Genomic DNA, 70108 nt, shown 5'->3' on the forward strand with positions numbered 1-70108 from the left:
AATATTTCAGAATTGAACAAGCTCTGTTCAGTTCCACATGTACAGACCAGTGTAAAGTGCTCTAGCTTGGGAGGGTCCAACAACGTGCTTGATTTTCCTGTATAATTAAAAATATTGTTTAATTATTCTTCAGTGCAGAAGGTGTTGCTATTTCACGACCAAACCTCTGTCCTCTGCTTCCCCAGTGTTTGCTGAATCCTCGAGCATCTGGTGGTGAACAGGGGAAGAGAGAAAACATTTTAATGGACCCTGGCTGCAGCTATGGTTACCTCCAGAAAAGTTGGAGCCCACTGACTTTTTCTAGAAAGAATATGACTTTTGCTGACACGTGACAACAGAAGTACTTTAATCAAAAACATCCAAGGTCATCGGAGCTTTTTCAAGGGATACAAATGGCCTGCTCCAGAGGGTGCTGCGTACTTCCTGCTTAAGTCCATGTCCACTTAGGTACTTACTGGGTGTGAGAATGTTAATAGAGAACTTTCAAATAGACATCCAATGCAAATGTTTATAAACGTATTACTAGAAATCCAAAGACAGTGTCCTTGAAAGGATGGGGGGTGAGAGGTTACCTCTTAACAGGCAGGTTCTAAAGCCTGATGGCCATGCCCATGCATTAATGATGAGGGGAGCCAGCCAAGGACATTTACTTTCAGCTGGGGTTCACTGGGGCAGCTTCCATGAGAAGTGCAAAGGGAATGTGACTCCTGCCTTTGAAGAAGAAGGACTATTTTTTTCAAGCCTGAAACTGGGGAGTTGCTTTTTTCCTAAACAAATGGAGCCCCTCTCCTCTTCAATGTTGCATTGACCAGGCTTGTCAGTGGACAAACATTTGGGGGGCAAGGGAAGAGGGGCTACAATTAATTCCATATAAATGAGAATTGCACTTAGGGGAGACTTAAACAAGGGGTTTCAGAGGGAATCCAAAAAGATTGCCTCTTCTCTAACCCAGGACTGTTCAGGAGGATGTTTATGCCGAGGAAAAGGATAGGCATTGGGAGTTCAAACTATTATTTTGGAGAAGTTGACAAGTACATAAAACCATTTCCAGCCTTTGAGCTGGTTGGCAATTCTCCTACCGCAGAAACTGGAAGAAATGGGAGGGACCCCAACTTATGTAGGAGAGGGTTGGTGGGGGGAGAGTACATTTTCTTGGCCTGCAGAGCCCAGGTTTTCTGCGCAAGGTCAGACGGGCTGGCTTGCCTGGAGATGAGAGGGGCAAAAACCGAAAGTGCTTGTCTGCTCTTTCAGAGCGGCCTTTTGGTGAGGTAAGGGGAGGAGAAGCCAAGTGAGGGGAGAGTTGGAGGGGTGACCACCAGGATCACCTCCCCAAGCGAGCGCGGGGGGCAGTACACCGCACTCATTCTCCCTGTAACACAGCGCCCAATGAGCAGAGGTTTCAAGCCAAACCACCAAAAGAAAAAATAAAAGGAAAAGAATTCCTAGAAAAAGGAACCGTGAAGGCAAGAAAGGCAGAGAGAGCAGTAGAGAGGGACGTAGAGGAAGGAAGAGGAGAGGAGGGAGGGAGGGAGGGAGGGAGGAAGAGGAGGAGGAGGAGCGGGAGGAAGGAGAGGAGAAAAACAGAGAAGAGGGAAGAGAGAGAAAGAGGAAAAAACATGGCGCTTGCGAGCTGTATGTGCAAAATCCGCAAGGAATTGCAGTAAATTCCTTTTTGTTTGAAGAAAATTTACAACTTGGTAATAGACCTTTTTATGACCTATTTGCGGTCGTCATTGGCTGCGGCTGGTCATGTGCAGGCTCCGCTCGCCTTCACGGCCTTTTTCCTGATTTCCCAGGCGAATTTCCCCCCGCATTCTGCCTTCCTAGAGCCTCACCCCCTCTTTTTCTAACCTTTGTCTCCGCAGAGGTGGGCTCCAGTCGCCGGCTGCGGGATTGCGGGGTCCGCGGCGGTCTCGGCTCCCGCCCGGCGCCCAACTTGGCCCCGCCGCCCCTTCGCCCCGGCCGCGCCGCTGCCGCCCCCGGAGCCGATGGGGAGCCCGGCGGGCGGGAGAGCCCGGAAGGAATCCGGGGCGCCGAGGCCCCGGCCGGCGCCGACACCGCCCGCCGGGAGCAGCCGGCCTGCTCTGGGTGACCGAGCCGCGCGGTTCCGACGCGGCTCCTTCTCTAACATGAGCGGGTCCCTGCCGCGCAGAGCGCGCGTAGCCCGGCAGCGCCTAGTGGATTACAGCAGCCGCCCCGGCCGACCGCCGCCTCCAGCTCGGCACCTCCGGTAAGAGCCGTCCCCTCCCTGCGCCCCCAGCGCTGCCACCGAGAAGCTCGAGGCGCCCACCCGTTTGGGCAGTTCGGAGATCCCTGCCCGACCCCTCCCCTTCCCCGGGACCTGGGAGTGGCTGCCTGCGCCCCCTGCCCCAGATCACTCCGTCTCTGAGCGGGCGTCCCCTGGGGCCCCGGGTGGGGTCCGGCTGAGCTCAGAAGTCGAAGGGAAGCCCTATTTCCTCTGGAGATTATGGGAGGTGGATAGCGGCATAGATGGAGAGCCCCTCGATCCCCACCCTGTGAAGAGTGTGCAGATGGTTCCTGGATGTGTCAGCTTTGCTGGGGGTCACTAAAGGCACTCTGTAGTACAGAGCGGTGTTTTGCGGTTTGTCTGTGGTCAGAGGTACCTGGGAGGCTAACAGGTGTGTTTTGAGGGTTGCAGCTTGTGGGTGGGGTGGATTCTGTGTATCAGGATGTGCTTGGTTTGATAATCTAGGCTTTGATGAGTGATGCTAATTTCTAGGGTTTATGGTTTATTGGGCCTTGTATATGAGATGGAATTTTAAATATTAACTGCTTCTCTAGGTCTTAGATAATTTTTGTAACAATTCAAGAAAGGTTCCTCACACATCTCATAATCTGTCAGGTGAATTTGGATTATTCTGTGCCACAAAGTGGATGCATGTTTTGAGAGGTAGTATCAGAAAATCTGGTGCAGGTCTTGGGGAAAAACCAAGAGACATTTCAGAAATTCGAAGCATGTCTAAGTTCAGACATCGCGTGTGTTTCTTATTTGCCGGATTGGGGAAAAGAGTAGATATTTTGCTCTCTAAATGTACTGTCGTGGTGTATGTGTGTGTGTGTGTGTTGCCTACGAATGAATATTATATAGCAACATTTCCAACTCTACTTCAAAATTACTGGACCAAAATATCTATGAGTCGAAAGAAAATTATTTGCAGAAAAAATGCTATTTTCTCCCACGGATTTTGAACGGCAATTGAGGATGCAGTTCTCAAATCCTATTGCCTATTCTCTCGTGGACACGTTGTGAAATATTAAAACCTTTGGGACAATCTGCCGCATTGCGCATGAGGTTGACCTGCGCGCGGCGGAGTATTGTTTTTTCAAGCACCCAGAGGAAAACCCTAACATTTTAATGTTCTCCCAAATATTCCAGTGTAACCGTGTTGGCCGTAAAAGCATTTCTGAACAATAAATGACATCTTTGTAGAAAGGTATTTTTAGTAGTTAACGATGGAATCATGCGAGTTTCAAAATGGAGGGCCACGATTAGCGGCCAGCCGATTAGCGTCTAGCAGAATTGTCGTGGATCCCTATGATCACTAACAAATTAGAAACTCAGAGTGATTTTTAAATCTGGAACGTCTGTATTTTGTGAATATTTCTCTATTACGGTACTGCTGAGATCTTCTTTCATATTGGTTTAGAGCATTACCTACTGAAAAGCAGGGCCCTGGTCAGGGGCTCACAAGGCCCTCCCCTGGCAACTCCAGAGCCTAAGGAGCCCCTAGGTTGCCTGAAAGCTCAGTGGGGGTGGGGATGAGTTGTGGCCTTGATGGCCAAGCCCTTGTGTTCAGAGCTTCAGTCGCCTTTCCCTGGGTTCGATGGCTGAGCGCGCCCAAGTGACTGAGAACCTGGGCGGGCTGCAGGTCCGATTACGCAGCAGAGGGTGACGTCATGGGCAGATATGGAGGACTAGGGGGCTCTTTTTAAGTCCCATAGTAGCATTAAGAGTTTAAATGGTCAATTGCATTAAGAGCTTAAATGGTCAATTGCATCTAAGGGAATAAATAATCTGCAAATCACATTTGAACGCAGGCCATTTAGTCCAAGAGGAGACTAGTTAACGCTTTTGCCACTGCCAGAAATGCCCCCACTGTCCCGGTTAACCCAATTTTTAAAAAATTAAACGAAATTAAAAAAGAACACTTGGACCCTAGGACCTCACAAGTGGGGGAGTGTAACTCTCAGCGTCCTTGGGCCGAACCTCTATCCCTTTGTACATCAGGGAGCCGGTGGCACGTCCGGGCCTCAGTGTCTAAGGTCAGGCAGTGAGCTGGGCTTGTGCTCTCCGGGAGGACCAGAAAAAAGCTCGTTGTTATAAATGTGGTCAAGCACCAGGGCTGAAAACCAAACGTATTTTCCTGTCAGATGCTCCTCCAAATAAATATATTTCACCAGAATTCTGTTTTCCGAGCTCGAGAAGCAGGGGAAGGAACAAAGACAGTATTTCACTCTGGACTGGCAGGCAGCTGTTAGAGGTATTTACGGCCTTGCCGCAGTGCGGCCGCCGGGCAGGGCACGCGGGGGCACCGGAAGCTCGGGAGAAGCCACCAAGAACTCGGAATTCCGATTTAAGTCCAATTTAGGGCCACTTTTCCGGAATTGGTGTGAATAGATACCCTCTTTCTAGGAACCGGTCCCTTAGACTTCATAGTTGTGCAGACTGAGGGAGAAGTTGTGCTCTCTGAACGTAAGGTGGTTCTCCCCCACCCCGCCTTGATTAACGACTTGGGAGAAGGCGTGCATTAGATGTGAAACTGCTGATCCAAACGAAAACCTTGAGAGGGTTCACCGGCAACATGGCGATTTTGTTGGTTTGGCGCAACAGGGCTTGCAGATCACGTTTGAGGCTTTTAACACAGGTTTTCCTGAAAAAGTATGTTTCCTGCCTCTCTAAGATGGGGCGTCCAAGCGCTTCTGGAGGTAGGCGCAGAAGCAGTGCGCGGTGCCTCACACCGCCCAGCACTGCGCACAGCTACCGCACAGCTCAGTGCCCCGAAGAGCCTGCCTTGCCCGCTTGCCCAGCGTCCGGCGCATGTGCAATGAAATAGCCCAGCCTGGGGATCCAACTAGCAAAGCACGGAAGGGGGGAGGGGGCGAGTGGACTCAGAGCAGGAAGATATAACCCGATCTCTCCAACTCCTCCCTCAGGATTCGCCACTCATCTTTCCTTTATTCCAGCCTTCATTCTAAATATAGTCAAACATCTTGCCCTTGACTACGTTATTTTCAATCATCTTGACTCACCACCCCACCCCAATTTAAATCTGTACTTTAGAAACAGTCTGCAAATGCGAGCTAGTGGCCAAAAGGAAACCAAATCTTCTTTCAAGGTGTTAAAATAAGCACTCACACATACATTTTTTAACACTTTAAAAGAAGATATATGTGTGTGTGTGTGTGTGTGTGTGTGTATCTGATCCTTGGGGAAGTGTATAGATTTTCTTCAGCTTGGTGCTTCTGCTTTGGGAAAAGGCCTTTCCTCTTGGCGCCTGTTCAAACCGCCAAACTTCAGGCCAATCCTTCAGCCGGACCATTCCCAGATCTTGTTACGCCAGCGCAGCGCGTTCGAGGGCTCTGTGGGGACCACTGGCTCAGCAGAGAGCGGTCAAACAATAAATAAATAAACGGACAAACTGGAGGGCTTTTCCGCCTGGGCTCGCCTAATTAATGGAGGATGCACGCTCCTGGGCCGCGAGCTTGTTGTCAGTGCTGCGGGGGGAGGCGGCCTCAGAGCCCTCTCAACTCCTTCTGACTGTCCCAGGGGACAGGAGGACCAGCTCGCAGCCTCTGGCGCGGGAAGACCTCCGCCCGCGCGAAGAAGCCCGGGCCTCGGGTTTCCGGGGCTGGCGCAGTCCCCCTGCTCTGCTGTCTGGCACCTTGTCCAGGAGGAGGCGCTGTAGGACAAGCGTCCTGTGGGTTACGGAGGCGCGGGAGATGTCCCGGGCGCCAGCGGCTGGGGGAGGGGAGGACACGTGACCCCGCCCCTCCGCCCCCGCCCCCGCCTCCGCCAAGTGTTTTCCGCCTGCGCGGAGAGTTGGCGGTGCTGTGCCTACACCCAGGGGCGGCTTCCCGAGCAGAGGCAGCCCAGAGTCCCGAGAGCCAGAAGGCAGGTTCGGGGGTGGCGGGCCACCTCAGTTCCTCTGCCTTCCTGGAGGGGGCGCGATTTTCGCGCGCTGGGCTCCTAAGAGCAGGAAGAGTTAGGGTCCGGTGGTTGGGCAAGCTGCGCCCAATCCCAACCAGTCCCCTCATTTGGGCTGCTGTTCTTGCCACTTTCCTTTCCCGTAATTCCTGGTACCTAGAACCGGTAGACTTGAAAAGCCGAGCGTGCAGCCCCTCCTCCCTCAAGCTGACAGGCCTCGCCCCTGGCTCACCTAGAACAAGGCCTGTGTCCTGGGACTTCCTCGGGCCTCCCTCGAGGCTCTGAGATCCCGGGTGAATCCCACTGACTGTGCGGCTTGAGAACAACGCAGATGCTCCTCTCTCCCCTTTTCCACACCACCCATACACTCTTGTTTCCCCATTGCGCCCATTTCAGGCCTTTGGTGGGCTCCATGGGGTATTGCATCAGCTGTGACACCCAACTTCAACGACTGGCTCGGATCCAACCCCACTGTTCCTCGTTGCCTCCTGGCAGCACAGTCTTTTGTCTCCCTCTTTTCCCTACTTTAGGGCAGTGATTCTTAATGAAGGCCTGCGTTCAAACCTCTTGTTTATAATGCAGGTTCCTGTGTTTCTTGCCATACTTACTGAATCAGAATGTCCAGAACCTGCAGTTTGTAAACACTCTCCACCATGGCAGTTAGGATGTATGCTTATGTTTGAGTACTGGTCAAGGGTCTCTCCTGCTTCTTCTATGGTTCTTTGGTCTCCAGAGGCCAAGTTCTCTCTACCATTCAGCAACAGCCATTCCCCTAGGTTTGGGGGCTCCCTCCTTAATTAGGTTTTCTAATGTCACTACCCCATAAGCTGACTAGTTGCTCCCATATAGGGAAGGACACATTGATCCCTTGCTAACTTGGAGATGTTTTCAAAGAGGCGAGTAGGTTCTGGGTACAGACCTGCCTTCTTTTAAATCTTTATCACTTACCTGCTGTGTGACTTTAGGCAAGTAGGGCAAATTCTCTGGGCTTGTTTCCTCATTTAGAAAGTAGGGATAATAAGAGTACCTTCAAATGTTGTTATGAGGATTTTTACTTACGTAGCACTACTATATGCCCAGCACTATTCTAACTACTTTACATACATTAACTCACTGATTAAGCACTTAAAATAGTTTTTTTTTGGCACAAGCCAAACATTCAACACCTGTTTCGACCACATATTGAATAACAAGCATTCAATAGGAGTTCCTTATCATCAGTATCCTTTTTCTGTTCAATAATCAGGCTTAGACCTTCAGAGCTGAAAGAGACTGGTTCACTCACCTAATCCTTGAATTGTACAGAGAAGACAGGACGAGGTTTGGTCACAGGAGAACATGGATCTGGGACTTTTTCTTTTGCTGCAGTGGGCCTCATAGGCCCCGCTCCCTTGGGTCTCAGTGTCTGGCCCCTGCCTACAGGTAGACTTCAGGGCCAAACCTAGGAGGAAAGTGCCCCTAGCTCCTCAGTGGGCAGATGTCAGGTAGGGGAGGCTTCACACCCACATGGGCACATCTGTGACTACTACAGAAGGCTCAGGCCTTACCACAGAGCAGCCCTAACTTTCCACCTTCTGGAGTCACCTTCTCCACCACCACCCATCAGTCACACCCACTAGGCCAAGCATCCTCTTTTACAGCCCCAGGGCAAGTACCCTCTTTTCAGTCTCTTGAAAGCTGGGATAGGGTGGGAAAGCAAAAGGCCAGTGAGCAACAGCAAAGGAGGCAAGGAGTGCCCGACTGCCCCTTAATCTGCTTGTGTTCCAAGATCTGGGCTCCAGGACCGTGGCTGAGCCACAGCTCCAAACTTGGGCCACAGTGATGTCAAGGTGTGTCTTAAAGAGGCCTATGCCCCCCAAATCTCCATCAGCCCTTCCAATTTTTTAGATTATTTATATCTTTTAAAAATAATTATATGTATACTATTTCAGGCTATAACCCACACATATGTGCACGCACGCGTGCACACACACACACACACACACACACACACACACCCCTGCAACCAGGTTCTACGCCTTAACCCTGGCCTCCATGACTTCTGACTATAGACTTTTCATAAGAGGGCCTCTGCAGCCCTTGGTCAAGCTGCTTCTCTTGGCTTAACCAGGAGTCCACCTGGGTCAGATTTTCTGTCCAAACCCACCTAGTCTCTTTTGCTATCAATCATGTCGGGCAGAGTTTGGCCCATGAAACCGGGCAGTGCTGTAGCCACCCAGCCACCTCCATCTCTTGTGCCATCTACCCTCTGTTCTTGGTTCTCAAAGGACTTAGGTAACCCCCCAGATCCTGCTTTTCTTGGGACTGCTGGAGCCTTTTCCAATCTCTGGCCCCGCCATCAGAGATCCTGCCCCAGAGCCTGTTCTTTTGGATGCCACATCTCACTGTTAGAGTGGTTCCCTCTGGGGTCACCTTTCCTTCCCAGAGGACACCAAGGCAGAGCTCCAATGAGCAGACTCCATTTAGGGGGGAGGGGCGGGGGTAGCAGGAGAAGTGGTCCTCTTTCAGTGACGGGATATAATGCCAGGAATATGGAATTATATTTCTCTCCTCCTTGGGACTCCCTGTTCAGCCCTTTTCTGGCTCTACCGCCAGCCTGTGTCCCTAAGTGCCTGGCCTGGCAGTCTTTCTTTATCAGCCCCCAGCCTAGGGAGTTCATCCAAAGTCCCATCCCCACCTATCCTGGTTGTGCAGACAGTTTAAGAGTTCAGTACCACTTCTGGGCAAGAGGCCTCTTGAAAATCAAGGTCAGGATATTCCTTCCTGGGCCACATAGCAAGGGCCCTTAGGTGGGCAGAGAGTGGACCTCAATACATTTGGAGTGCAGCTGATGCCTCTTGGGGCCTCTTCAGTCTCTCCTTCCTGGGAGTGGCTCTGGCATCTGGGTTCCTTCAGGGAACCCTAGCTCATGGAAGCTCTCTGAGCAGGAATTCCCAGGACTGGCTTTTTCCAGCCCAGTGGGGAAGGACAGTGTCCAGAGTCTCAATTTACCCAGAACCCAAATTCCTTACAGGTTTTTAAGAAGGCCCCCACCCCACCTCTTCTCCCCGACCTCTTCTTCAGGACTGTTACCACCACCATTGAAAGTCCTTGGAAAAAACCCAACAAATTGGCCCAAAGTAGTCTTCTGTTCTCCCTGGTGCTTAGCCTTCTTACTAGACAGGGTTTGCTCTTCCCCATCTGCACTCTGTCATTCATCTACAGAAGCCCAGCATTGAGGGCAGGGGCCAAGGAAGATTGGAGGGAGTTAGACACTCTCTCCTTTAATCATGTCGCCTGGCTGTCCTAAGACTAGAAAGTAATTGAAGTTGTCTGCCTCAGTGTCTTCCTTTCTTTTCTCCTTTTCCCCTATGCATAGCTAGTTACTTTGCTGTTATTATCTAAATGTACAGAGTAGGCTATATAGTTTTACTCTTACGAAAGCCACAGTGAATACTGCAGGCAAGTCCCAGTTACCATCCTTTATCACCATTCATTCAAAAAATATCTACTGAGCCCTGAGTAGGTGTCAGACATTGTTTCAAACACCATCTCCTCAGCCTGGTCTTCTCTTTACATGGCCCCTCCCCCATAAAAAGCTCATAACAATTGCCTAGAATGTCATAGGTCCTTTGATTCATCCTCTTTTATTAACTTAAGGACAAATAAAGAAGGCTTTTCCCAACCCCTCAAACTTTTGTTATTTTTTTACAGTGGATTAACAGAGGCTTGTTTAGAAGCTGCTCACCTAGTGCTAATAGAGTCAGAAAACATTTTTTAAAGCATTGATCTTTACTCATATTTTAAAAACAGATGCTACCAACTGTAAAAGAAAAAGGTACTCCTAAGTGGCTAATGGCGGGGGGAGGGAAGAAATAGATGCCGTACAGTCCGGGCTAATAGCCCCCTGCTTTCTAGCCAGTGAAAGTGAAATCAAGAAATGGGTTTAGAAATGCACAGAGAATGGGTGGAAATTAGGATGCAAAGAGATTTTTGTGGAAAGGAGTCTCTTTCAAGGGCTTGATGGGTTTGCTGATGAGAACTTTTACAACTGAATTTGATTTAGAAATCATAGATGTATATGTGCTTTACAAAGCTACACAGAACACCCATTCTTTTAATCGGAATAGTCAAAATCATACGTTTTCACACTGGTAGCAACTCTGGCAGGCTATGGAAGGATGTTGGGTGTCAATTCTCTTTTCACTCACTCCCCTTGGTGGGAGCTGGGGGCGTCTTCCCCACCCCCGCCTACCTCAGGCATAGCGTGGCACATTCTACTCCATGGATCAGTGCTTGGCCCAAGCTCCTTCTCTTGGCTTTCACAGCAGGAGAGCCCGCTGCCTGCCCCTCTCTTAGGCTCTCCCTCTGGTGGTGGTGGAAGGGTAAGGGTGGGGGAGAGAGGATCCCACCCAGATTTGGACCCCCAAGCCCTGTGGTTGGGACACTATGGGACTGGGGACATCTGACTTCCTGGGCTTGGGTTCCTTGAGAGCCTCATTTACTTCCTCACACCCTGTCCCCTTCACACCAGGGCTGTTTTATTGTTTTATAACCTTCTTTAGAGCTTCAGTCGCCAAAGATGCCGATGGGGCTATTCTCCACTTTCTCACTTTACCAAACCCCAAGTCTTGCTGTTTTAAGCAGTTTGGTCACTTGCAAAGGCTTCCCTTCCAGATCTAAGCAAACTATAGAAACCTCTAGGCATGTGGCTACCTTCAACTTTCGCTGAGCTCATTCGCAACAATACAGAGCCAAGTGTTAACTCCAGCTGCCCCCCCACCCCCCAAGCCCACCCAGCGTCTCCCCAACCACCCTTTTCTTATTGAAGCTAAAACAAAATCTCAAATAACTTCTGGTATAAGCAAGTAAGAAGCGGCCTTTGGCTTTCCTCTTTATTTACCACATCCAAAGCTAAAAAATGATTGAAATAAAGGAGTTGATGGTACTCACAGCGGATGCAGCCAAAGAATCATAAGACATGCCCATCAACCAGCCTTTTCCAAATAGCACTATCTCCCAGTCTCAACAGACATCCCTGAAAAGATGCTATTTGAAAAGCCTGGGGTATTGATATGAATATGACTCCCTCCTTGCATCCTAGATATTTGGAACTATTTAAATGTGAGGGAACAGTTGCAGTGAACCTTTATTTAGTGAATAAAAGTTTAAAGCGGAAGGTTATTTATGGTTCTGCCAGAGATGGAACCTGAGTGGCTATTTACGAACACGTGATCCCAATAAACTTTGTTTTATGGCTTGAGAGTTGACAAGCCAAAATATAATTCCCACCATAAATTAGGTTAAGAGCATACAAGTGCAGATGCTTGGTTCCTGAAGCAGCAATAGAAAAGTGAGAGGCTCCAGCTAGCGCCGGGCTCAGGAGACAGGTCTGCTCCCAGCTCCCCTGCCCACTAGGAGAGAAAATCAGTAAGTCACTTATTACTTCTTCCAGGACAACTCCAGGGGTGGGGGATTTCTCTGCCCCATCTTTTCCACCTGGTGTGGGGAGAAGTCCCCTGGAAGTTAATTTTAATTTTAGCTTAAACCTAAATCAAGAAATAGGATGGGAATCCTGGTTTTCTCCTCTCCCTTCTAGACATAGAAAGTTAGGAATTGAGGGCTCCCACCTCACAAGAGGGACTTCTGTCTCTCTCCTCCTCATAATGGGGCATCTGCTTCTGAAGTGGAATAAAACGGGTAGTCTAGGTGGACAGAGAGAAAGGATAAGGATGGAGATGGCTCTGCCTTTGTGATTTCTCAGAGAAGACTGCCATCCCAGAATAAAACTAGAGGAGACTGAAAACTTAAAGCTGGACACCAGCCCCTGTGAGGATCACTGCTTTATAAGATTGCTTTGTGGGTCCTCCAGCAAAAATGCTGACGAAATGATGTCATATCCATAGAGCTGGATAACAGTCTAAAGCATTGCCATTTACCTTTAAACCCATCGGTTTTCCTCTTCCTTGGTTATCATTTGGGTCCTCATTTCCCTTGGAGATTGCTCTTTGTTTTGAATTAGAGCAGAAGTGGGAAGGCAAGTTCCAGCCTTGCCTGGACCTTCTTTGGGAAGGAAAAGACAGTTTTAGGGGAGTGCTGGTTGGGGCTGGGGAATTTGAAACCAATCTGAAATTGGAAAAGGGGTCTGAATTGCTCCTAGCGCTAGACAGACGGGGAGCTGGGGCAGGGGACAGATGCAGCGGCTAACCCCCTCCCCAGTGGACCTGTGCCCACCCCGCCGATTGTGCAGAAGAAAACACACAAAGGCCCGTTTTCTCCTCGCTTCCCGTTTTCCCACTGGGGAAACCCTGTTACAGACAGCCTGAGTCGGGCCAAGCGAAAAGTAAGGTTTTGCTCAAGGGGTGCATAGAGTGGGGGAGGTGATGGGGGCCATACTCTCCTACCTCGTGGGTCTGCCCTTGAGCACTGCAGTCTCCCGCTCCGCGCTCGGAGAACTTGGCGCAGTTCCTGGGGGCGGGCACCCGAAGCAGGAGGGAGGTCTGTGTATTGGCGGGGTGTCTGGGCCTTGTCATTTTTCTCTGTATCATCTATCTTTATTATCCTGTGGAATTGAAGTGACCCCCGTTTTCATTGCAACAGGTTCGGGACCGTGAGAAACCGCCGCTGTAAGTACCTTCCCGTTTCTTCCGAATCGCGAAGGGGCGGTACTGATAACTGGGGTGGTAGGGGAGAAGGGCCGCGCCAGGGGAGTGGGCGGGGGGAAGAGCAGCCCTGACTCCCCAGGCCTGGCTGTGAGAGGGGAGCTCGAGTTGGAGGTGGAGGATCTAAGTTGGACTCCTGGAAAGATTTTCTGGGGCCTGGTTTACAGTCACCTAAGTAAGGGAACGGGCCGCGGCCTCTCGCCCTTGTCTCCTTGGACCTCCCTGGACCTTCCCGGCCTTCCCAGGCCTCCCCAGCTCGCACAGGTGCAGCTCCGCCGCAGCGAACGCGTCTGTGAAGAGCTTGCAGCTAATTAGCAGCCCGCCCTATTAACAAGTCGCGGCGAGCATCGCTTTCTGCTCGAATCAACCGCTGAACACCCAGGCAACGCGATTCCCCTTTGACGCCCAGCCCAGCTCAACCCGGTCCAGCCTGGCCCAACCTTCTCTAGTTTTTTTTATAAAAAGAAAAGCAAACAAACAAACAAACAAACAAACAAAAAACCGCAACCCTCTGTGGCTGCGGGTGTGTGGGGTTGGCTGGCTTCCGGGAAGGGCTGCGAATTCTGAGCTTTACGTGGAAGTCCCTCCTCCCCCCTCCCTAGGCCCCAGCCCCAGCCGCGGCGGTTTGGGCCCTGGATTGGGGAACTCCGGCCGAGCCAGGAGGGAGGGATACGGCCCTTCTAGTTCACCTCTGCTTCTCTATAACTGCAATTTGAGAATTTCTGCGCCAGAGCCGCTAGCGTTGCAGGCAGACGTGGCGGTGGGGGGTGGGTGCGGGGGGGGGCAGAGATTCTTGGGGTCTTGGGCTTGGAAGTTTGGATCTTTCTGAGTTGCATTTGCCGCAGAAGACAGGTACATTTCTGAGGAGGCCTGTGAAATCTCCAGGAAGGCTCTCTCATTAAGATGATGGTAGTGGGGGGAGAATCAAGGAAAGACCAGTGGCCCCTCCCTCATGCAAAACGGAGATGATTTTATTTTCATAGGAGATGGAATGTGCGAAGGTGTTAGGAACCAGGCACCCTCCCTCCCTGGTGAGACATCCTCTCTCTAGGGTCCGGGAAGCTAAGGCTTGGCTCTGGGCCAGGTTTCTGCCCTCCAGGCTGGGCAGCCTAATCGACTCCCTGGGGGTTGTGTCCACCCCCCCAGGAGTGGAGATTCCGCCCAGTACGTAGTTCACCTCTATGAATCAGGCTGTCTCAAGTGAAACAGGGCTCAGGGCTCCAGGCTGGAAAATCCGGTGTCCCCAGGATCTCCTGGTCTTGCCCTCTTCCTGAGGCTGCCCTGGCTCTGGGTGCTTATCCCTGTGGATTCTCCTTGCTTGCAAACCCACCATCAGCACCCTGTAGCTGAACACAGCACAAAAAGCCAGAGACATCAAAAGCATTTGTATGGGCAGTTGAGCGGGAGGTGAATATTTAACGCTTTTGTTCATCAATAACTCATTGGCTTTGACCTGTCTGAACAAGTTGAGCAATAAGGTGAAATGCAGGTCACAGCGTCTAACAAATATGAAAATGTGTATGTACCCTCACCCAGCTCCCCACCCGTCCCAGCAGGCTCCCCCAATTTGTCTGGATAAAGCGTAGGCCCAAGGTCCCCAGGAAGGCAGGTGTGTGGGAGCTCTTGGCATTAGAGGAAGTTGGGGGGAGCCCCCCTGGGACAAGGGAGCTGGGTGTGGGGCAGCCTCAGAGCTCTTGTTAGAATTGGCACCCAGGATATCCCTACAAAGTAGCCAAAGCACTGGAACCAGAGGATGGCGGTGGGGGAGTGCGCAGGAAGCGTGCACAGGGCAGAGTAGGAGAAGCCAGCCAATTTTTCCAGGCAGAGGGGGGCTCCACCGCACCAGGCCCAGGTTGAGGCTTGAAAATAATTTTTGAATCATGCGGGTAAAATCAAAACAATCAAAAAAAATTAAACACCTCTAGCCTACAGTCAGGGATCCAAAAGCCCCACCGGAGCCCGGGCATCCCTCCGCCCCTGAAATCCATCCGGGCCCTGAGTGCTCTTGGTGCCCTGAACCGAGGGGTGAGCCCTGGACTGCGCTGGGGCGGGCACAACTCGTGAACTTTTGTACTCTTGTGTGCTGCTGTCGGCAAAGCAAAAATAATGAAACTTTGTGATATGTTTGTAAATGATTTCGAATGACCCCTTGCCCTGCCCTTCACCATTAGTGCGCCGGCCCCAGCCCAGGGCAGCTCGGTGCCTGCAAGCAGTGCCTGCCTCGGGGTCTGCAGCAGCAGCCGGACGGAGAGGCCAGCCGGGCTCAGGGCCCTGGAAGGTAAATGCGCGACTTCTTGGAGAACTAGCTTTGTCAGCCAACCTGGCTTGCCCTGACAGTGGGCAGAAGAGTGAGCAGAGGATATTCCCTCTTGCCTCTTTTTCTTCTGCCATTGAGGGCATTTGCTCCTTTCTGGAAAATACCACTTGCTAAGTGAGTGGGGTTACGTGGATCCGGAGAGGGGGGTAATAAAGCCGCCATTTCTGGGATGGATTATTTTTCTTCTTTTCTTTCTTTCTTAAGAAGACTGTCCTGATTCGTTGGCTGCTTGGTAACCCCAGCCCTGGTACAAGGATGGGGAACTCGTTGCTGCAAATTGCCACCAAGCGCTTCAGGCTACCTGAACCATCTCTGAAAGGCAGGGTGGCTGCGTTGGGCTGGTGGCAGCTCCGAGGAAGAGGCAGGGGCTGGCAACGGTCTGGGTACTCGCTCTGGGTGGAACCTGGAGGTAGTAACGTTGTCTATATATACCCTGTAGAACCGAATTTGTGTGGTATCCACGTAGTCACAGATTCGATTCTAGGGGAATATATGGTCGATGCAAAAACTTCACATTTCTCCGCAATAGCCAGAATTAGAAGTGGAGGCCAGAGGCTGCCGGCGGGTCAGTCGCCTCTTTCTGTTTTACTACCTTGGACTCCAGGAGGATCGTCTGAACCTGGTGACATACAGCAGCCTTTTCCTGGAGAAGCTCCTCACCTTTAAACAGGGCCCCCTGTGTAAACCCCTAATTGGTTGCATGTATGCAGGGCCATAGGGTTAGGTTTGGGGGCACTGGGGAACAAGGTGGGAGTCCAGGTCGCCCCAGCCCCAGGTCTGCCCTCCAGGGGCATAAAGTTGGAGGGTGCCCAATGAAGGGACTCATTGGCCATTACTGCCATGTGAGAAGAAGGTGAGCTGGGCAGAAGGAGTTTAGGGTCCTTTGGGGTCCATTTGGGTGAGCTGGGGGTGCCCTCACCACCTTCCTGGGCTACCCTTCAGCTGCTCTGGCTAGAGCATCACGGAGGCTTCTTGCCATACCAGCAAGGGCCAAGATTTGGCTGGAAACACCCCGGCCTCGAAGAAAGCTTGGCAGTTACTCATTGCCTAATTTGATTCAGGCCAGCCAGATTGTAGTAACTTTTGGGTGACCCTGATGAAGACAAAGCCGGGATTCGGCCTTTGTATGGCAGAGTCCCCGCTCTGCAGGCTGGGCGGGCGGGAGTCCTGCCTGCCTGGGGTTCTCTGCCCAACTCAGAAGCCACCTCTTCCGCCCACTTTTTGATGCCATGCACCCTGACAGATATGAGGATTCATTCCCCCTTGAACTGTGCCCATTTTGGGGGGCTGATTTCAGGCGGGGTGAGTGGCGAGGGCACTGGAGGTTAGCAAAGTCAGTGGCAGACAAAAGCTGGGGTTACCTGTGGGGAATGAGGATGCTGGGATTAGAACTACTTTAACATCTGGCGGGGGCCCTCAAATGTGCCATGGCAAGTCGCTTGATTACACGTATGTTATTTAGTTAAATTTGTGAAAATTATGAGATGCTCACCAACCCGGTGATAAACTCACTCCCTCGCTATTGGCTGGCCTGGTCACATGGCCGCCAACTTTATTCAGTTGACAGCAAGTAGGAGGGCCCTATGGAAGGAGAAAAAAAGACAACACGAGAAAAATTAGTATTTTCTACCTTCTGAAATTAATGGCCATGAGTTCGTATATGGTGAACTCCAAGTATGTGGACCCCAAGTTTCCTCCGTGCGAGGAATATTTGCAGGGTGGCTACCTAGGCGAGCAGGGCGCTGACTACTACGGCGGCGGCGCGCAGGGGGCCGACTTCCAGCCCTCGGGGCTCTACCCACGGCCCGACTTCGGTGAGCAGACCTTCGGAGGCGGCGGCGCCGGGCCCGGCTCGGCACTGCCCACACGGGGTCACGGGCAAGAACCCGGCGGCCCCGGCGGCCACTACGGTGCCCCGGGAGAGCCGTGCCCCGCGCCCCCGCCCCTGCCCGGCGCCCGGGCCTGCAGCCAGCCGGGCGGCCCCAAGCAGCCGCCCCCTGGGACGGCCCTCAAGCAGCCGGCCGTGGTCTACCCGTGGATGAAGAAGGTGCACGTGAATTCCGGTAAGGCACGGGCCCAGGACCTCTCAGTCTCCACCCCAGCCCGGCGAGGGGGTGCGAGTGGGTGGGGGCGTGTGGGGCTTCAATGGGCGCCGCAGTTACTCTCTCCATAAATTTTTATAGCCGAGGGAGCAGGCCGGGACCATGTGGCTGGCTGCTTGGCTCTGGGCGCAAAAGGGGGTGGAGATGGGGGTGGGGTGGGGGAGGACTCCATTTTCAGAGCGGAGGGAACGTGGTGGAAGAGGGGATTTCCAAAATGCCTGGGAATGCTGGAGCGGGCGATGGGCTGGGGAGATGGGGGCACGTTTGGGGATCCCCGCCCGAGAGCCCGGGGGAGCAGGTGAGTCCGAGGGGGTGGGTGGGAGTGAGCGTGTGCGCCTAGGAGGGCGGGCGGGCGGGCGAGAGGCTGGGAGTGGGCCAGGAGCGCTCGGGGAGGGCCCGGGCCGCGGGGCGCGCCAGGAAGTGAGCGGCTGTGGCCTAACCCGAGGCCGGGCGCTGACCTGACTGTGCGGTCTGCTTGTCTCGCAGTGAACCCCAACTACACCGGCGGGGAGCCCAAGAGGTCCCGGACGGCCTACACCCGGCAGCAAGTCCTAGAACTGGAAAAGGAATTTCATTTTAACAGGTATCTGACGCGGCGCCGTCGGATTGAAATCGCTCACACCCTGTGTCTTTCCGAGCGCCAGATCAAGATCTGGTTCCAGAACCGGAGGATGAAGTGGAAAAAAGATCACAAGCTGCCCAACACGAAAGGCAGGTCCTCGTCGTCGTCGTCTTCATCCTCCTCCTCCTCTTGCTCCTCCTCAGCTGCCCCTGGCCAGCATTTGCAGCCGCTGGCCAAGGACCACCACACGGACCTGACGACCTTATAGAAGTGGGGACCCTGGGCCCATCCCTCCCTGAGCTCCCGGCTGAGCCGAAGCTGCGGGGGGTCACCTCCCTGGGCTCTAAGGTACTGTAGGGTGGACCTGGGACAGGCAGGCCGCCCTCGGACTAGGTTAGCACCCTGCCCGAGGGTGGCCCCCTCCCTGGAGCGGGGATGGGGGTCGGGGGGCGGGATTCTCTCTCTAAGTATATTATCAAATGGCAGGAGCTACTGAGAACATAAAACCTTGGCGAGTCATTAAACTCCTGAAAATCTCCGCTGTTGGATTTTGAATTTGCAGATGAAGGTTGGATGCTTTATCCCAGTGTGAATTTGAACATCCTCCCCCCATCACCTCCAGGGATCTTTGTGGTTTCATAATGTGGGCGTGTTGAGGCAGAAGGCTGGCCACCCCTGCGCTAGGTGCTTTCAGTGGAAGCAGGAGGGCTGGGCCAGGATTTCTGAACTTTTGGGTTGTCTGTATAATTTCCAGTGTGAAAAAAAATTTTTTTTCTCCCGGTGGCCCCATGCCCAAAGAAATGAGTCTAAGAAGGAAGTGCAAACGGGTTGTTGTATGTTTAGATTATATTTGCTTAAATATTTATTTGTTGGGGAATTGGGGTGCAGAAATAACTGACGTCTTATCACCAAAACACTTACCATGGTGAAAGGGGCTGGGTTTCAGGGAGCAGAATCAAGAGATGCGTGGACTGACTTCTGGCTGTAACCGGCATTTTGAACTCCACCCCCTCCCCACTCCCCGGAAATGTGTGTAGGGGGCCCTTAACCCTTCTAGAGGGAAGCAAAGGATCCACTCAAAGTTGAGTTCCTGAAAATATATTTCCACATGTGCTTTTTTCAGCACTGTGCTTAGAACCAGTTCTGGGTGATTAAAGGAAAGGGAAAAAAGAAAGAAACAAATGGTCCAACATTTTCCTTATGGGGAAAGAAAACAAAACCCCTGTGTTCTGGGTCATTAGATAATGACTGAATTTTCTGTTCCAACTGGATTCCAAATGTCCCCAAATACCCCATATAGCAGTATTTTATAGGCATTGGTGTATGGCCTGCCTATTTGGGAGAGGGAATGTGCATTGGGGAGAAAGTGGGAAGGTGAGGAAGTCTTGCTGTAAAAAATGAAAGAAAAACTAATTGAATCTAGAAGTCCACAAGAGTTGGTCTTAGGGTTTTTTCCCTAAGTTTTAATTTTTTAAAAACAAATCGAAGGAAGTTTTCCTCAACCCATTAATTTGGAGCAGAATTTGTAAAAGTATAAAAGTTTTCAGGCCCTCTCCTCTCCCTTGCCTTGAGAATAGTGGTTTAAAAACAATCGCTGTCAAACAACAGAGAGATGTTCTTCAGTCATTTTTCTTATGCCTTGCCTGGGAAGGGTTCAAAGCTCACTTTTCTAAAATGTTGACCCTTAAGGATAAGGGAAAGAGTCAAAGGTAATGGCCAGAGTTCATAGACTCAAATGAAACAAGGCTTCAGAAATTTAAACCGCAAAGCCTCGGGCTCCAAAAAGAAACCCCTGGTTGTAGCTACCGAAAAGTCACAAAAGTGGGGAGGGAGACGGGGTGAGCTTGAAAGGGAGATTCAGAATTGGGGCTATTTTTTCAGTGCTTGAGAACACTTTAGAAGATTTCAGAGGTAATTTAAAAATATATATTTAAGTGTATATATTAAGTGTAGGGGGAAAAAAGACTTCCTCTACAGGCATGTTCTTTGGTTCTGTGTCTCCTGAGAGCTGAGGGCAGGTATTCACTGGAGTCCCTAGGCTGAAATTCCACTTCTCTAAAGTGTCTTCCAAGCCTTGCTCTTTTGTATTGGACCCTAGGGATAGCTCTTTGTTCCTCCTTGGGGTGAGCCTGGCTCTCAGACTTGCACATGGCAATACTTGAATATCGCCACGTCGGGATATTAAAGATGGATATTCCTGCATTATTCGCATCATTGTTTCTATGACAAAAAGCACAGAGTTCATACATAGTCAAGACGTCTTTTTTCTGATGCCCTCACGTTGAGAAGCTGAAAAGGTATTTTACTGAAGTTCGGCTAAATTACAGAATCAGGTTCATCCAGAGGACAAATTTTCTATTCGATTAGCTGTATTTCAGCCAGGAGGACTGACCTCTAAACCCTTAACCTTTTGGACTCTAACTACCCTTCTCTTCTTTTTTTCCCCCTCGAACATGGAGAGCAGCCTTTGGATGTAGGATTTGAAACGGGCCGCTATCCTTAGGCAAGTTGGAAAGTTGCTCAGATTCTTTCCTAAAACCCGAATCTGTGAATACATTGAACCTTCTCCTTGGGAGGGGGTAATATATATTTTCACAACATCCAACTACATATGTATTGCAAAGATTATTATATAGATTTCCCCCTTCCCAGAAGTTCAGGTTACTCACCCCAGCTTCAGACCAAATGCCAAACTACTTAACTGCCTTCACCCCTGCCCCAGAGGAAAGCCAAGAGGCATGTTTTGATGAAGAAAATCCAAGGTCCTTCTTAAAAATAGCCCCACTACTTTGGAAAGTAACTTAATCAGAGAAACAACTTGTTTGTTTATAAGTCTCACTTCTCCTTCTCCTCTTCTAGGGATTGTCTTTTGAAATGTTAATGGAGCCTGGATGGCCCAGAGGGCGGCCCTCAACCCTGAGGTCCCAATAGGACCCCAGCGTCCATTTGGGCCCACAGGAGTGGGGCAGGGAAGAAGCAGGCCCCCCAGTCACCTAGGGCAGGGAAGGAAATGAGTTTCCATCTGGGAACGTACTCTGGAGAAAGCTAGATGTAGAAAGCCTCAGTGCCCATTTGCTTTTATTTGTTTCCAGTTTGTTCCCCCAAATATGAGCCAGAAGTGTTTGTTTTGAGTCTTTTCAATGTTGGGGTCGTGACTGGGGGGAGTGAAGTGTTTGGTGAGGACATAGCTCCTCAGACTCCCATCTCACTTTGTCCATTGCAGCCTTTTGTTGGGAGATGACATTGTCAGTCAGCCCCATGGTGTCTGTTCACACAAGATGCTTTTTTAATAGAATTGACCAATGTTCTGCTGCCACTGATTAAAGTATTATTTATACTAATTGTTGCCTGTAGTTTTGATGTAATTCATTGATCTATATTTGAAATAATAAAAGGTGTAGCGAAATCTCCCTCCTGTTTGGTGCCTCCACAGAAGCATTCTTCATTAGATCTACTAAAAGCTAACATCCAATATAAACAATTTATTATTTTCTGTAATGTGCCTGATGTGTGAAGGTTAATCTGTGTAAGGCTTAGCAGTTCTACCATTTTTCCCCCTCCCCCATACCTACACACTCCCAATTTGGCCATCATATGTTGTGAGAAAGGGAAGCCTAAGGCTGGATTCAGGCTGCAGTGGGGTGGACATTATTTTTTAAAAGGAAAATAAGTAACTTCCCGGGCTAAAAGGAGGCTCCAGTTTGGCTCTCAGCATGGCCCGGATCAGCCCCAGGCCGCCTCGGTCTCTCTTTGTGACATGGTGGGTGAGAGAGATCTCCTGGACCCCCAACTCTGAGGGCGTGTCTGGTGCTGGGTTCTGGGCCAACCTGGGGCTGGCGGGTGGCTCCTCGGATCTCACCCCTCTGGTCTCCAATCTTGGGCTCCTTCTACTTCTCCTGTGCTGTTCAGCCCCACCGCCGCCTCCAGCACCTGCCCCTCCTCCCCCGAGTGCCCCCTCCGCCCTCCAGACCACAATAAACACTCCCCACTATAAAAAGTGGCGTGTGCTGTTTTTTTCACGAGGGCTTTTCACGTCTTGGCCTCGCCTTGAAGAGGGGGCCAAGACAGGAGTCCCAAAATAGATGGGAGGGGGACTTACTCGCGACAGGAAATGAGCAGAATGCATAAAATCAGACATGTGTCCTTAATATATGGAAGGGCTCGCCTCAGACGCGTGGACATGTGTATTTATAAGTGCGCAGACAGAAGTTTAAATATTCAGACACATTTTATGATTGTTCTCTGCCCGTCTTCTGGTTAATGGCTCCTCCTGTGCCCACCAATACATCAGTACGGTTGTGTGTATTGAGTCGCGGGCAGGGATGAGGAGGAAGCGAGTGCACAGCCGAGCCCGCCGGAGTACAGTACAGTAAATCGGGACCCTCGGCAGACTGCGCTTCCCGCGCGCCCGCCATGTTGGGGAGCCCTCCCTGCCCCCCGCGCCGGGCTGGGCGGCCGGGGCTCGCCGCCAGCCGGGGGAGGGCCTTTCATAACCCGGAGAATTTTCAAAGTGCGAGGAAGATGATAAGAATAGATTTCTACAAGTCCCGACCACGTGATTGGTGAAATAATTAATTCAGCACGTCCCTTAAGAAACACGGAGTCGTCATTAATCTGCCACGCAAAGGGCTCTCTCCGATTTGGAAAGTGCAGGGATCCCAAGAATATCACCCGCCGAGGGGGGCCGTGCGGCGCCCCCAGCCCTCCACCCTCGGCCCCAGGCGGCGGGCGCGGGAGCGCGGCCGGCAGGTAAATATTTTCGCGACTTTTATTTATTCTGATTTAAATCCTTAATGAACTTAGCTGTCAGGCCACTGACAAATAGTTCCCTTTGCTTCCTGATTTGGAACCGTGCGCCGGCGAGAAGTTGTTAGTGGCTTGGATGGTGACCTTTGGTTCAGCAAAGCTTTGCACTTATGAAAAATTACTGAGAGCCGCCGAGTGTGTGTGTGTGTGTATGTGTGTGTGTATGTGAGTGAGAGAGAGAGAGAGAGAGAGAGAGGGTGTGTGAGGGTGTGCGGGGGGCGAGGGGCGAGGGTGCGCGCGGGCTGCTCAGAGGCGACAGGAGTAGTAAAAACCCGCCCGGCTGGGGGACGCGCCTGGCGCACGCGGGCCGAGGTTGCCCGGTCGCCTGTGTCTACCGGGAACAATGGTCGCTGTCACGGCATCTGCTGCCTATTCTTAAACCGGTGAGAAAAGGCCTCGGCCCTCTTTTCAAGCGAGGGTCGTAAATTTTTCTTTGCGTCATAATGGAAGGCTATAAAATCGAGTTGAAATTTTACCCCAGGCAGGTTTCAACCAACAGATAATGATTTCCGAGTTGCTTCTCCCACTACCCACCCACGCACCCACGCTCTGCTGCTTCTGTCACCGCAGCAAGGAGTTTGCCCGTCTTCCCCTCGATTTTTGTATCTTTAATTTGGGGAGAAGATCTAAAATAAAGGCAGGGAGAAGTCCCCGCCGCCCGAGGAATGGGAGACCCTGGGGTGAGGGGAAGTAGCCTCGGGAGAAGGGAAACGGGGTTGGGGGGGAAGACGCCAGGGTGAGAGGCAGGAGCTGTCTCTCCCGCTGGCTCCAGTTTCAGCCTTTTTTCTCCTGAACTCCAAGGAGCTGCGAGGTCCCACGGACCACTCCACTCCCACCCCACCTTACCCCACCCCCAGCTTGCCGGAGATCTGTGCTGGGGGCAGCAGCGGGCATTCTCCTCCAGCTCGAAACTCCGGCCCTGATGCCGGGGTGGAGGGCCTCTCTTCTTTGCCTCCTTCCCTCTAGTTGGCTTTGAGGATGACATCGGCGAGCTGGGGGGCTGTCTGCGTGTGGTGGTTGTTTTGGGATTATGTGTGTTTTGATTTCTTTTTTTGGTGTGTGTGTATTTCCCCGTCAGGACAGAGACAAAGTTTCCTCCGTTGTGAATTATACATTCAAACAATAACACATTAATTCAATTATTCAAAGATGACAAATGTTTATGTGCTTTGCAAGTGACTCTGGCGCAGATTCCGGGCGCTTTCTCTGAGCTGCTTGCGTTTTTTTCTCAATGAGAATTGGCTGCCCTCCCACCCCCCAACCCCACCCACCCACCCACCCCGACATCTCCTGGTAGGCCCAGAGAGGAACCCACAAAAAACCTCCTCAGCCCCGCCGCCAGCCCGGCAGCCAACAGCCTCCCAAGGCCCGGGCTTGGCGGGCACCGGCCCGGGCTATTTTATCAGTGTGACAATTGCCCGGGTTGGTGTGATAAATCATCGTAAGTAATTCCTGAAAGGGTGCGAGGCTGTTGGGGGCCGGGCGAGGACTGTAAATCTTTCCGGTTTATTGCTCTATGAACATATGCTCCGATTGAAGAAGGCTCAGATCCTTTCCTGGAGACAAATTCCCGCAAAGCAGCCCCCCTCTTTGGCTGGAGATTAACACTTACTGCGGGCCGGCTGCTCGGCCCCTGGCGGGAGGCTAGGGGGCGGGGTCCTCCGGGTGAGGGTGGACTGGGGGCACCCACGGTCCGACTCCAAGAGGCGCCCCGAGTGGGCCTCCAGCCAGGCCGGGCCGGGTGAACAAAGGAGGGGCTCGCTGACAGGTCTGGGGGCTCCAGCCTGTGACCTGTTCTCCGGGACTTTCCCGTGCTTCTGGAGTGGGAATGCGGAGGATCTTACCCCCTTCTCCCTGGCTCTTCCGCGGCTGCCGGGCACATTCGCCTTCGCCTGTCCGAGACCTTGCAAGTGGCGACAGGGCATCTGCTCCGTGCCCGATGCCGCTAAGAAGCAGAGCTGGCTATGAAAGCGAGACTTCGGGGATGGACTGGACACCCCCAGATGGTGCGAGCTTCCGGGGTGCGGGCCGAGTTGGGGTAGTCCCGTGGGGCTCACCGCAAGCCGGGAGCTGGAGGCTGGCTGCTCGCCCTGGCCGGGAGCTTTTAACTCTTCTTCCCGCGGGCAGAATTGTTACCGTAAATTCCACCCAACCACTCGGAGAGTGCTGGAAACCTATCCTGATTTAATATTTCTAAAGTAGAAGCTCCCTCTTCTCCCAGATAAGCCCAGCCAGGACTGATTCGCAGCCCCCCTCGCGTTCTTGGAGGCGCCGCAGGAAGCGGGAAGCCGCGGCCTGGCGGTTGCTGGGCCTGCGGGATCCGTGGGCCCTGCCTGAATCTGGAGGCGCACAGGTCGTGGCAAACAGCGACTCCGCGCCTCGGCGGCTCCAGGCCGCGCAGGACGTGGGTGGAGTTCGCCAGACACAGAGAGGGGAGAACGCTCCGGGTCTCGGCCCGTGCTTCTGCGCCTTTTCTGGCTCTGGAAGTGTAGGCTCATCGGCCGCGTCCGCGGAATGAGCCAAGGCCCCAAACTGTGGTGGTGGTGAAGAGGAGTGTTCCTCGGGGTGACCAGCCTGGTCTGTGGGCTGGAGCCTCTCACCTTAGGGCCGGAGCCTGCGCTGTGCCACAACGTAATTGCCTCCCCGGGGAGGGGAAGAGCGGCGCTTCCGACTAGGCTGCGCCTTGCCCGGGTGCTTGAGGATGCGGAGTACCGGGCGCGGCCGGGGAGCTAGGCGAACCCTGGGCCTCTGATACTCCACAGCTGCCTCCGGAGACGCCCGTAAGAGAGGCAGCCTCTAGAATTTCCAATCCCCGGACCAGCCTGATGGAAGGCTGGGCCAGGGTCAGAGGTCGTGTGGGAAGAGACTCTCAGCGCTCGCATCCCACTGCCGGCGGCCAGGCTGGAGCTAGGTCACTCCCGAGCCGCGGGGATGGGGGCTTTCCTTCCGCCCCATACCCACCCTTGTCTGCCCAAGGGAAGGGACCGCGAGATCCCACGTCTCCTGCCCCTCCTCCCAGCCCCCAGGCCTGGCTGCGCTCCGGGGCTGGATGGCGTGAAAGTTTCAGCCTCAATCAGTACAATCTTCCCTCGGGGTCACGTGAACAAATATGCTCGCATTTGAAGGCAGCGTCTGTATTTGCCGACTATGAGGGGGTTTCCGGGGCTCTCTTCAAATCCAGAAAGGGCCACATTCCGAAAGGAAAACAAACCCCGAGCTCTGGGGGGGCCTGGGAGGGCTGGGCAGGAACCCAGGAGTAGGTGGGGGCGCGGGTGGCAGCCGCTCTGGGCCTGGGAGCGGACAGGCGGGCGGGTGGACCGACGGTCGTGCAGCGCAGGCAAAGCCGGCGCGGGGACTACGAACTCTTTCTTCCTGCGTTTATTGGTAGCTGAACCTCAGTCTGGTTCCGTTCTACCGGGAATTCCGTGTGCTCGGGTATATGGCCGCGTCTTCGAGCGCGCAAGACCAGGGTTGGGACAGTGTTGTCTGCAGACAAAGGGGGAAGGCTAGCTCTGCCCCCCACTGGCGCCCACTCTGAGGCCGAGGACACCAGGTTTATGATAAATTGGGATCCAGGTAAGCAATTGCATGACAAAATGAAATCTTCGGGCACGGGGCTGCTTGCTGCCCTGAGTGGGATACTAAATATGATTTATTTTGTGTAATCTGTGATTTTGATGATTGCCAATTGGTGGGGCAGGACTCGTAGACCTAACTACACTTGTACATGTACATCCAGGACGGTGATTAATCGTAAGGAGGTGCGCTTCGTGGGGATGCTCCCCGCCTACCCAAAGGTTAGAAGGACACACTACCTTGCCAGGCTGGGAAGGTGGCCGGTGGCATTGTGGGGGGAGGTGGCAGTTTGAGGAGAGGGCCGGTGAGGAGGCTGGGAGGCTGGAGGAGGTATTTTGGGGGTAAATGTACAGTTATGAGAACGGGTTGAAAATGAAATGAATAAAAAGAAACTTTTTTTTACACTGTCACTGCCAAAGTAAGATGGAGCATCATATTAATTCCATGTCTTGAGCCGCCTGGCTGGGTGCAGGCAGGTTGATTTATACGTATTTAAAATAAACTGTGTGACCAGCCAGCTCCCTGCATTGTTCTGGGAGCTAGCTCCACATACGTATGCCTTTATCTCTTGCTGTTGGCTTAATATTTTCTTCTTGCGAGGTTAAAGTGCTATTCAAGCTTCTCCCCCAAATTCAGTAGAACCCCCAAACTACCCAAAAGAGTTTGGGAGGCTCCTCCCCCTCACTAATCTGGTTTTTGACTGCGATAGTGGCAGAGAAAAGGTTTAGGGCTTCTGGGTCCTTCACCTCAAAGAACCCAAAATGAAAACTAAATCATATTTTGGTTCCTGCAGCCCATCCATCCTTTTGTTTATTGTGTCCTGTGGCTCCTGGATGTGAGAGGACAGGACAGGTCATCCTGGGTCTTTCCCCGGGGCCAAAGCCTGAGAAAGCCGCTCCATGAGTTGGAGTGAGCGTCTCCATGCTCCTGGGAGCCGCAGGGCAAGGCCAGACTGGGCCTCTGTGGGGAAGGGATCCAGAAAGCAAGGCGCACTCCCTTAGCCTAGGTTGGGACGGGCCCCAGCCGGAGAGGGACCGACTTCCAGGGGTGCTGCCGTCAAAGGAGAGCAGTAAAGTTGTTTTGTCAGTCTCCAGCGCTTGGCTCCATCAGAACTTAAAGTCGCTGAACATTTTTCTTCTCTCGCTGCCTTGGAGCTGCGCGCCTGCCAACTTAGTCAGCTGAATCCAATTACTGCGAGCAGCATTTCATTTGGCCCCATGGAGCACTCACTTATAACTTCCCCGAAAATTTCAATAATCTGCACCAAGGCTCCCTATTCAAAAGACTTTTCCCGGTGGGGGATGGGGTCTAGGGCCAGGTCTGCTGGGGACCAGCTCTTCCTTGACAGCTCTCAGACGGGTCTCCCTCCCTCTTGCTCGCCCAGTTCCTGGCTGTGGAAAGGGTACTTGAGGCTGGTGGCCCAGAGCCAGCCGGATAAAGCCTGCGATTCTGGGCAAGCAGAAGGCTGAAGTTGGTTGGGACTGTGCTGGGTGCTGGGTGGGCTGGGGAAAGAGCGCGGGAGAAGATGGTGGGGGCTCTGGGTAGCCCAACTTTGGCCACCTTGGGGTCCTCTTTACTTTCCCCTTCCCAAGCCTCCTGCGCCCAGAGCGCACTGAGCACCCCAGAACCCCCGGGAGCAAACTTACCCTGTTCCTCCGCGGCTGGGAAAAAATAATCTAGCTACAGCCACGGGGGAATCACGGCACCGGGTGGCCTCCCAATTTAGCCCTTCTTCTGAGGGGAAGCTCCTAATTTTAAAGAACTCTTTTTTTTTTCCAAATAAATAAATAACCAAGCGGCGAAAGTTGACGTCCGCTCACGTGAATGTATCATATAAAGTGGCTTCGGGACCCGCTGATCTGGTCCGAGGGCCTGGGTGCATCGTGCTTCCACCGAGCGGCCCTCCGGGCCGGCTCAGTGGAGTGGAGCCCCTGGGTCTGGGGCTGGCTGGGGAGCTGAAGCCCGGGCGCGATGTTAGGAGCCCTACCAGTACGGGATCTCTCCGAGGCGCTTCCGTTGGGTGTTCATTAAGGGGTGAGTTATTGCCGCCTGAGCCAAAGGTCACTTCAAAGGCTTATGGCTGCGCGCTCTGGTCTTTAGAAGGGCCCTGACGCTTTGTGTGGGGCTTTCCCGGGCGCAGTTTGGTGTTTGCAAACTACTGAGTCGACTAATTGGCACAGGGCAGATGCAAGAGGGGGGATTGCGTCTCTCCTTTCACCTGACCGGGGCGGGCACCCGCTGAGCACAGGCAGTGGTGGGCAGCTTGGTCTGTTTTGGGGTGAGGTGGAAGGGATGTTTGCTTCTTAGGCGGTTTGCAGCCCAAACTCGACCCAATTGTGGGCAGCCCAGGCCAGGAATGTGGTGGGTACCTATTGGAATAAAATAAACTGAGGGAAATCATCGGAGATATAATGTACAAACCAAGAAATAACACCCAGCTCCCTCTTCACTGTGGTTGCCTGTGGGAGCCTTGACTAGGACCCACCCAGGCCCATCTACATATCCACCCTCCTTTTCTGGTGCCCTGTGCTGTAGCCGCCCTCCCATCCCAGTCCTGCACAGTCCCTCCCTTTTGCTCCTAAGAGGGGTGGGCTTGACCTGGGGGATTGGGGAACCTGGGGCGTTTAGGGCTTGTTTGGAGTAGGAGGAGAAGAAATGGCTTCCCTGTGCCTCTGACCCACTTGGCTCACCCCCTGCGGAGGCTCTGGCCCTTGCCTACTGTCCTGCCTCCCACTTCTCCCATGCAGTCAAGGATTTTGGTGTTAGAAGCCACCTGCTCCCCAGGAGCCAACTGAATCTCCTTTCTGCCAGTAAGAAGGTGCCTGGAGTGGCTGCGGACACCATGTAAAATAGTGACATTGATTATGACACCCTTAAAGGGAGTAATGCGTCTCTGCATGTGTTTGTAAGAAAGAACTGGCTGCCACTGAGAGTTTTCCATTTTGTTCCAGATCACCTCAACAGAATAGACTATCAAAAGGAACCCGAAGAGCCTTCATAGAGTTAGAAACAAAATTAGAAAAATCTTTCTTTCTCACACACACACATACATTGTGGTGAGTGGTGTGATTTTTAAAAATAATTTCCACTACATTTCCATTTGTCCTGCAACTCGAGGTAGCCATCTCAGGATTCATACATCAAGACATAAAACAAAGGGCGGCTTTGAAGTGGATCACCTCAGTGTGAACTGCCGCCGGTTACATGATAACCGATCATCGGCCTTCAAATTTATGGCGCTTTAATGGGGTGAGCCCAGTGCCTTAAATGCAGGGCGTATTACGTATTAAGTTATCTGGGCTAAATAAGAGTGATTTAGAAGGCACGTCCAGGGCTTCCCATAGGGCAGAAGAGCTCTGGCTGAGAGATCGGGAGAACGTGGGCGGAAAGCTGCCCCAGCTCTGCGGTAAATACATCCCATTCTGAGCAAACCCGAAAAGTAGCTTCGAAATGAAATCCCGAGGTAGTAAAGCCCACAGGAAGGGAAGAAGCGTTGCTAGCTTCCAGTGAATTAATGGGGATGCCCAGCAATATTGGTGTCCGCCAGAAAGAGATCTGTGGGTTTCCAAGGCCCTGATTTAGGCAAAACAGAGAGGAACCGAGGCCAGCTCGAACCTTAGAAAAAATTGAGAGGAACAGAAGCAACCGGCACTCCAACGCCTCCCCCTTCTCTTTCAAGTCTCACGGTCTAACTCTACCCGTCCGGGATTCACGACGATCGCGGCGCTAGTCACAGCCCAACGACTGCAGCCGTCTCTCTCCCCAGTCCCCTCGGCCTTTGCGCCGCCACCGCGGGCGGCGGGCGAACAGCGCGGGGCCGGCCTCCGCGCGTCCGGCGAGCCTCCCGGCCTCCCGAGGCCGCGGAGGGCGGCAGGTCTTCGGCCCCCGGCCAGGCTACGCACGTCCCGTCCCGCGTCCGGCCGCCGAGCAGAGCTGCTCCAAGAGGCCGGTACCGGCCACTTTATATAATCCCCCGGCTCGCGGGGCGCGGGGCCGGGAAAAGTGCGGAGCAGGGAATTCTTTTGCTGCGCTTCCTCCTACGCGGAGCCTGTTTTCCACTTCTGAAAAGTGCCAGGCCTTGGGAAGTGTTTTTCTTTTCATTCCTTACTGAAGCGTTTACTGCAGCCGTGCTCGCAGTCATAAATTTTGCTACAAACCACAATGACAGGTGCATTGATATGCACCGTGAGAGCTCCAGCTGCTTAATAACTCCGTCCCCCGGCCGCTGTGAGCGCCTTTTATTTATTCGGTATCATATTTAGGTATTGATCCGGGGCAGAATTAAGTGCAGTGAGCAGGCATCAGGGTTCGGCTGTTTCGGAGGCGCGGCGGGTGCGGTGGGCCACCACGGCCCGGGGAACGGGCGGTGGTCGCTCCGAGGCCGCCTTCCTTCCGGCTGGGGACCGTATGGCCTTGCATTCCCGGCCTGCGGTTGGGCCTCGGAGCTGAGCTGGGCAAATTCCCGGGACCACGAGAAAGAACCAGCCAAATCCCGTTTGGTGCCCCTTCCCCAGGAGGAGCCGGGGATGGTGCCGGCGGGGTTCTGGGGAGGCTGCCTCGGCCGGTGTTCCGGGCCGGGGGGCTGGGGGGCCGGGGGGGGGGCTGCTGGTTGTAGGGTGGGAGCAGGATTGGGAGGTAGAGGGGAGGAGGAGAGGAAAGGGCAGCTGAGGACTTCGAAAACCACCCCTCCCCCTACGCGAGTTAGTCTTCACCCCAAGGCATTTGGGTCCGGGGGCCCAAATGAGCAGAGGTACCAAAGGGCGAGAAAAGAAAGCCTTAAAAGGGGGGGAGATCGAAAAGATGAGCCACTGAACAGTTGACCATTGTCCAAGTGATTTATGACCCGTTCCTGCTTCTTAGGTTCAAGCAGAGTTCACAAGGAGTAGCGATTTCTGGAAAGAAATAAGCTTTTTTTTTTTTTTTAAACCAGTTTTGTAACAATATCCTCAGGTTCTGTTTTAGGAAAGATGACTTTTTTTGGGCTCTACATTTTGGGGGTGGGGGAGAGGCTGCAAAGCCCTTTTCAGTGAGGAGAGAGCTACTGCCCTTGCCTCTGGGAAGTTGGACATTTGGGTGGTGGATCATCACTGAGTGACCCTTGAAATTCCTTAAGACAATGAAAACAGAAGTGGGAGAACAGACTGTGCTTATTCATGGAGCTTCCCAGTGTTTGCACTTTTGAGGTACATGCACAGAGCTTTGTCTAGGAATATGCCATAGGAACAAATATATATGTAAAGCTATCTGTTTCAAAGACTTGGTCAGTTCCTAAGGAAGCTATTTTAATGTGACTGGTCTACCTATCAAGATAAACTTGGTCATCCTGGGAGGCAAGGGGGGGATGTTTTGCTTGCACTGCTGTAAATGGAGTGACAGAGAAACAGCAGCGAGTTCTGGTGGTCTGAGTGTCAAATGTGACCATTTTGACATCCAGAGGGCCCAAGGTTTAAGACTGGAAGCAGGATCCCAGAAAAGTCCAGAGATTTAACCAAATTCAGAGTACATGTAGTCCTTTGGCCTGTGGGCAAATAAATATTAGTCACAGGATGAGGATGTAGCTGTCCATTTAATATTCAGTAACTTTAATAGTCAGAGAATGATACAGAAAATGAATGAAAGATTAAGACCAGCTTTGTTTGGTAGATATCCTAATTACATAAGTTGAAGAACAACATTAGAAACTATTCCTAAAACATTACATCCTCGTATTCTGTTATTCCATTGAGAAGGGTCTTTCTCTTATCAAGATTAATGGCATATTCACTTTTATTTGAAAACAAAATGGGCAACTATACTACCAAATAAAGGCTAATATGAAGAATTTTAAAAATTGAGTTAGGCTGTTTGGTGAAAGTGTAGGGGAAATGAGTAAATGGAGGAGTGGTTTTACTACTAGTGGTCAAATCCATTAGGCTACATAAGTTGTCTAGATAATGTGGTCCATCATGATGTCCCTGATGGAAACCAGGGAGTTCGGGGGAAGGAAAGCTGCCTGAAAGATGAGATCAAGAATTCAGACCTGGGAGCTGACCTATGAGTTTTCTTTATCAAGCAGATGAAAGTGGTTGAATGGTATTAGTTATACTTTAACTCATCAGGGGCTTTCAGGAGAAGCGGGGGGCGGGTGAGAAGGTAAGCCCCCCATCAAGAGTCAGAGGACACAAAAGCGGTAGAATTTTTCTTAGTTTTTTTCCTTCTTCTTCTAATTCTGGGCCCATTCATCATGCCAAGAGAGGTTCTCTCATTGGTTGTAGATTGGGTGGGAGGTGGGGTGGAATGGATGATCCAGAGCAGAGGTCAATAGTAGTATCTATTTATACAATGGATGCAGGATTAAAATGATAGAGTTATAACATAAAGCATTTTTCATTTGCCCATGCTCCATGCATTTCAAATTCTAAATCTCTTCACTCATTTCCAGTGGTATCAATTTAAAAGTAGTGGAGGACAAAGTTAAGCATCTAGAAAAATGTAGACCAAAGAGAAGAAACTTTTCTAGCCTCAAAATAAGTCTGGGAGTCTTTAAGTCCTCTTCTTGGCTTTTATCTCCTAGTAGATTTCACAGTGCTGACCCATGAGCTAACCGGGCAATTCTCACCCAGTCACTGGAGAGTGGACTATCTGCGTCTCCGTGAAAGATGCTGTGATTTTGAAACCAGGTGGGGGAGATACTTTTTTTTGAGAGCTCTGGCTTTTCTGAGTGTTATAGGGCTTTCTTTTGCCCATCAAAACCCTGGGATGATCTAATGAATGACTGATCCATTTATTCATTCACTCATTCAACAAGCATTTACTGCACTTGCTACATGTGGTGCACTGGGCTGGATGTTAGGAATACGCAGGTGAATAAGACACAGTCCCTTCCTGCCAAAAGCTCAAAGTCTAGTGGGAGAATCAGTCATTAAAATGCATCAGGCCATAAATGCTCTTCTATGTAGTTTCAAAGGCTAAATTGACAATCTTGGAGAAAGAAAATTGTATATGGAAAAAAAAAAGCCCCTTCCCTTGGATAAAGGAAACTCTTTTTTGTGTGTTTATGAGAAATTCCTTCTGACTTTTCCAAGGGTTCAAATAAGTTGAACTTTATAAAATCTCAGATCCTCCTACTATTAAGTTGGTGGGAAGCAGAGAGCCTGGGCTAGTCCTTCTATACTGACTGGTCTTGCCAATGACAGTCCCTCTGGGGCCTCTCATTTTTCTTCTTTGCAGGTTGTCTGGAGCCTGGAGCTGCCCCAGCTCTCTCAGGATTTGGCAGACATTGGAGGTGGTGGTGAAGGAGAGAGTGGTGGTCAATGTTATTTGAGCAGGGTCCGCAGGCCCCGGAGCTTCCTGAGTACGCGATGCAGAAGGCTGCTTACTATGAAAGCCCAGGACTCTTCGGAGGCTATGGCTACAGCAAAGCGGCTGACACGTATGGCTATAGTGCCCCCCATCAGCCTTATCCACCCCCTGCTGCTGCCAACTCCCTGGACACTGATTACCCGGGCTCTGCCTGCTCCATCCAGAGCTCTGCACCTCTGCCAGCCCCAGCCCACAAGGGGGCTGAACTCAATGGAAGCTGCATGCGGCCTGGCACTGGGAACAGTCAGGGAGGTGGGGGTGGCAGCCAGCCTCCTGGTCTGAACTCAGAGCAGCAGCCGCCACCACCCCCTCCTCCCCCACCAGCCCTGCCCCCATCCTCGCCCACCAACCCTGGAGGTGGAGTACCTGCCAAGAAGGCCAAGGGTGGGCCCACTGCTTCTGGCTCCTCAGCCACCATCAGCAAGCAGATCTTTCCCTGGATGAAAGAGTCCCGACAGAACTCCAAGCAGAAGAACAGCTGTGCCACTGCAGGTAGCTCTCTGAGGGGGCTCATGCCTGGGCTAAGTGCCCCGGCCTGACCCCAAGAAACTAGCTCGCCTAGGAATTAAGAGGCTCAGGGCTGGAAGTGCAACTGTGGAGGCCATATGTGTAAACTCCTCATGCAGAAAAAAAAGGTGTTTTTTTTTTTGGCTGTGCTGCGCAGTCTGAGGGATCTCAGTTTCCTGACCGGGGATTGCAGAGATTGAACCCTGGCCACGGCGGTGGAAGTGCCGAATCCTAACCACTAGACCACCAGGGAACTCCCTGTTCTTTCTTTTTAGTGTCTCTGATTGTGGTCATATCCTTACAGTGACAGGGTGCTCACGTCCATTCCAGGCTGCTGGCGTCATTGCTGGACATGTCTCATAGTTACTCATAGACAGCTCTTCCTTATACTGCCCTAATATCTGCTCTCCTGGGCTGCTGGTCATAACTCAACTCCTTCTTCCAGCCAACAGCTCTTCAAAACTTGAAGACAGATACTATGATCCAGGTGGTTATATAGCCCATATCACATGATTCCCACTCGCTTAAATTAATAAGAACTAAAGTCTATGGAATGCTATGTTAAGAACCATGTTCAGTGCTTTACAAACATTGTCTAATTTCATTTTCCAAAGAACCCTTTGAGGTAGGTATATGATAAAACACCCATCAGGAAACTGTTAGAGATGATAAGTCACTTGCCCAAGATAACAAAACTACAAAATGGCACACCTGGGGAATTCTCTGGCAGTTCAGTGGTTAGGACTTCTCACTTTCACTGCCGAGGGCACAGGTTCAATCCCTGGTTGGGGAACTAAGAGCCTGCAAGCTGTGAGGCCTGGCCACCCCAACCCCCCCCCCCCGCCCAAACAATAAAAACAAGAACAAAAAACAAAACAAAAAACCCCAAATGACACACCGGAATCCAACGAGGGTCTGCAAAGAATAACCATGGGGCTCTACTTAGCCCACCCCAGCTCAGTTCTCCCCATCCCATTAAATCCCGAATGTGGAGGCACATATCCTAAGGGAAGAGGATGTACTCTGAAACAGGAGCAGCCTTGGGTTTTTCTCTCTGGAAAAGGAGACCCTGGAGTTGAGAATGTTTCCCGTAGGTCCATTTAGGGGGTGTGGAAGAAGACAGGTAGGGCCAGGAGCTCTGAGGCCTTCTCTGTGCTCAGCCTGTTTGGTTCCTGAACTTTTCTGGCCTTGTGTTCTCTGAGGTACTTTCTCTTCAGGTAGATGAACTTGCTCCCAGCCCCAGGGCTAGCTTGAGGCCTGGGATGTAGTTAGCTTGTAGTCCGCTCTCTGGTTTGCCTGCTGCTCTCTGGGCTGCTGCTCCTAGGGGGAAAGTGTCTTCAAGTCTTCAAGCTCCTTCTCCTCCTGCCCCTCCTTCTCAGTTGCACACCCAGGCCCTCCCTCCCAGGAGAAATCCATTTGTCTTCCCAGGGAGGGAATGGACAATCTGCTGAGAGGTGGCAGGGGTGGTGGAAACCAGGGCTGAGGCTGCTGCTCCTAGCATTGCAGTATTCAAAATATGCCCAGCCTGGTCTTGGATCCTCTAAAACTCTGGGGCTGTATTTTTATGGTTTGTCACCTCCCTGCATTTGGGTATTGAGCTCGTGGGTGCAGCTGAGCTGGAGTGAGGTGCCAGGATCTCCACCCTCATTCGGTGCTTGGGGTGCTTTGCCCAGGAGCCAGACTCTGAGCAAGGCAGTTTGGGGCTGCCTCCAACCTCACCCCCAGCAACCCACTTCCCAGCTGTATGTTCAAAGAAGTCTGGCCCTGCTTTGACACGGGGAAGGGCTTACCAGCTGCTACTAGTCTCTCATTAAACTCCTCCTCAGCCTCTGGGACGAGATGATGGGCTAGGCTGAAGGGGAGGGGGTGGGCAGAATGAGTTGGCCTTCAGAAGGCGGATGGGAGTTTCAGGTGCCACTGAGAGGTAGGCCTGGGGCCTTTGAGTTCTTGGAATCTCACCTCTCAAACGCCCCTCCCCCGCTCCAGCCGTGATTAAGGTGGGGTGGGGGGAGGAAGAGGAAGGAGCCTGGGAAGCACCTCTCTCCGGCCCAGGGTGTCCCCACCTCTCCCGCTCAGCGTACCCTCTCTCTCCCTCCTTGCCCAGGAGAGAGCTGCGAGGACAAGAGCCCACCGGGCCCAGCGTCCAAGCGGGTGCGCACGGCGTACACAAGTGCACAGCTGGTGGAGCTGGAGAAGGAATTCCACTTCAACCGCTACTTGTGCCGGCCACGCCGCGTGGAGATGGCCAACCTGCTGAACCTCACTGAGCGGCAGATCAAGATCTGGTTCCAGAACCGGCGCATGAAGTACAAGAAGGACCAGAAGGCCAAGGGTATCTTGCACTCGCCGGCCGGTCAGTCCCCGGAGCGCAGCCCGCCGCTCGGCGGCGCCGCGGGCCACGTGGCCTACTCGGGCCAGCTGCCACCCGTGCCCGGCTTGGCCTACGACGCGCCTTCGCCGCCCGCCTTCGCCAAATCTCAGCCCAACATGTACGGCCTGGCTGCCTACACGGCGCCGCTCAGCAGCTGCCTGCCGCAGCAGAAGCGCTACGCGGCGCCCGAATTCGAGCCCCACCCCATGGCGAGCAACGGCGGCGGCTTCGCCAGCGCCAACCTGCAGGGCAGCCCGGTGTACGTGGGCGGCAACTTCGTCGACTCCATGGCTCCCGCATCCGGGCCTGTCTTCAACCTGGGCCACCTCTCGCACCCATCTTCAGCCAGCGTGGACTACAGCTGCGCCGCGCAGATTCCCGGCAATCACCACCACGGACCGTGTGACCCTCATCCCACCTACACAGATCTCTCGGCCCACCACTCGTCTCAGGGACGCCTGCCCGAGGCCCCCAAACTGACGCATCTGTAGCGGCGGCCACCGGCCCGAACTCGCGGCGCGATTACCTCTTTTGCTTGGGTGGCGGGGGTGGCGGGCGGGGCCCGCGGGGCAGCTCGGTGACCCCTCCCTCGCTCTGGCCCGGTCGCTGCCTTCCGGTCTCGGGCCAACAGCGGCCGAGGCGCAGGCGTCTGGGCCTCCTCTCCAGGCTCGCCCTGCTTTGGGTGACTCGCCAAGGATTCTCCTCTGTAAGCCTGACAGTGCCACATAACTGCGGACCGAGGGACTCTAATCTGGTAATGGTGTCCCGAAGGTAAGTCTGAGATCCATCGGCGGCGCGCCCTGCAGAGGGTCCAGAACCCGGAGAGTCCGGGCATGGCCCGCGTCTAGTTTAGTTGCGGAGACCTTAATTTATATGCTTCTTCCCGTCCCGTAAGGATTGCATCGGACTCAACGATCTGTATTTATTATTTGAAGCGAGTCATTTCGTTTTCCTGATTATTTATCCTCGTCTTAATGTATTTATGTGTATATCTGTAGAATTCTCCAGCCGAGCTTAGGAACGCGCTCCCAGGCCGCGGGGGCCACATTTCACCTCTTTAGTCCCCTTGGTCTGAACTAGTTGAGAGAGTAGTTTTGAACAGTTGTAACCGTGGCTGGTGTGTGTAGTTGATGTAAAGGATTAAGACCGCAAATTGTCCTTCACGGGTAGAGTCAGGCGGCCCCATGGCGTGGCACGACACCCGTTTTTCTCTTCCCAATAGCCACAGCCCTCACCACTCGACACAGTTTATTGATTTCAAATTGTCTGGTACTATTTGAACAAATATTTAGAATAAAAAATTTCTCAGTCTGAAGTGTATCTGTGTTAATCACGCACACTTGCAAGTAGATCACTGTACCTTTACCTTGCGCACAATCCCGGTGGAAGGCCCCCCCAGTAGGCTGACCCTTTGAAATATTTTTTCCACTTATTTGGAATCCAGTACACAAGTTGGTTCTGGGGATAGATACTTGATTACCTTCCAGCTATTGACTTTAGGTTGTGTGTGTGTGTGGGGGGGGAATATTTGAGGATGCAAACCTAGAAATGTTCTGTGTGGGATGATCTGGGTAGGGTGTTTCACTGCTGCCTGTTTTGCTGTTTCTATCGCCCTCTTTCTAGACACAAATCCACTTTTTTAGATTGCACTTACATTGGGGAGGCCAGAGCTCACGTTTCTGCGCTACGTAGTAAAAAATGAACTTTGAAAGAAAACTGACAATCAAAGACACAAGAGAAGTCATAAGAAGAACTGAGCTATGAAAAAGCTAAGATGCAGAAAAAGAAATAATCATTTGAAGCCATGCACCTAAGCTTTTTCTCTAGGAAATTCTGTCATGATTTTTTCCTTATAGAAGTCAGTAGTTCATTTCTCAAGAAGACAAACGTTCCCCGTGATGTAAAGTAATAAAAGTTTCATTAATGGAACATAACAAGTATAAACACTTTGTTCACTCCTGCTTCTTTGTACAAAATGGGCAAAATGTCTTCGAGGATTTATAACCATTTTGTAAATATTAGTGTGGTTTTAGCTGGGGAGCACTACTTACACCCGCTTCTCTAGAAGGAGGCACTCGGAGAACGCCTTCAGATAAGGTTCAGTTCTTTTGTATTTCAGCAAAGTGGGCCCACGCATCTCTATTTGGTTTGACAAATAATGCAACTCCTACTACATCCCCGGTGACACGAGGTGACATTCCTATTGTGTGGAAATAATTTAACTTCTAATCTTCTGGTGGAACAACAATCGTTTCTATTTGGATGTTTGTGTTTCGCTAAATAGTGATGGCTGAAAATAATATTTAGTTTCCTTGTTCCTCTGTGCTGTTTTTAAAATGGCATGTTAGATTGGGGGTGGGAGGGGATTATCCTTTTTGCTAAATTTCACTTCATCCGAGCAGGTTTAAAGTATACATGTTGTAGAAGTGTATCAACAGAATAAATGACTTCAATTGAAGGGATATTTTACCCACTTTCAAGGCTTAAAATTGTTTTTCTGTGAAATTTGCATCCATAGGCAGAATTTCTAATTGTCTTGTAAGAAATTATTTTTTAAAGCTATTAGGGAAATCAAAGAAGAGCTTGCTGCCTTGCAGGGATTACAACAACCCTTCTTAACTGGCTAAATATTAAACAGATGAATTGTCAGGCTGTTTAGATTCAGCCCGGTTTTCCCTCATCTCCTCTTCCCACCATAAATAATAATAAAAATACATAATGCATCATGGCTCCAGGCGTTTTCCAGCGCGGTGTGTTACCGCAGGAGTATCTGCTGAGTCTGCGGGTGTCTGCAAGGCCCCAAGTGTCATCTGCGGCTTAGCGTTTCATGGATTAGATTTTAAACGGTGTCTAGCCCGGCTGACATAGCCTCCTCTCACACTCGGGCTGAAAGAAGCGCGGGGTTGGGGGCCCCCTCTTCAGGCAGCCGCAGCCGCCCCTCGCTAGTGGGGTGGGAGTTCTCTTGGGACAAACCTGCGGTCCTCTCTCACCTCTGGAGAAAGGTTCCCCGAGGCTTCTGAGAGCCGCTCGGATGGATCCGTTCCTGCCACTGGCGTGAGCGTCATGCGATGGCCACACTCGGTGGCTCCCGGCGCGAGTGCGGGCGGCGGCGAGTCTGGGGAGGGCGCTTCCCGCGCGGCCGCCGGCCAGGGCGAGGGCGGGGGCCCGCGCACGGCCATTTAAAACTTCATAAATTATATACAAGCCGCCTTGGCCTTCGCCATAAATTCTGCTGCTTTTGAGCCTGCAATTAGTGTTAGGAAGCACCGGAGTCTAAACACAACCAAACACCCTCTGAAGGGCTCCAATGCCCGAGGTTGCGAACCTTTATTTCCCAGTGCCACCCGCTCCGCACCCCGAGGTTTGCACACAGTCGCCTCCTCCCCCGCCACCACCGGCGGTAGACACCCGGCTGGCTTCCCGCTCTGCGAGGGAAGGTCACAATAGCTGCTCTATCGGCGAAGGCGCCCGCCTCCTCCCTCCCGGGTCTCGGAAAAGCAGAGAAAGAAGAGTGGGGGAGGGGAGCCCTGGGCCCGGCATGGCGCTCCGAGTCCAGGCCTCTCCTTCTCCCGGAGCGGACTGCAGCGGGAAGGGGCAAGTTTGCAGCGGAAGGAAACCGCCATCCCAGACCGAGGCTTCTTCCCGGGCGCGGCGCGCGGGGGGCCGTGGGGAGCTCACCACGGCCTCGAGGCTGCTGGCCCCTCGCTACCAGGCGCTGGGTCCAGGGCGCCCGGAGCAGCGGGTCTTCCGGGAGCGGCGGCGCCATTGTGCGCGCGGCTTCCCACGGGCCCCGCGGCGGGGAGGCCGCACAAAGGCGGCGCGGGGGCCGACACCGGCAGGTGGTGAGGGGCCGGCCTCTCTCCGGGCCTCGGGCTCGAGGAGGCTTTACCTCGTCTGCGCAAGGGGAGGAAATGGCTCTCTGGCTGTGGCCGTGGCCAGCTCTGCCTTTGTCCTACAGAGACCGCTTTGAGGGAGGTGGGATCAGGGAGTTTGTGGGGGAGTCTCCTGGGACCTGAGGAGAGGGCTCGGGGCCTCAAGCCCAGGCCCACGTATGGGGGGTGGCGGTCATTCGGGAGCCCCCGGTTGCTCCGTCGGGACAGTCAAACGTGAATTAAAGCAGCGCTGAGGTGAGGTAGCTGGAATGGCCAGCTGCAAAACGGGAGGTGGGGTGGGAAAAGATTTCGGCCGAGGGAGAGCCTGCCTTGGCTACGAGGAGAAACTCAGGACCCAGCCTGGAGGGGAGTCAGAAGACCCAACTGAGCTAGCCAGGGGGGTGGGGAAGTTGCCGAGGAAAGGCCTGAAGAGTAGTCCTGGCCCCTGGAAAGGTGGCAAGGAAGGGCGACTACACATTCTACCTCCTGGCTTTCAGACCTCAGCCTTATCCAGCGACCTGACAGAGAAGAATCCGCCTCTGATGGAATCATTAAGTTAACCCTCCATTTGTACCATTTCTTTGTACAGGCGTTCAGATGAGAGAGGGAGAGAATACAGAGCAAGTGCTTTCCCCTTGGAGCAACCCAAGCCTAGTCCCTATCAGAGACACATCAGCCAAATTAGTTTCCCAGGCCCTGGAGGCTGCTAACCTTGCTGAAAAGGAGTTTTTGAATTTCTGTCTGTAAGGAGTATTAAAAAAATAGTGATTAACTATACTAGCTACTCCTCCCTTCTCCCTCCCCCATTCTGTACCAGCCAACTGACCCTTGAGTGAAGTGATCTTCTCAGCCAGCAGGCTTGGGAGCCTAGGCTCCCCATCTGTTGAGGTTTTTCATTAGGGAGGGTGAAGAGGATGTGTGTGGGTGTATGTTTGAATAACAAAGAAGAAACCCAACATTCTAATAAAAAGTGTTTCTCTGCTTGACCTGGGGGAGCCAGAAGCTTGTTTACACCATGAATATTCAAGGGACAGTCACAGGCCTGTTTTGACTTTATCCTGAGAATTAGTTGAAACTTCCTCCTCTAGTCAAGAACGGGTCAATCCCAGTTGGATCCAGGAAGGTCCTCTTCATCTGGCAACTCTTGGCCTCACTCTGCTCCTTCTTTCAGAAACTGTAAGAAAAGAATAGGGTGAACAGAAGTTTATATTAAATAAAAATAAAAAGAGAGACAGAAGTCTCCAGTCCCCACAGGCCTATAGCCTGATTACTTCAGGACACTGCAACTTCCCAGAGAGGGGCTTAGCTATGGCCTGGGTGAGGGGACCCATCCCTAGACACTTTGGGCACAGGGAGCTGAGACTGAGTTGCCAGCCACACCCTCATCACCTCTGACGATGGCTCACGTAGACCTCTCTTGCAGAAGGCCTGGATGGCGAGAACAAAGGGTAGATGAATCCTCTGCACTTACTGCACTGGTGATACTGGTGGTGGAGAGGATCATCACAGAGGATGAAGTCTGAGTGATCATAGCTCCCTTGTGTTCTACTCCAGCTACAAATGCCCTTATTTTCGGGGCTCAAAGTGGGTTCCCAATGGATTTTTATACCTGGCCCAAAGCCCATGCCTAAACACTTGGCTCAGGTCTCATACTCACCTTGGCAAGTTAGGAAAGTACAAAGACAATTCAAAGACCCACTTTCAGGCCCGGTCCAGCCTGAAGCACAGTGAACAAAAGGTTTCCATACATGCAAGAAGAACCAAGGTAAATAAATGCATGTTCAGTCATTTGCAGTAGCAGAAGCAGGTGAAGGGTCCCCAGGAGATCAGCATGGTGGGAGATAGGACGGAAGTCTTCTTGTCCCAGGACTTGTGGCAAAATATCTTGACTGGTTCCTATATCTAGTCTGGATCATTTTTATGGAAGAATAAGAACTGGAAAACCATTAGAATAGGATTTTAACATTAGTAAGAGCGCAAGGAGGAGATCTTAATTTAAATGAGGATGCAGGGAGAACCCCGATACAAATGCAGTGTTTTTGCTGGGGAAGTGGGGCTAAAACCGGGCCAAGAGGACCTGTTGGACCAGGGCCTTTTTGAAGCAGCGGAGAAGAGTGTCCCTGACTAATGAGGAGACAGGGAGAAGAAGGTCTTTTGATGGCTCTATTGTTCAGAGCGCTGCCTTACAAATACCACATCCCTCCCAACCTCCACGAGGGCCCAAGGGCCGAGGGAGCGGGAAACTGGGTCGGTTGGGCTGAGCTCCAGGCAGTGGCAGAGCCACGACTGACCTCCCTCACCCGCGTCTCCGAACCTCTTGGGGCAACAAAGATGCCATCTCCGCCGCCGGCAGAAAACACACAAAGAAGGCCCCCACCCATCCTCGAACCTGGGGACACACTGGGGAGGGGGCTGGCGTGGACCCCGAGTTCGAGCACCTCCCACCCCCGCGGGGAACAATAGCCGCCGCCTCCCCGGGGCGGCGGGGCGGTCGCGCTGCACAAAGGCCAGCTTGGCCCGCGCCTTGTGACGCACGCTCGATCCGGTCTCCCGGAGGCGGCGCGGCGCGGCGCGGAGCCGCGGGCGGGTGGGTGTTCCTGATCCACCTGGAACACTTTCCGAGAGACAAACGGTGAGTTGATCACCCAACCGGCTGGCGACCGCGTCCCCCTGGCCCGCGGGGAGGCCGGGGGAGGGGCGGGGGTGAAGGCCTGCTCTGCGTGTGTGTCTAGGGTGGGGGCGGGAGAGGTTAGTCCTATTAAGAGTTCATCAATCACCGGTGTGCACTTTTCGCTCGACAGCGGTCCCTCCTACTTCGGAGCAAGTCCGGGCCAGCTGGGATACGACCAGAGACCGCAAGCGGAGGAGACGCAGGCACGCAGACTGAGCGCTAACGGAGGGCGCGACCCGCCGCCACGCGCTCCGCCGCGCGAGGCCTGAGGGCACCGCGGCCGCCCGCCAGCCCAGCTCGCGGAGCACGCAGGGCGCGCAGGCCCCCCAACTGCCCGGCCCCAACGCCGCCCAGCCCCGCGCCCCCCCACTGACCCCCTTCAACGCTGCTGTCCCCCCAGAAAGGGACAAATCCATCTCTGAGGGCAGGACAAGAAAAATCTCAATGGGTCGGAAGGTTCTTGCATACACTTTTATTTAAGAGTTTTATACACGATGTCCCGAGGGATCAGAATTAGGGGAGACGCTGAACTAGTTTCGTTCTCTCATTCACCTGCAGGACTATTTGCGTGGGAGGAAGCAGGATGAGACCCCTATTGAACTTGGAACTAAACTTGAATGCCATTTCAAGTAACCATAAAGATACACTTAGAACACTAACCACAATGATACGTCTCTTCTCTCTTTTATGGTGTGAGGGAAGGATTGGAGTATTTCTACTTTGGCTCTTTTGGGTTCATTTTCGAAGCACCATGAAGGAGGAGACTACAAGCGGTGGGGGCGGGGCGGGGGCAAGCTTCAAGTCTTACAGCTGTTCACAGCAGGAAGGCCTGGAGGAGCGGGTAGCCCGGGCCTTGTACCCCCTCTTGAGCGGTACCTGTTGTCCTCTCTGTAATAAGTTCTAAGAGAGTTCTGGGCTACCCTCTCTTTAACCTTTGTTCTAAGTGACAACAGATGAGAAGTTTCTCAAGTTAATGTGTTTGCCTCAGCCCATAGGAAAGAGCCCCTGAAGGATAGAAAGTCCCAGATTTCTCCCCCTCCCCTCAGCCCTCTTCTCTCTCACCGTCCTCTTGGGTGGAAAAAACGTGCTCTGGAGAAATGGTCTACTGCCATTTTCCTCAGAAAGATACAAACTGAAGCATTAAGCCTTGCGCAGGGTCCTGAACTTCTCAAGCAATTAAAATACTGGACCTCTTGTCCTTGCTTCAGAGTCCTCTCTCCCGTCACCAATAGCTACTGAACAGCTCCTACGTGCACTGTGCTGGGCTCTGGGATACAAAATTGATGTGTGCGCCCTTCGATCTACTGGGGGGAGAAAAAGAATTAATCCTAAGACAGTGCGACAGATGCTATAACATAGGTGTGGCCGAAATGCTCCCGGAATACAGGAGCCACTAACGGTATCGTAGTGTCAAAAAAGTCTTCTCAGAAGAGGCGAATTTGGGTCCCTGAAGCACAGGAGGTTGTTTTAGGCCCAGGAAGGAGGGACATACCAGATGGAGAGAGCAGCACATAGGAAAACAGGGAGGGAAGAAAGGGCAAGGTGTGGACCTGGAACAAGGAGAGGAGCTGGAGTGGGGCATCTGGCTGGACAGAGAGGTTGTGTAAGGGCCATGGAAAGGCGTCTGGACTTAATGTGTAGGCGAGGGAGAGCCACTGAAGGTTTTAAGCTGGGACATGTGGTTACCTATTATCTATATTTGGAAAGCTGACTCTTGGGGGTACTGTGTCTGAGGGGACAAAGGAGAGATAGCAAGCAAGAAGAACAAAGGAGGAGGTTGCTGCCATCATCAAGCCTAGAGAGGAAGAAACTTAATACGGATGAAGAGGAGAGCATTTAGGAGGAAGAATTCACAGGACTTGGTGATCAATCAGATCAGTGAAAGAGGAGTTGTGGTTATTAATCCCTAGGTTTCGATTCTGACGCCTGAGGGGGTAGTCAGGTCATCCACCAAAACGAACAGTGGAGGGGGAAGACAAGACTCCACAGGGGAAATGAATGAGTTCAGGTTTAGGTCTCTGTACATTTGTTTCTGCTTTGCTAACTGATACACTGTGTGACCCTAAGAAATTCACTGAATCTTTCTGGCCTTCAGTTACATCATCAATGAAACAGTCAATAAAGACATCTACCTTGTAAGTTTATCATAGAGCGCATGTGTGCATGTGTGTGTGCACTCCCACACTTAGGTATTATCTTTACCAGGTCCAAGTGAGTGTCCTATATAATGCTAAAACCTAGGGAAAACGTCCTCTTACCCACACCATGATGATCAATACTTAGATCTGGGGTGGCCAGTGAGAAATATAAGTCTCAGGGAAATTAAAAACAACACCCAACTGCTTCCCAGATATTGAATCCAACCTAATGCTGAGGGCTAGGTCAGATCAGATTGCTAATCAGAGTCCCTCAGCTTCCAGAGGGTACTCTCCAGGGGAACATGCAGAAATGTGGTCTTGGTATCAGACCACTAAAGGAGAGGCCTCTTAGCAGATGTCTGAAAGCTTCTGTGCTTTTTTTATACCATGTGTCTTTCAGGGAATGCTCTTTGAACCTCCTTAGGCTTCCTTGTGGCACAGTGCAGTATAGGAAAGAGTGCTGAACATCTGACTTTGGCCATTTACATTGGATGTGACTACAGGAAATTGTTTATCTTTTTTCTATGTCAGTATTAGCATTTGTAAAATAAAATTATAATAGGATCAAATATGATAAGGAAGAATGACATTTTTGGAGATGCTATAAGGGTAAGTAAAAGGTATTATTTTTCACTGATCAGATTGGCAAAAATAAAAAAAACTTTAATATCCCACTGACTTGTCAAAGGTGTGGGGAAACACGAATTCTCATATGTTGCTGGTAGAAGTATAAATTGATTCACTTCTAAAGAGATCAATTTAGCAATATATATCAAAATTGCCAGTGCACATACATTAGACTAAGTAATTTCATGTCTAGGAATTTTTCCAATAGGCGAAAATTTGAACATGTGTTTCTAATACCAAAATGAAAATAAATAAATGCCCATTAATAAGGGACTGGCTAAATAAATTGTGGTGGATGCATAGCGTAGAACAGCATAAAATTGTAAAAATAAAGTAGACAGTTCTGTATGAAATGATCTTCAAGATATAATGGGGGAAAAGCATGGTGCAGAAGAGTCTTGTAATATGTTATCAATTTGTGGAAAAATGCGGGGAGATGTATCTATAACCAGTCTATAACTGTAAAGGTATAAAGTATTTCTGGAAAGATATACTCATAAAAGTGGTGAAGAAACTCGTAAAATTGTTGTCCATGTGAAGGGGAACTAGGTGGCTGGGGACAGGGGTGGGAGAAAGGCTTTCACTGCATACCCTTTTGTACCCTTTGAATCTTGAACCATGTAAATTCAAACTTGATACCCATTATAAAGGAGCAAAAAAAAAAAAAGATCAGTATAATTGACCTGGGTGTACCTAATGTGTGTTCACACGTGTCCTTATTTGTACTTGCCTAGCCAGCTACATTAATCTAGGGACACCTCTTGTTTTGCCTCCAGGGCCCTGATGCTGATCAAGCTGAACAGGAAATGAGGGGATCCTTTACCGTTGCTTGGTGGAGGGTGTGAGGACCCGGGCTCAGTTCTGCCCTTTCTCGAAGGAGCAGCTCAAGGTGGGGCCTCAGAAGTCTGGGGCACAGGTTTAGCAAACAAATGGCAAAGGGAGGGCTGCAGGCCTCCCAGTCAGCCCCACTGGCTGTGTGGTGTCCTTGCTCAGCGTGGAGGCCACCACTGTGCACAGGACGGGCTGCCTGACTCCGTTCTCTGTGCACACTGTGGGGATTCAGGAGACCCAAGTTCGTTCCCTCATCTTTTGAAGGATGGCTTTGTCTTTTAAAGTCTGAGTAAATAAAGTAACTTCCCCACTAAAATGAGGGGTTTGATGTCGCCTATCTCTAAGAGATCTCCTAGCATTGACATCTTATGCTGCTAAAGGTCAATCTCTAGCCAGAGTAAGAGTTACACCTTAGGCCAAGGGATGGTTGGCCCCCTCTGGAGCCTGAGGGCTCAAGTGCTCATTCCCGGCAATCTGGGAGACATGGAAGGAAATGAGAGTTGGCTCCTCTCTCTTGAGACCCCCATTCCTACTCCTTCCTTCTTCCCATTGCCTCAGAGCCACTCAGCTTTCTCTGAAGGGATTGGGAGAGACAAATCCCTTTCTTTCACTTCCTACCCCACTGGCATTCTCAAAGCCAAGTTAGGGAAGTGGCAAGAAGTAAGCTGGGTCTCTTCAAAGCACTATTTTGTCAGCAAAACTTGAGACATTCCTACTGACTACCTTTTAAGGATATTTTCTGGAACTTCAGCCCAGCCAGACTTAAGTTTGACCTTGACATTGACCTCTCTGCCCCTACTACCCAACAGGCTTCTGGACACTTTTCAGGTATAATCCTTTTCCATTTAGCCATGAACTCTCACCTTGCTGGTCAAGAATCACCCCTCTCCCCACACTGCCTCCCACCCCCACTCCTAAAGCAGAAATTTTCAAAGTGTGGTTCCGAAGAACACTGCTTTAGAATCGCCCAACAGGCTTATTAAAAAGAAAGACTCCTGAGCCAGACCTATTAGATTAGAAGCTCAGTGGGGATACAGGGGAGGCTGAGGAACCTCACATTTAAACAAGCTTCTCTGGTGATTCCTACCCACCTGGAGTGGTGCCGGGAGCCAATAATCTAAGGATATCCTTTAGCCAATATTGGTCACGGTGAAGACACACCATTCTGTCCATTTTTATTTCTGCCTAACAAACGTTTCTTTTTTTTCCCCTTTGAATTTTATTTATGTATTTATTTTATACAGCAGGTTCTTATTAGTTATCTATTTTATACATATTAGCATATATATGTCAATCCGAGTCTGCCAATTCATCCCCCCCTCCCCGCTTTCCCCTCTTGGTGTCCATATGCCAACAAACGTTTCTCGAATGCCTCCTGTGTGCCAGGCACGGGCTTGACCCACAAGTCTTTCACAAAACTCTAGGGAAAGGCACAGCACACTAAACTGTTTTCTTCAGGGAGGGTCACGTTATCAGACTTCGGACAGGTTTTGAATTCCTGTCTTTAGGATCCTGTTCATCCCTACCTCTACCTTAGGATAGAAGGATGCTGCAGAGAGCTGCAAATCTTGCTTAAGAGAAAAAAACCCTCCTTTTTATCCCAACAAGCAAGAGCCTTTCTGTCCTTTGGGGCTGTGGAGCCAAGAGTTTGCATGTGCTCAAGCATCTCCAAGGGATAACACAGTGGGGCTTGTGGAGAGGGATTGTAAGAGGCTTCTTAGGAACAACTGTAAACACACAGAAGACCAGACTGCCACCCTCCATCACTTCTGTCTGCAGAAAAGAAGACTGTTGTTTGACTGGGAGAGAAAGGTAGTCCTGGGGGGTGGTTAGGGGGTGACTGCTGTGGTGAGTACGATGGGACAGATTTCAAAGCATTCCTACATCAAACACAACCTGGCAATCAGGCCCCTAGGCTGTCACCTCCTGCTGAGAACTCACAGCACCAAGACCCAGCAGGGTAAGTGACCCTCAAGAATCCATGACTCGAACAAGCAATAAAATCAGTAAGACATTTCTTCCATACTCTGTGAACTTCTAGGAGACAAACTTTAAAGTTACTAAAAATATCCTATATACGTATCTTTATACACACAGTTGCCCCAATAATATCTTCCAACATCTCCTTAGAAAATTATAGATTCAGATTTTCCTAGAGTAGATTTATAGTATAGCTAACATGTGCCAGAAATGAATCCCTTGTTCCTTTGGTTTGAGAATATCTTTTTTCTCAGCCTAACCTTCCCCTAACAAAAAAGTTCTTACACAGTAGGTCCTTGGCAAATGTTTATTGAATCTGAGTCTGAGATGAGCAGAGTCTTGACTTTCATCCTGAGCAAGTCAAGAACCAGCCCAGGAGTGGAGATGGCCACTCTGAGCCCCAAGGTGTAGCATATGCCAAAGGCTGGGGAGATGAAAGGGAGTAGAGAGAAGGAGGAACAGAATGTAGCTCTGCCTGCAGTTATCAGGGAACTGCTTCTGGGTCTGAACACATACTGAACACCCCATCCACCCACCCTCAACCACAGTTGTTAAAATAGCACGATTTTTAGATTATTAATTTTAGATGTCCCTTTCAGGACATTCTCTTCTCTCAGCAAAAGCTCAATCTCCAAAATTTCTCTTTGGGGAAATAGTGTGTACAGCTCACTGGTGCACCAAAGTCAATGCACAACTGTGACATGAAGGACCCAACCTTTGTTCCAAATGCTTAGCATTAAAAACCTGGTCTTTGTTGCAGTGAAGGTTGCCAAGGCACCTAGGCTGCCTGTTTTTCCTGAAACCTTAGAGAAAAGGCCTTTAGCTTGCTACGTTTTGGTCAGATTTGCCAAACAATCAGGCTGGGTTTCCTGTCCTACATCTGGGTTGCAGCCAGCTGGTGTCTTTCTCCAGAGACGTTTACAAGGCCACCCTTCCTTCTTGACCCCTTGGGGCCTCTGGACCTAGAAGCTGTGATCAGATGAGAACCATTTGAGAGCGGGTCTTATAGTTTTGAGACAAGAGTGTGAGAGCGGAGACATTATGCTGGTAAAAACTGGTAAAAATTAAAGTCTAGCCAGTGGGGGGATGAGGAGGCATTGTGAACTCAGCAGCATCTGACCTGCTGATACTTTTGCATTAAGGGCACAGAAGGAGGACAGTGAAGAAATGCATCTATATTTGATGCCTGAGCTAGCTCTGCAGAGCTCTATCATTTCCCAACCAAGGTGCTAGAGAAGAGCCTTTTTCTCTTTTTAAAAACTATTCAAAAAAAAAACTATTTAGGACCTTTGTTGTGTGACTGGCTACGGGAGATAACTGAAGTAGCAATATCAAATTTGAAGGGCTATTTTCCAGCCCAGGATTTTATTTCCCAATTAAATCCAAGAACTTCAGCAGTGCAGGAATCCTAGACCTCTTTAGCTTTGTGCTCATTCCTAGGCATCTACCCTCTACCTACCCTCTCCCCTCCAGGCTCAACCCTCCCCCATCCTGGCTCAACTTCAACCTCAACACTGGTAACACTTTTGGTGTGGCTCTGTTTATTCACAAGTTCACATCCCTGTAAGGAACTGGCTCCCTGGACTGTAAAAGCTCCTATTTTCCAGACTTCCTCAGAGTGGAATTTTAGGCAAGGGCTTAATCGCTCTTTCATGACAAGTGGATCAGTAAAACAATAATAAAACCTCGGTCACCATAACTGAGAGGCTGTAATAGATCAAGTCCTCAAGGGCACTTGAATAAGCCAAAAGTAGACTCTGTATTCACACAGAGTTTTAGGAAACCACCCTCTTTCATTACCGCTGTGTGTAAATAATATTTATTTATTTAATTTGTTATTTGTCCTAGAGCCCCAAAGAGGGAAACATTTAAAAACATGCTCAAGGAAGTTGGAAGGTTTATCAATGTAAAGCTTGTCTTTGTAACCCTTCCACTTTTCATTTCCCGTGCCAATTGCACTTTTATTTCCCGTCTCTCTACACTCAGTAAACAAAACCATATTATCAAGGGAAAGACGTGAGCCCATTAACATTGTGAGACCTCAGATTTCACTCGCAAGAGACGACGCAGCACTTATCTGATGGAACAGAAGCTTTAATTGCTTCGAGGTACAAGGCTCTCCAAACCTCTGAGGTCTGACCGGTCCCTGGGAAGCCTTTGCGCCCTGAAGCCAAAGCGCCTTGGAGAAACCGTGCGCAGCAACGGTGCGTGTGCCAACCTCCCAGAGAGCAGCACAACGAGCGTTGCACTTCAAGGGCAGATTCTTTATTTTACAACCTAGTCAGAAGGGGAGAGTCTGCTAAACGTCCCACAGGCAGAAACTTTCTTCTGTCCAAATCAAACCCCTGGACTCCAATACTCGCCCTTATCATGCCGCCACAAATGAAAGCAATTGAAGAAGTTGCGAAGTAACGTGAAAAATGTAGCTTAAAAGTGAAGAGTTTGTGCCGCCCCAGCTACACAGCACCTACAGCATAAAATTTAGTCCCCAGAGTCGGGGGGAGAGGGAAAAGAGGGAAAATTAAACGTCTACTCCAGGTTTAGGAGAGAGATTAGGAGGAGTGCCAAGAACACTGAAAGCGCTTAAGGGCTCAGAGAGAAAGGGAAGAGGAATAACTTTACCTTCCCAGGAGGAGGCTAGGAGCGGTCCCCGAGGGCCTTTTAACACTTTCCACACCGCGGCGCCCACCCTTCACACCCGAGAGACTAGCCACCCACGATGCAGAAGAACGAGCTCTCACCCTCTCCACCCTCTTGTCCTCAACCGAGCGGCCAGTCCTGCCTTTCTGCCCCCACCTGGTCCAATACCTGTCCGGGAAGCAGGCGTCCCGCGCTCTCGCCCCGCGCTTCCCCAGGCAGCCCCAGGGCAGGGCGCCTCTCCGCCGGGCCGGGGTAGGGCGCTGGGCGGCGGCCACCCGCCGGTTGGCAAAGTTGGCGGCCGGGCAGGCGCGTGCAGCGGCGCGCCAGTCGGGACCCAGGCCGTGCTGAGACGGCGCCCATTGGCCGGCCAGCGCCACGTGGCCACCCCGCCCCTATATTAGGCCTCTATTTACCCCCCGGCTGGCTTGCCATGGCTCGGCAAGGGCAGGTCGGCTAGAAAGGGAAGGCGGAGCGGCGCCGACCGCGGCAGTCCTGCGGGCCCCGCACCTGGGCGCGGCCGGTGCGCTCAGGTGGGGTGGACCGGAACCATGAGTTCCTACCTGGACTACGTGTCGTGCGGCAGAGGCAGGGGCGGCGGCGACGTGCTGAGCTTTGCGCCCAAGTTCTGCCGCGCCGACGCTCGGCCAGTGGTCCTGCAGCCCGCCTTCCCCATAGGCAGAGGCGACGGCGCCTTCGTGAGCTGCCTGCCCCTGGCCGCGGCCCGAGCGGCGCCCTCGCCCCCGGCCGCTCCGGCGCAGCCTCCCGCGCCGCCCCCGGCCGCGCCCGCGTACGCGCCGTGCCCCCTGGAGGGGACCTACGAGCCGGGCACGGCACCTGACGCGGCTGGGGGCGCGGACTACGGTCTCCCGGGGCCCGGGCCCCCGTACGACTTCCCGTGCGCGCTCGGGCGGCCGGCCGACGACGGCGGGGCGCACGTCCACTACGCCACCTCGGCCGTCTTCTCGGGCGGCGGCTCCTTCCTCCTCAGCAGCCAGGTGGACTACGCGGCCTTCGGCGAGCCCGCCCCCTTCCCGGCGTGTCTCAAAGAGCCAGCCGACGGCCACTCCGGGGCCTTCCAGACCGCGTCCGCCGCCCCCGGCGTCTACCCCAAGTCTGCGTCCCCTTCCTCCGGCCTCCCCGCCGCCTTCAGCACGTTCGAGTGGATGAAAGTGAAGAGGAACGCCCCGAAAAAAAGTAAGTGCTTGGGTCTTGGACGGACGGACGCCACTGGGGTTGGGGACGGAGCCTGCCTCGCGGAATTGCGCCGGGGGCGTGCTGTAGCTGTCCCTCCGGACGGCGGTTTGGGTTTTATGGGGGAAACGCGGTCCGAGGCATCATTAAAACAGGCGAATTCCATTTGAGCGTGCCCCGAGTGCCAGGCGTTGAGAAAATTGCGGGAAGGAGCACTCGGTGAAGCTTTTCTCCTGGCACAACTGTGTTCGGAGACCCAAGAGGGCCGCTTAGTGACTTTGATTCTGATGTGGCCCCAAAGCTCTCCCGAGCCTCGTCTCCGCGTCCTCTCGCCCCGCTGATTCCCTGTCTTTACGTTGCAGGCAAATTTGCCAAGTATGGAGCCGCCAAGTCGTCCAGCGCGATCCGCACGAATTTCAGCACTAAGCAACTAACAGAACTAGAGAAGGAGTTTCATTTCAATAAGTACTTAACTCGGGCCCGACGAATCGAGATAGCCAACTCACTGCAGCTGAATGACACACAAGTCAAAATCTGGTTCCAGAACCGCAGGATGAAACAGAAGAAAAGGGAACGAGAAGGGCTTCTGTCCCTGGCCACCACCGTGACTTCCCTCCAACTTCCCCTCTCAGGAACGAGCCCCACCAAGTCTGGCAAGAACCTGGGGAGCCCTTCTCAGGCCCAAGAACCTTCATGAGGTTTAGTCACGAGGCTGAGGAACTGTGGCCTGTAGAACTTACAGGCCACCCCACCCCTATCTGGACTTATTAGCTCAGTTTGGGATGGAGGTGAGCAGGGCAGAAATAATAAGAGGTTTCACTTGGGAGAGGAAGTATCCTGGTGGCTTCTGAGTTCGGAGCTGTGGGTATACAGATGTTAATTTGAAGTCTCTAAAGCCAGTGATCTGTGTATGAATTGTGTCTTATCAGGGAAAAGGAGCCCAGCCGCCCGCCCAGCCCTGCTGCTATGTTGCCTAACTTAGTCATGTGCAATTCTCGGTGCAGAGTAGCAGAGCATTCCTTGCTGAGCTCTACCAACACCTTGATGTGCTCAGAAGAGCATCTCCCCAAAGTTTTATCCGGTTTTAATTTAAAAGACAAGACTGCATGTATTCAGCTTCTAGAGATGACCAAAGCTAGTTATAGTTAGGGCCTCCTTGATGTATAAGCTGCTTCGGCAATGATCTTCACGTTTGCACTACAGGTTTTGTTGGTTTGTTTGGTTTCTTTAAAAAGCAGTTTCTACCTCTCTATGTGCCTGAGTGAAGATACAATCGCTGTTTAGTTAGTAGCTGAACAAATCCACAGGGTGGGTAAAGATCCTGAACTATACCTTGACACCAGTTACTCAAACTTGAATGTAAATATATACAGTATGTATATTTTTAAGAGGTTTGCTTGCAGTGAACTCATATATGACATTTAATGTCATAGCATGTAAAGGGTTTGAACTTTTTTTTGTAATAAAAATAACAGAATGTGCTACCTTCTGCTTTTCCTTACACTCTTATGTTTTGATTATCTTTCTTTAAAGCTGATTCAGTTTCTTCTGTTTGGAATTTCTTGATTCAGCTATGGGAATTTGTTAGGCTGATAACTTTAAAAAACAACACTTCTTAAAGGCTGTGTATGTGAACTAGTTAGGGACGATTATCTGAGCCGTTTAAGGGAGAAAAAAACCTACTCTGCCCAATATCCAAGTAATTATGGAAGTATTTCCTTACCTTAAGTGCCCTAGTTTTATGGTGAGTATGTAGACTGCACATTAAGTGTAGATGTCCACTGTGGGAATGTTGTATAGCCAAGGAGACACTGCAGAGAGATCCTTGTCTTTTTCTCTCCTGCTCTCACAAAAGGAAGAGGAAAGACAACTTGAAGACTTTGTTGGTTGGTTAGTGTTCTGAGAAAGGTAGCTGCACATCAAAAAATCTCAATGGCTGAGTTCCCATTTCCAAAGTCAAGAATTACAAAGGAGGATGGGAGAGGCCAGTAGTCGCAGCTTTCCACTTCCTGTAACCCGGACTGTCTAACCTTGTAAGAGCACAGAGGTGCCTTTCTGTTTTTTTAAAAAATGATATATTTTCAAATGAATTCTTTGGAAGAAGTACAGGCAGAAAATTTGAAAGTTGGCAAGAAAGTATGTGATAAAAAACTTCTAGCCTTATTTCCATCCAGCCCCCCAGTTCCCATCCCTGAAGGCAACTGTGGTTGAGCAGGCTTTTATGTAACCTTACACAAATATGATTTGAAAAACTGTGGTGTTAATACGCAAAATCATGTGGACACTTGGGACAATTGTTGGGGGAGAGGGCAGGTCATTTCCCTCACTTTATAGATAGCTATAGCTCTATCTTTAAATTCTCTGTGTAGTTCAGCTGAAAGGCTTAAAGGCCCAAACTAATCCAGCTAAGAGCTTCAGCTCTCCTGTTAGCTGAATTTCTAGATTCTAGTGTAGTACTTCAACCCAATAATTCAGAAGTTTAATAATTGTGGAGGAATACTTTCCCTATAAAACAGTCGTGATCGTCTTAGAAGATTGAAGTTACACTTAAACTCTTGTCCATTGCACCCACAGTTGAATGGATTTGAAGAAATAAAATTATCAGCTCTAACAAACTCAGCTGATTAGGGGGGAAAGATACCATTTAAAAAGCAGGTCTGTCAGTATTATTCTTATGTTTCACCATCTGCCCTTCACTAACTTGATGCTAATCGGGTCTTGTTTGAGACACCAGCTCCCCCTCTGAGCTCTGTAGCCATTTGAAAGGACTTGTTAAGGAGCTGTGATCCGCTTGCTCACAGCTACCTCTGGGCTTACCCTGCAGTGGTCTTTGACAAGACAATGTTTCTTTTTTGATAAGCATTCAAAAGTGCACCTAAACAAAAAAATACCAACACGCTTGGTCATTTCCTTAACCTACCACCCTTTTCTCTGAGAAAATAAAGCTTTTCCTTTTGAAGATACTACTAGCACTCAGCCCTGATGGATGTCTTCCCTGATGAAGGTGGCTATTTTGTCATACGTATAATGCTGTTCTGTGAATCAGGCCAATATTAGCTATTTTTTGACCAACCCCAGGGATCTTTAAAAGCTTTCTTAATGCATATCGCTCTACAGCTATATTCAGTATTAGGGAGAGTCCTGGCTGGAGATTGGGACGAACTAGGTGACCTCTGGAGGTCCCTTCCAGCAATGAAAATGTTACAGAAACAGCTCAATGACTTCTGCCAATTTTATTTTAGGCCTATCATTGGAAGAAAGAGTTCAGTTCTGAGAAAGCAAATGCAGCCCCTAGGATTACAGTGATACTGTATTTATACAGGAAAAGTGGATATTTGACATTATTAAATACATCTCACCATTGGAGATAACCTGGCCCATGTGGATGTTTGTAGAACATTCCCCTTCCCATTATTCAGAGCCTTGTGTTATTTTGAGTCAGATCTTCGATGAAGTATGATGGTTACTACACAAATTGTGAAATTGCTATAACAATCCATCCCATTTCTATTTTATAAGATTTTTGAACTAAATATGCTAATTTACCCTCTAGCAACCCGCTACAAGAATGAATACACAGTGGACAGCTCTATCTGTTATATAATTAACTATTCAATGTTCCTTTGTCTTCACAGAATGACCATGTGTCTATTTTTCTGGATTCAGGATAGCTGGGAGTGAGGACGAAGAAATAAAGCATTTAATAACATAAAAAAATTTTCATTACTGTTCCTGACTACTGCAAACAAAGGACTTGCTGATGTAAAAACCAAAAGCAATGTCACCTAGATCCTCAAAAGATTAATTGTATGTGATTTATTCTGCCTCAATCTTACATAAGGTGAGGCCCAAGACCAGAAGAGGTTATGTATGATTATCATGTCATCAGAAAGGAGGAACAGGCTCAGGAGAGTTGCATTAACTCCGAAGTTCTTAATTGTTTCTTATGGCCAAACAAATGCTCTGTATTTGCTGAATATTGAATTTGAAAACATCAGGACCTAATCAAGTTCTAAGAGATGTTTAGCTTGACCACAGACCTCTCAGCGAGAAAAATACCCATTGCTAAAACTTTATTTGTGGTTTTAAAGTGAAACCATACTGGACATATCTCACAAATAATGATAAATCTCCATCTAAATAGAAATCAAGATTTTCATGGCTTTGAATTCTATAGCATATTTCCGGGGCCTGAACATGCAACAAATATACAAAATAGTTCTATTTAACATCTCACTTGTAACTGCTTCTGAAGTTATACTTGTTATGCAGAGATATAATTGCAATAGAAACTGTTTAATTCAAGCCAAATGGAAAGAAATTCTAAATATTGGTATGAAAGTAATGTCTATTATTTAGATTGTAAAGTTTTAAACACTATGTCTTCTATTTCTAATAGTCTTATTGGTATATTTAATAACTCTAAAGAACAGCCAAAGAGTGGTCCTTTGGACTTGTAATAGCTAATAAAGCAGGTCACTGACATCTTCGAGGCATTTCTAGAGGGCTCTAGACTATTTAGCACATCCCATTCTTAGGGGTTTTGTGCAGCCTAAACTACAATTTGAGGGAAACTCTTTAAGAAAAAAAACCCCCTGAAAATCATAAATACAAAATTGCTAGGGCACCTCCCTAGACCTGGTAGGGCCCAGGTTAGTGAAGTTTAAGTTTCTCTGGGTTCATCTCTGTCCCTTCCTGAAATGGTTGCTCTATTCCCACTACCCAGCCATTGCCTGTAAGATGATATCAGTAATTGCTTTTCTCTGACATCTTGGAGCCAGAATTACTGTTTACTACTCTTCAAGTGTATCACATAGTAGGTAACGTGGACAATGGCAGACTGGGGCTCTGTTCCGCTCTCTGAGCATCTCAACCCCACTCTGTTCTTCTGGACTGCCGGCTGGATGAATTACTTCACTGCCTTGGAGTGGGAGCTGTGTCTCATCCTGGAGGTCCTTTTCTTTTTTTCTGGTGTGTTTCCTTCTCAATGATACAAAGAGAAGAGAATTGTAGAGCTAAAGATGACACAGCTGCACTGCTGACTTCTAAGCATTTCCTGGAAGGGTGAAATCACTGAGGCTGAGGAAAAGGGCTGGGAAAATAAGAACACTGTTCTTAAGGGAGGGGACCTGGATTTTAGCAGTAGTTGTATTTTCGGATTAAATGGGAAAATAACTTCCCTGGTCTCGGTTTCTCCTATAAAACGAAGGGGGTTGGTCTGGATGATCATTACATTTCCTTATCATCTTAGTATCCTTCCATAATCCTTTACTCTGCTGGTTATTACTGAAAAGTTTATTTAACTATAATGTAGCTCTGTAAGATTAGCATCAACAAGGGGCGCTTATTGAAGTAATATCCGAGTCTTTGATAAGTTAACCTATGGAGCTTTAGAATGTGTGTGTGGTGTGTGTGAACTGGGTAATGTTTCTCATGGGTCTTGATGCACAAAAAAGTTAACAATGAACAATGGTGATAGCCCCCTCCCCTGAAGTTACCACTTTGCTCTGAACAGATAAATTAGGGTCTACTAAGAAACCTTAAATGGGTGTCAGCGCTTTACCTTCAGATTCTCAATTTCCTTGTTCTTAAGTCCATATTTCAAGCTTTCAGAATAAAGAAGTAATTTTGAATTTGTCTTCTTTGAAGATATGTGGGACTCCAAGGTAAGTGCTTTGTTCTGTTGAAGACGAGATATGGATAACCAACTCACTCATGCTTTCTGTTAGTCACGAAGTTCTGCCTATTTTTCCTTCATGGGCTCCATCATCATTCATCTGTGCAATGGATGCCTTCCTTGTCTCCTTGCCTTCAGTCTCCTTGGCCAATCCATTTTCAAGCCACTTCTTCACCATGTTGTTCCACTGTTGTTTTTAAAAAATATTTATTTATTTATTTAGGCTGCACTGGGTCTCAGTTGCGGCATGCGGACTCTTAGTTGTGGCATGCATGTGGGATCTACTTCCCTGACCAGGGATCGAACTTGGGCCCCCTGCATTGGAAGCATGGAGTCTTACCCACTGGACCATCCTGTTGTTCCACTTTTAAATTCTTGGTAGCTCCTGGTTGGTTGTCAGTGGGAGAAACTCAAATGTCTTTAGCCTGAGACTCAAGTCCCCCAACATCTGTTTTCATCCATGTTAATCTCATACCATTGCCTGACATAAAAACTTAACCCCAGGTAGTGTGATCTGTTCATTCTTTCCCCAAGGCAATTTATGCTTTTCTGCCTCTGAACCACTTCTCATGATATTCCTCTCTTGTAATTTTCTCCCACCTTCTCTTTGCCTATCCTACGTCATCCTTTATGGCACAGCTCAAATCCTATCACCGCTGTAAAATCTTTTTGCATCATCCAAGTTTAAAGTGAGCTCCTCTGGGCTTCTGTAGCATTTATTGTTTGTATGACTGGTTCAGCACTGACAATCTCCTGCCGTTTTATGAGACCTTCTCTCTCGTTCACTTTCTCTTTCCTTCTCCCGCTTCCTCCCTGCCACTGTCTCCCTCTTCCCCCACCCTCATTAGTTCTCTCTCTATACTATTTGCTGAAAGTTGAATGCAGTTTTAGTAGATGAAGCATTCAGTGCTACTTGTTAAGTGCCTCTTCTACCAGGTGAAGAACACTATAACCACTTATTTGCTAAGTACTCTTTATATTTTATTATTTACTGTAGACGACAAGCTACTCTTGACCACAGGATAAAATACCAATAGCAGGCTAACAGGTGAAGGAGGGAGAACTATAGACTTCTTTCATTGTGCCTCGAGGCGCATTCTTTGGATTGAATACATTGTAAACTAACGAAGAGTGTGAATGTTGTCTAAAACGATCCCTTTTATCCTTTCAGACTATAATTTATAATGCACTTTGGTTGTTGTTTGAGGCTTTCTAATATAGTGTGTTAATTACTTGCTACGGTCACTTGAGGACCTTATGGGAGCAGAACCTTTAGAGGAGGATTGGTGAAACCAAACAAGGTCTAGTGTGGAGTTTATTAAGAAAGGTCTGGAAACAATTAAATGTAGTGGTTACAAGAGTGGAGGCAGATAGGCTTGGGAGCAAATGCCGGGACAGATGACTCAGTAACACTTAGCTTCTACGTTCCTCCCTTAAGAATGGCAATAATAACGGGACTTCCCTGGCAGTCCAGTGGTTAAAACTCCAGGATTCCACTGTAGGGGGCATGCGTTCGATCCCTGGTGGGGCAACAAAGATCGTGAATGCCGCGCAGCGCAGCCTAAGAAAACCCCAAAGTAACCATAAAAATAAAATAAGAATAAATAAAATAAAACAAAAAGCTTCTGCACAGCAAAAGGAACAATGAACAAAATGAAAACGAAAAAAGAAAGAAAAAAAGAATGGGAATGATAACGTCCTTACTTCATTGACTTTTGGAGATGAACAGAGATAATACATGCAGACTGCTTAGCACAATGTCTGATGTTTAATAAGCAGTCACTAATTACTAATACAGAATGGATTATGAGAGTTGTAATAGGCAGCCAGAACGAAAAGATGCAGGCTAAGGGAGAGAAATAATTTCGATATACAACAAATATTTATTGAGCTCCTGGGTGCCAGGCACAGAATATTAACAACCAGAATTGAAGAGATATTGAGAAGAAAACAAGAATTGCAGAGAATCAGTTTGGAGAGAATAAGTAAAGTCCTAGGGTTATTGATAAAATTAGCAAAATTTGGTGGTACATGATAACAGACTAAGGTAAAATGGCAGTAAATGGATACCTGATGAGAGCAATGGCTGAGTACTCTCTGAATTAAGAGCCCAGGACCTTAGAAGAAGCCTGGGGGAAATAAAAAACAAAAGGGGCATTAAACCATTAAATACTGCTTTCAATTTACTGGATCATTCCAGGCAATGCAGAAAACTTAAATCCATCACACTTCTGCTCAATTTTTCTCTATCCAAAGGACATGTGAATTGACATGCATGGTATTTTAAGGGTCAGGTGTCATAAATTAGAACCAAGTGCTGATTTACATGACTTTCCTACATTGGGACACTTCCCTGTGTTGAATGGATCATCCTTAAAAATAGAGACTCTGGTTGCTGTGTTCTGTTGACTTCAAAGTTAAAATAGGATCAACCACATTTTTTACTTTGTTACTGCAGAAAGAAGAAATTCCTCTCTTTACCTACTCTGGCAGTGGGGAATTGTGAATTTCTCAACTGTGCATAAACCTATAACTATTTCCATTGTGGGTTTAAGAAAGCCTGCTCTTAACCTAAAACAACAACAGCAAAACAAAACAAAACAACTTGCTGCGAAAAGGACACTTTGAGGTCTTATATAAAGTCCTATATAAATGGAAAGTATTTTATTTTTCCTAAATGCCTAGGACCTAATTGTCAAAATAGAGTTAGTATTCAATTGCTTGTATGAGTTATTATTATTCTACCATATATAAATGTTTATATCTTCTCTTCCATTTGAAACCTGAGCTACATTTCAAATTCATGAATTGTGTTGACTTCACTATAGGGGGCAAGAAAGAAATGATCAGTTTATGAAAGGATTGTAGAAAAGATAGATTCAATGTAAATAAATAAAATGAGCTCCAAAGGACAAATTAAACTATCATATTTCTCATTCAGATGAAGATAGCATACTATTTGTCCCTAACATCTTCAATTGACTTTAAAAGCAATTTGCACTTTCTTCAGTTAACCTGACAAAAAGCCCAACTTATTCTTCTGTTTTGACTGCAAATAAAATCCCACATGCAATCAGAATAATCTATTTTTCTAGCAGCATATGGTTCCTTTGCAAACTTCAAAAGCAGCTGTGTTTGTACCTCTGAAGATGCTTTGGAATTTGTCACATGTTTACGCTATTCAAGAACTAAGTCCACTGTTATTGAAGGTTTGTGATTTTTGCCTTGGCCCTCGATTTTGAAAATATATATATTTTATAAGAAAATGTTACAGGTTTCTTAACTCATCCCATATAAACACAGGCTATTGTAAGTTACATATTTTGTTATACCAATGAACTGAATAATCTTCATTCTGAATGATTAAAGATAACAAAAGTATTGTTTTATACCTGTCCCTAACTCAGTATGCATCACAAGGACAAAGGCAAGTTAGCCCCGGGTTATTCGTAAGTAACAGTTTCATATTTTCCAATTCTGTCCTCTTTCAATTTTAGTTATAAAACATAATTATCATTTGAACTCAGGACAAATAGAATTAACTTAAAGCTTTCTCAATTAAGGTTATGTGGTATTACGGACACTTTAATAAAATTCAAAAACACATCTGGGTCACTAAAAAATCCAAACTCCTAAATATTTTCTTCCCTTAATGTCAGAAGGCTCTATTAGAGGCTGCTCTCTTAGTGAAGAAGAAACAGTTATCTAACTGTTAGTTTTATCTGTTTCTCTCTTTTGTTAAATTTAATATTTTTATTTTAAAAATAATATGCATGGTATGTAGCCAGTTTTATAAAATTATTTCTGTGTACCAAACTATCTCTCTGTGTGTTCATCTATCATTCTTCACATCTGTGTATATAGAGAGATGTTAATATTAGTGATGATTATTTCTACATAGTAGAATTTTGTTGATTTGTTTTCTCTGTAGTACATTTCTATATTGCTTAAATTTTTCAAATAATGAATCATTAAATGTAGAGATAATAAAGTCGTTACTTTAAAATATATGAAAAAGGGAAAAATGCATTTGGTAGCCACATTCTTTGCATTTATTTTTGCCGGTGGAAGACCCCAGAGGAATTAGATAATGCATCTCATGTGCCAATTCCTGAATAATTAAATAAAAATGTCTGTAATATACATGGGTGTACACACGAGTCAAATAAATGATAGATAAGGTCTATCATTCATTTCTTCAATAGGGAATTCTGTACTTGGGTGTCACATATGTTCAATTTTCATCCTACCAGTTGGAAACCAGCTCTGAATTGTGCTGATAAAAGCAGAATTCATGACTAGCAAAAGAATAAGAATACCTTTAGCCTAAGGAAAATGGAGAACCAAGAAATATGGAAAGCTACACTTCAAAGTATCATTTTTTCCGTACTTATAAAGCAAAACTAAAGAAATACTGCCTTTTATTTTAAAAGCAAGTTTATAAAGATACAAACTTCTTATAAGAATGCGTATTCTTTTTTTTTTTTTTGGCTTCGCTGGGTCTTCGTTGCTGCGTGCAGACTTTCTCTAGTTGCAGAGAGCGGGGGCTACTCTTCTTTGCGGTGCGCGGGCTTCTCATTGCTGTGGCTTCTCTTGTTGTGGAGCACGGGCTCTAGGCGCGCGGGCTTCAGTAGTTGCAGCACGCAGGCTTAGTAGTTGTGGCTTGTGGGCTCTAGAACACGGGCTTAGTTGCTCCGCGGCATGTGGTATCTTCCCGGACCAGGCCTCAAACCCGTGTTCCCTGCACTGGCAGGTGGATTCTTAACCACTGCACCACCAGGGAAGTCCCTATGAATGCACAGTTTTTTTTTTTTTGTTTGTTTGTTTTTGCAGTACGCGGGCCTCTCACTGTTGTGGCTTCTCCGTTGTGGAGCACAAGCTCCGGACGCGCAGGCCCAGCGACCATGGCTCACGGGCCCAGCCGCTCCGCGGCATGCGGGATCTTCCCGGACCGGGGCACGAACCCGTGTCCCCTGCATCGGCAGGCGGACTCTCAACCACGGCACCACCAGGGAAGCCCGAATGCACAGTTTTAATGAGCTTTGCATTTTCCTGGAGAGCAACACCAAAATATTCTTTAATTTCTTTCTTGCATTTCTGTTGCAAAAAGACAAAATTTCATAGTGGTCTGTGAGATAAACACACAAAAGAACAAGTCTAGTTAAGCCTCTAAGAGGGTAGTTAGGAATTAGATAACCATGACGAGAAAATGCTAATTCTTTCACTGTTTTGTTTCGAAGTTGGCTTATTTCATTAGCAACTTGATACCTCTAAGCATGTGTGAGAAAACTTACAATAGATGCCTATGTTTTTCTAGCTGTATTGGGTACCTCCATTCGCCTGAAAGTGTGAAAATTCTGTGGAGCCTCTGCTCTACAATGGCTGCTGTCGTTTGGTTTTTCTGGGTTGCCCAGTATCCACTCTTCCTTCCCCTAACAGCCCTTCAGTTTTCCTTAGGGGAAAGGAACGGTTGATTCTAGTGGCCGTGGTGGTGATGCCAGCTCTGGAGCCTGAGCCTGACTTACTTTCAGGGTGTTCTCAGCCACCTGTGGAGTCACCTCCAAGCCTAGTTCCATGGCCCTCCTGGAGATAACTAAAATTAATCTCTTTTGTTTTCCGTTTAAACTGGCTTGAAGGGGTGCAATATTTGTCTCTCAGAACCCTGTGTGATGCACTGCCCTCAAGGAACTTATAAACTCAGGAGTCAGGGAGATCAGACGAGTCCAAAAATAACGTTAAGTGCTTTAGGGGAGCTTCACATGCTGCGGACGGTGTCTACACAGCACAAAATGAAGTGGCAGTTGGGCATGCATCCAGTTGCTTTAATAATTTTGGCAGCCCACTGAATACATAAGGCTGCAGGGTGGATCATGAGATCTCTGGGGAAGGGGATCCTACAGCTTCCACTGGGAGCTTGCTGGGAATTTCTTCACAGACTCTGGCAATGGAGAAGAGTGGGGTTTTTTCCTTCGTCTCTTTTGGTTCCGAAGAACTTTCTCAGCTCAAAGTGGGAATTTTGGACTAAATGGTAACAAAGCTCTCACTACCAATTGCTCCTTGCTTGGTTTCATAGTTTGATTAATTTTAATTCCTTCTGTTTCCACACCCTTCTGTGCTCCACTCTGTACTTCATACACATCTTCATTGTATTCGGATTGCTGGTTATTGCAATGATCTGCATCCACGTCTCTCTCCTCCAGGGCAGGAGCTGTAATATGCTCATCTTCCTAACTCTGGATTCTCCACCACACCCATTTTTGCTATGTTTGGTGTTATGCTGAATTTATGTACCATAATTACTGAAGAGATTTTTTTTTTTAAAGAGTTGTCCATGTGCTCCACTCTGATCCTTTTAGAAGGTGCTTCCTCCCATGCTTGGGTTAGAATGATAAAGTAAGACAAGTTTGTCTCTGTATCTTCTTTTTCTGAGGCTCCTACTCTCATAACTCCCCTGTGGGTCTACCCACACCTTCCAGTCAGTCATGGATTAAGTCAGCTCTAAAGCACTCACTGGCAATGTTCTGTCTTAACCTGGTTACATGAGTGGTCTCTTTTATTGTTTTTTAAACTGTACCCAAAAGTTCAGTGCACCCTTCTGCAATCAAAATAAGTGAAATAATGCACATTAAGAACATGTATCTTGGGACTTCCTTGATGGCGCAGTGGTTAAGAATCCGCCTGCCAATGCAGGGGACTACGGGTTCGATCCCTGGTCCGGGAAGGTCCCACATGGCGCGGAGCAACTAAGGCCATGTGCCGCAATTACCAAGCCTGCGCTCTAGAGCCCGCGAGCCACAAATATGGAGCCCATGTGCCACAACTACTGAAGCCCATGCACCTAGGGCCCATGCTCTGCAACAAGAGAAGCCACTGCAGTGAGAAGCCCGTGCACCACAAGGAAGAGAAGCTTCCGCTCGCCGCAACTAGAGAAAGCCCGTGCGCAGCAACAAAGACCCAATGCAGCCAAAAATAAATAAGTAAATAAAATAAATAAATAAATAAACAATTAAAAAAAGAAGATGGGATGCCCAGTTAAATTTGAATTAAAAAAAAAAGGACATGTATCTACCACTACATATACTGGGTTTCCCTCTGTGTGAGAGAGAAGACTGTTTTACTACATTTTAAGCTTCTTCTAGAGGCAAGAACGAGACACTGAGAGTATTAAGCTCTGAGATGCCATGGAAAGCAGTGTTGTAAGATGGATTAGATGGGAAGAGATGGAAGTCAGCCAGGCCATTTCAGGGTTCATTTCCATAGCCTTGATGAGAGATGTTGAAGTCTTGAGGCAAAGAAGACAAAAACATAAAACAGGCACTTTGGAGGAAAAACGCGAAGGTGTTAGTGACTGATGCAAAAGAGGAGCCATAAGACCAGATACAGACCTTAGAGCTCTAGAAACAGAAATGACTAAAACAATTTTTTTTTGATCATGGTAATATACATAAATTAAAAGTTACCATTTTACCCATTTTTAAATGTACAATTCAGTGCTGTGAAGTGCATTCATACTGTTGTGCAATCATTACCCCATCCATCACCAGAACTTTTTCATCTTCCCAAACTGAAACTCTGTATCCATTAAAAACTAACTAACTCACCATTACTCTTCCCCTCAGCCCCTGGTAACCTCTACCCTACTTTCTGTCTCTGTGAATTTGCCTATTCTAGGCACCTCACATAAGTGAAACATAATATCTGTCCATTTGTGTCTGGCTTATTTAAATTAGCATAGAGTTTTCAAAACAAATGAGTTTGCTGTGCCTCACCTCCATTACAAGTCACTTAAAGATAAAGTTGTATTTTTCAAAATGACATCCATTATGTATATGCTTAAAGTTAAAAAGCCTATTTCTGAGTTTTCTGATTGCAAACTTCTGGATAATTGAAGCCAAACTTCTCTCTATGTGTGTCTGGGGTGTGAGTGGGGTGTGTGTGTGTGTGTGTGTAGGGGGTACTCTCTGCTCACCTACTAGGCGCTCCTCCACTGCTCGGGAGGCCTTCCAACACCTGGAGATGCTACATTTTCAGATCTTCCTTGGACTCACCCCAGATTTAAATGTATCTGGCCAGTCTCCTATTCCCTTTGGGCTCTGTTCTCTGCTAATAGGTCAAGGAGGGTAACAACAGGTTGGTGTGCATTTCCCAGGTTAAATATTTACACTTTAACCAGGAGTATTTTTAATGGACCCTAATGAATCCTGGAGACAATGTGGAAATGGAAATGTCAGGAGAGCAGCAAGCTGATGGAGGAGAAGGTGAGACTCATGTGGCCAGGGCAGGCGTGGGGCTCTCCCAAACCTCCCGTGCAGATGAGCACCCAGGATGGCTGCATGGCCCCGGCACACACCTAAAGGTGGAGGTGCTTTAGGTGCCACGAGGTAGGGTGGAGGAGGAGCCCCTCACGGCACAGAATCCTAACTGTTTGGGCTGGAATGAGCATTAGTGATTGCCTAGTCCAGTTCCAGAATATGGGCTTGGAAATTAGAGGGCCTGAGTTTGAATTTTGGCTTCATGCCTTACTGTATGACCTTGGGCACGTCATTTGACCTCTTCTGTGCTTTCCCCACAAGTTGCCTTGTGGGGAAATGAACAAATGGTATCTACCTCATAAGACTGTTGTAAGGATTAAATAAAGACAATCTATTAAAGAGTATTTAAGAATGTTTTTTTGTATATAGTAAGCACTAAATCTATGTTAGCCATCCTTCACTTTACTCTTGAAAAAGACTGAGGCCCAGAGGTATTGCCCTGACGGCTCAGTGTAGAGCCAGGGTTGGAGCTACAGTAATAGGAAGCTTCATGTGCCCATTAGCTCTCTGGGTTTCTTTTTGTTTTCAATTGAAATATAGTTGATTTACAGTGTTATATTAGTTTCAGGTGTACAGCGTAGTGATTTAGTGTTTTTACATCTCTGGGTTTCTTAAAGCCAGGAGGAGGGAGAATAGCAGGTCATAATCAAGAATGTTTCTGTCCAAGTCTGAGGGAGAAGGTGACCTACTGCCCAAAGCACTGCATTTTATTTTCCCACTATAGAAAGAAGGCAGGTGTGGGGGGAGCCTGGTGACGCAGAGGCTGACTGCCAGTGAGACTCCTTTACACGCGTGCATGCGCGCGCACACACACACACACACCCACACCCACACACACCCCCTACCTGTTATTTCGGCTTTTTTTTTAATTAATTTTTTTTTTTTACGTGGGCCTCTCACTGTTGTGGCCTCTCCCATTGCAGAGCACAGGCTCCGGATGCACAGGCCCAGCGGCCATGGCTCACAGGCCCAGCCGCTCCGCGGCATGTGGGATCCTCCCAGACCGGGGCACGAACCCGCATCCCCTGCATCAGCAGGCAGACTCTCAACCACTGCGCCACCAGGGAAGCCCGGCATTTTTTTTTTAAGTGAGAGATTCTGGTTAAAGTATAAATACCCCTCAAGAGGGGTTATATATTAACCTCCTGCATTAGTTATCCATTGTGGTGTAACAAATCACTCCCAGACTTAGTGGCTTAAAACAACAATAATCATTCATTAGACCCCCCCCAGTTTCTGGGGGTCAGGAATTCTGGAGCGGCATGGCCGGACGGCTCTGGCTCAGGGTCCCTCACCAGGTTATGGTCAGACGTCAGCTGGGCTGCATCAGCCTGAGGGCCTGACTGAGTCTGAGGATTCAGTCCCAACCCGGCTCGCTCACGTGGCTGGCAACTCGGTCCTCTCATGTGGGCCTCTCTGTGGGGCTGCTTGAGTGGCCTCCTGACATGGCTACTGGCTCCCTCCAAAACAAGCAGTCCAAGAAGCCAAGGTCTTTCTGAATAAGCCTCTGAACTGACACACTATCACTTCAGAATGTTCTGTCAGTCACGCAGTCAACTCCACTCGGGGCGGGAGGGGACAGCAAGGTATGAAGACCAGGAGGTGAGGATCTCAGAGGCTGGCTACCATGCCCATCTTCAGCTCCAATCCCAATCGTGAATTAACCCAGGAATAGGAGAAACATGGAGGTGGTGTGGCGTCTGGAGGGAGGTCTTAAATTGGCCCTGAGGGGGAAGGCAGGAAGACAGGAAGGCAAGCTTCATCCACCTTTCTCCGCCCTAACAGAGGGCCCGAAAGGCAGCTTGAATCACGAAGGCATAGCCCCTGAAGGAGGCGACAGACCTCAGAAGCACACTCATCACTGAAAAGTACCGATAAAATGTTTCCTCTTTGAAGCAAAGCAGTTAGAACTTTGAAGCTTTTGACAAATGGCCTGGTACTCACTGTCACCTGGCTGGACAGCAGTTTGAGATAGCTGCTGTTGCTTCTGCCAGTCTAATGTGTGTGACATCAAGTCAGTCTCTTCATGTCTTACCGTCTCCATCCCTAGAATGGGTTTGACAACATTAATTCACTGGTGGTTGTTTTGAAGAACAGTTTTATCATTACCAATACATATTATACTTATTTTCATGTTACCATTTTGCTTTAAAAAATTCATTAGTATGTTTTTTTTTTTTTTTTTTTTTTTTTTTTTGCGGTATGCGGGCCTCTCACTGTTGTGGCCTCCCCCGTTGCGGAGCACAGGCTCCGGACGCGCAGGCCCAGCGGCCATGGCTCACGGGCCCAGCCGCTCCGCGGCACATGGGATCCTCCCAGACCGGGGCACGAACCCGTATCCCCTGCATCGGCAGGCGGACTCCCAACCACTTGCGCCACCAGGGAGGCCCTCATTAGTATGTTTAAAAGATAGTACAAAGATTCTCATAGATGCATTAATCAACACATTTACTTGCTCATTTTTCTTTTAATTTTAGTTTTCAAAAATGCCCAAAGGCTACATCCATTACAGGGTAATGGACTGCAAAATGTTATTTAATTGCAACGAACATATTTACTGGAGTTACGGAAAAGAAAAAATATATAATTCTGTGAACTTCTATCAATTTAAAGGAATCAAAACAACCCCTGGAAAGGGGTAAGAGAACACTTCCTCATGTTCTCACTCTCCCTCTTGCTCCCTTCTCTGCTCATTCACCTTAGCTCCACTGACCTTGAGAAAGCAGGAGACCTTGGGCCAGAGCATCTTCTACACTCAGAAGGCCTGAGACCCGTGGCTCAGAACTCTTGGGAGATGGATGTATCTAACACCCTCCTGGTTTGATTCTGATACAGGGCTTTAGAAAATTGCTCCCCACCAGCAATTTTCCAGAGCCTTCCTCCTCTGCAGTCTGAGAATGCTCAGCAGATGGATCTTCCAGGGACTGGTGGGGGGCAGGGGCTGGTGGGCGGGTGGGGTGAGGGTGGGCACAGCAGCCACAAGCAGTCTCACTCGTTGTGAGTTTTTCTGGTGCTTTCCTCACTCACCTCACAGATAGTCTGAGCATTTTTTGGAGGTGACTGACCCTGGCCTTACACCAACAATCTTATTTATGATTCTTGAATTATAAAATATTTTAAAGGAAGATTTTCCCCATAAATTTAAAACTGATAATTAAAAATATCAATAGATAAAACACATAAGTTCAGGTATACTTAATATACCCAAAATTTTCCAGCAGATCCTGGTACCATTACATATACAATTATATTTAATTCCATCGAAGATGATTACTTTGAACTGGATTCGCCTGCTGTCTATTTCTTGTTCCTCAGGGATCCTGTGAAAAATCCAAGGAAATTCCTTGCTGATTGGGGAGATATTAGATGCAACATATGGCCCACACATGTGATTAGTATTCCTCCAAGGAGAAACGCCAAGGGTTATATTTAGAATATGGGGTATGTGTTCAGTGGTTCTGGATGACCCAGGGGATTATTAGATTCTTCGTGTGGAATTTTCTGTAGTTAAAAGAGGAATCTGGAATTCTGACTGTGTGTTGAAGCTCATCTGTAGGCTTTGTCAGGTGTGAGGCCTGCCACATTTTCACTATTGTGTAGTTTCTTGAAAGCTATTCCTATGGCTCTTCAGAGATTATCTGAGTTTCAGGGTCTCTACCATGTATTTTAGAGGAGTCTAAATTTTTACTTTAGAAAGTACACAGGTACTTTCTAAAGTAAAAATTAATAATTCACGAACAATGTTATTGGCCCCCAAATAAAATGGATTGAGCCTATAAT

At 49.3% G+C, this 70108-nt stretch overlaps 3 protein-coding genes across 8 annotated transcripts; all 3 read left to right on the plus strand.

Annotated features, from left to right (window-relative positions):
* Positions 1-1588: 1588 nt before the first annotated feature.
* HOXD3 (homeobox D3) lies at positions 1589-37923 on the plus strand. Of its 6 annotated transcripts, none has more exons than XM_060106964.1 (4): positions 1589-1632; positions 1866-2230; positions 33380-34003; positions 36123-37923. In XM_060106964.1, exons 3-4 carry the CDS (start codon positions 33463-33465, stop codon positions 36878-36880), a joined length of 1299 nt encoding a protein of 432 aa, XP_059962947.1. In that variant the 5' UTR covers positions 1589-1632; positions 1866-2230; positions 33380-33462; the 3' UTR covers positions 36881-37923. The 6 variants fall into 6 exon arrangements, with proteins under 6 accessions (XP_059962947.1, XP_059962944.1, XP_059962946.1 ...); XM_060106961.1 differs by having other exon boundaries at positions 1597-1697; XM_060106960.1 differs by lacking the exons at positions 1589-1632; positions 1866-2230 and adding exons at positions 18053-18136; positions 32727-32829.
* HOXD4 (homeobox D4) lies at positions 15632-21129 on the plus strand. Its single transcript, XM_060106970.1, has 2 exons — positions 15632-17187; positions 17713-21129. The coding sequence occupies exons 1-2, from the start codon at positions 16767-16769 to the stop codon at positions 18054-18056; spliced, it is 765 nt and encodes a 254-aa protein (XP_059962953.1). The 5' UTR covers positions 15632-16766; the 3' UTR covers positions 18057-21129.
* Positions 37924-51696: 13773 nt separating the features above from the next.
* HOXD1 (homeobox D1) lies at positions 51697-53036 on the plus strand. The gene is made up of 2 exons (XM_060106810.1): positions 51697-52342; positions 52702-53036. Exons 1-2 carry the CDS (start codon positions 51697-51699, stop codon positions 53034-53036), a joined length of 981 nt encoding a protein of 326 aa, XP_059962793.1.
* The last annotated feature ends 17072 nt before the right edge of the window (positions 53037-70108 follow it).

Source organism: Mesoplodon densirostris, chromosome 8 (assembly GCF_025265405.1).
Source record: "Mesoplodon densirostris isolate mMesDen1 chromosome 8, mMesDen1 primary haplotype, whole genome shotgun sequence".
NCBI classification, from domain to species: Eukaryota; Metazoa; Chordata; class Mammalia; order Artiodactyla; family Ziphiidae; genus Mesoplodon; species Mesoplodon densirostris.

Coding starts and splice junctions, on each gene's coding strand:
- HOXD3 (XM_060106964.1), top strand. CDS start 33,463: ATGTTATTTGAGCAGGGTCCGCAGGCCCCGGAGCTTCCTGAGTACGCG. Junction 34,004..36,122: donor GAACAGCTGTGCCACTGCAG/GTAGCTCTCTGA, acceptor CTCCTTGCCCAG/GAGAGAGCTGCGAGGACAAG.
- HOXD1 (XM_060106810.1), top strand. CDS start 51,697: ATGAGTTCCTACCTGGACTACGTGTCGTGCGGCAGAGGCAGGGGCGGC. Junction 52,343..52,701: donor GAGGAACGCCCCGAAAAAAA/GTAAGTGCTTGG, acceptor TTTACGTTGCAG/GCAAATTTGCCAAGTATGGA.
- HOXD4 (XM_060106970.1), top strand. CDS start 16,767: ATGGCCATGAGTTCGTATATGGTGAACTCCAAGTATGTGGACCCCAAG. Junction 17,188..17,712: donor GAAGGTGCACGTGAATTCCG/GTAAGGCACGGG, acceptor CTTGTCTCGCAG/TGAACCCCAACTACACCGGC.